The 72,089-nt window shown below is 47.9% G+C and overlaps 1 protein-coding gene and 1 pseudogene across 1 annotated transcript; both read left to right on the forward strand.

Annotated features, from left to right (window-relative positions):
- Positions 1 to 14,270: 14,270 nt before the first annotated feature.
- LOC147971964 (oligopeptide transporter 5-like) lies at positions 14,271 to 20,326 on the forward strand (annotated as a pseudogene).
- A 2,087-nt stretch (positions 20,327 to 22,413) lies between these two features.
- On the forward strand, positions 22,414 to 24,459 carry LOC147971965 (uncharacterized). The gene has a single exon (XM_087522897.1). The coding sequence runs from the start codon at positions 22,572 to 22,574 to the stop codon at positions 24,312 to 24,314; it is 1,743 nt and encodes a 580-aa protein (XP_087379023.1). The 5' UTR covers positions 22,414 to 22,571; the 3' UTR covers positions 24,315 to 24,459.
- Positions 24,460 to 72,089: the final 47,630 nt, after the last annotated feature.

The raw sequence follows: 72,089 nt of genomic DNA on the forward strand, positions 1-72,089 counted from the left end.
CGGGAGGCGGTGATCATGCCGAGGTTCGCTAGCCGGCCACTCCTCCAGCCGGCACTGTCGTCTCCACCGACCTGTCCGACTCGCCAGTCGCTCCCCTGGCTTAATCTGCCGTCTCCACCGACCTGTACGACTCGCCAGTCGCTCCCCTGGCTTAATCTGTCGTCTTGTTTTTTCCTGCTTGTTGCCTTTTGAACAATTTTATTTAAACTTGCGCAGTTCCACCCACTGGGGGTGTATTCGAACTATGTTGAATGCTGGCCTTTTGAAGGTCTTTTATGTAAATATTATTGTGTGCGTGTTTGGTTTCCATTCATATATGCTTTTTTATCCTTAGGCTGTTTCCTTTGCCGCCTTCCCCTTTTGGGAAGGCAAGTACTCGAGCTTTCTTAGATTGAAGCGAGGTGAATGGAAGCCGGCCGGCTGGCTACTCTGGTAGTCGGTCGGCGGTGGGAGAAAAACCAGCTATTGTTATATTAGTCCGTTAGTCCCTAGCCGTTTTTCGTGTGGGCGTCCTTTCCTGCCTTTAACTCTGCCCAGCCGGACAGCCGGTTCTTCGAACTGCGACTTTTGGCAAGAGAGGGCTTGGGTGCCGGCACACTACTTGTCTGACCGCGGGTAGGACTCCTAATATAACTCCAGGCGGCCAGTCCCTGGGCCGACTAGTCGAACCCGGTGCCGGGCGAAAAAAGTGAATGTAATGCCAAGGTCATAAGCATGATACTTTTCATTCATAGCTAAAAGATGGCAGTCCCCGAGCTCTCCTCGGGGGGCCTATTGTCTCGTACTTAGTACAAAAGTTAGCGTGATACATACTGCATTTCAACTGTAAAACCTTCGGAGGAGGTTGGCGTTCCATGGTCGTTCTGACTCCTTGCCGGAGTCGTCTCTCTTTCGTGCCTTCGGCTTCTGCGCGTCGATCAGGTAGTAGGAGTCGTTGCCTAAAGCTCTGCTGATGACGAAGGGGCCCTCCCAAGGGGCCGAGAGCTTGTGCTGGCCGGCTGTTCGCTGGATCAGCCGGAGCACAAGATCGCCCTCTTGGAAGGATCTTGGCTTGACCTTCCGGCTATGGTAGCGGCGCAGGCCCTGCTGATAGATGGCGGACCGGCTGAGGGCTAACAGCCAACCTTCTTCCAGCAGGTCGACGCCGTCTTCCCGTGCTTCCTTGGCCTCCGCTTCCGTGTACATGGTTACCCGAGGCGAGTTGAACTCGATGTCAGTTGGGATGACCGCCTCAGCACCATACACGAGGAAGAAAGGAGTGAAGCCGGTTGACTTGTTTGGTGTAGTGCGCAGACTCCAGAGGACGGCCGACAGCTCATCGAGCCAACAGCCGGCTGAACGCTCCAGTGGTATGACCAGTCGGGGCTTGATGCCAGAAAGGATGAGGCCGTTGGCTCGCTCGACCTGGCCGTTTGACTGCGGGTGGGCAACGGACGCTAAGTCCAACCGGATGCCTTGCGTCGCGCAGAAACGTGCCAAGGCTCCCTTGGCGAAATCCGTGCCATTGTCGGTGATGATGCTGTGTGGTACGTCGTACCGAGTTGTTATATATGCGATAAATGTCACGGCAGTCAGCCCATTCAGCTTCTTGATCGGCTTTGCCTCAATCCATTTGGTGAATTTGTCCACGGCGACAAGCAGATGTGTCATGCCGCCGCGCGCCGTCTTGAATGGGCCCACCATGTCCAGTCCCCAAACGGCGAAGGGCCAAGTGAGGGGAATGGTCTTGAGTGCTGAAGCCGGCATGTGTTGCTTGGAGCTGAAGAGTTGGCATCCTTTGCAATGTTTAACTAACCCCTTGGCGTCATCCAAAGCAGTCGGCCAAAAGAAACCATGGCGGAAGGCTTTGGCGACGAGTGATCTTGAGGCCGCATGGTGGCCGCATTCTCCTTGGTGGATGTCTCTGAGGATTGCAATGCCCTTCTCTTGCTCGACACATCGCTGGAGGACTCCAGTGACACTGCGCTTGACGAGTTCTCTGTTGACGATTGTGTATGCTCCGGCTCGGTGTTGGACTTGTCTTGCCTCTGTTTCGTCAGTCGGCAGATCTTGGTTTATTAGGAAGTTGAGGATGGATTGAGCCCATGATGGAGCTACGACTTCTTCTATTGCCAACACGGCTACTGCGACCAGGGGGGCGGGCTGGGTGGTGAAATGCTGGAGTCGGCCGCCGCCTGTTGTGTTGGTGCAGTCTCCGGGCCGACTACCGCAGTCCCCGAGCCGGGTGTGGCAGTCCCCAGGTCGGGCGTAACTACGGAAGTCCCCGAGCCGCCTGCTGATGTCCCCTGGCCGACTATCGAAGTCCCCGGGTCACCTTCTTGGTTCTTTGAGCCAGACCCGGCCGCGTCGGGGTCAGGCGGCACGAAGATGGAATCGGACTCTGGAGACGGCTTGATAGACGGCTTGAGGAGGCGTTGTAGAGAGACACCGGTTGGTATTGCTTGCCGAGTGGAGCCTATTCGAGCCAGGGCATCAGCTGGCTCGTTGTCGGCTCGCGGTACGTGGAGGAACTCGCATCCTTCAAAATACCCACTGATCTGCTGAACGAGGAAGCGGTAGCTTGCCATATTTGCGTCCTTGGCATCCCAGTCGCCGGATGATTGCTGGACCACCAAGTCCGAGTCGCCATAACATAGGATCCGGCGAATGCCGAGCTCTTTGGCAAGCCGGAGCCCATGTATGAGCGCCTCGTACTCGGCCATGTTGTTGGAGGCGGCAAAGTGAATTTGCAGCGTGTATCTGAGCTTGTCGCCTTTGGGAGAGGTGAGGATGACGCCGGCTCCCAAGCCGGTGCGCATCTTGGACCCATCGAAGTGCATGCGCCAATGAGTGGAGTCGGGAGCTGGCGGTAGGTACTGGGTCTCGGCCCAGTCGACGAGGAAGTCGGCCAATGCTTGGGACTTGATGGCGGTGTGAGGCTGGTAGAAGATCGTGTAGGGGGCCAGCTCGATGGCCCATTTCGCCACCCGGCCGGATGCATCCCGGCTGCCTATGATCTCGGCCAGCGGGGCGGTGCATACAACCGTGATGGGATGTTCTTGAAAGTAGGGCTTCAGCTTCTTGGCGGCGAAGTACACGCCGTAGCACATCTTCTGGTAGTGTGGGTAGTTCTGCTTCGAGGTAGACAGCACCTCGCTCAAATAGTACACCGGCCTCTGGACCGGCTGGGCTCGGCCCTCTTCTGGGCGTTGGACTACGATGACGGTGCTGACCACCCGGCTGGTTGCGGCAATGTAGAGGAGCATGGGCTCTTTCTCAGTCGGCGCCGCCAGGACAGGCGGCCTGGCCAGCATCTTCTTCAGCTTGTGAAAAGCTTGGTCGGCTTGGTCATTCCACTCGAAGTGGTTGGTCTTCTTCATGAGGCGGTAGAGGGGAAGAGCTTTCTCTTCGAGCCGACTGATGAAGCGGCTCAGGGAGGCCAAGCATCCGGTAAACTTCTGGACGTCTCGAAGTTTGGTGGGAATCGTCATTCTCTCAATGGCCTTGATCTTCACTGGGTTGCATTCGATGCTGTGTTCGGAGACCAGGAAGCCTAGGAGCTGGCCAGCTGGCACTCCGAACACGCATTTCTCGGGGTTGAGCTTGATTTGGAACCGGCGTAGGTTTTCAAATGTTTCCTTGAGGTCTTCCAGCAAGGTGCCGCGCTTCTCCGTCTTCACCACAATGTCGTCTACGTAGACGTGGGCATTTCTGCCGAGCTGCTTGAGGAGGCACTTTTGCATGCAACGCTGAAAAGTGGCACCGGCATTTCTCAAGCCGAATGTCATAGTCAGGTAGCAGAAGGCTCCGAATGGCGTGATGAAGGCGGTCTTCAGGCGGTCTGTCGGATCTAACTTTATCTAGTAGTATCCTGAGTAAGCATCCAAGAAACTCAACAGCTCGCATCCGGCCGTGGAGTCTATCACTTGGTCAATCCTTGGCAGGGCAAAGGGATCTTTGGGGCAGGCCTTGTTGAGGCTCGTGTAGTCTATGCACATGCGCCACTTGTTGTTCTTCTTTAGCACGAGGACCGGGTTGGCGAGCCACTCTGGAAAGAAAACTTCCATAATGAAGTCGGCTGCCAGAAGCCGGGCTATCTCCTCTCCCACAATCCTTCTTTTCTCCTCCGACAGTCGGTGGAGGGGTTGTTTGACTGGCTTTGCGTCTTCTCGGACGTGTAGTTTGTGCTCAGCGAATTCCTTCGGAACACCCGGCATGTCCTTGGGGGACCATGCAAAGATGTCCCGATTCTCACGGAGGAAATCGGCGAGCTCGCCTTCCTATTTGCTGTTTAGGTTTGCCCCGATGACGGCAAACCTCTCTGGGTGCTCGGGGTCAAGAGGTATCTTCTTCGTCTCCTTGGCCGGCTGGAAAGATCCTTGAGCATCATGCTCCTTGGGATCGGGGGACAAGGCCGACTGTTTGTCGGCCATGGCCACGACTCGGTCCAACGTCTTCTTTTCTTCGGCAATCACAAGGGACTCGGCCAGCCGGCTGCTGGCTGCTGCGCACTCGGAGGACTTCTTGTAATCGCCGGCTATGGTGATGATGCCCTTGGTGCTCGGCATCTACATCTTGAGGTATGCATAGTGGGGAACTGCCATGAACCTGGCCAAGGCGGGTCGGCCAAGCAATGCATGGTAGGGGCTCTCCAGGTCCACCACTTCAAACCAGATCGCTTCCCGGCGGAAATGCTCCTTGTCCCCAAAAAGTACATTAATCTTGATCTTGCCAATGGGGGCGCAGGACAGGCCGGGTACGATGCCATGGAACACAGTCCGAGTAGGCATGAGTTGCTTCGTCTTGACATTCAGCTTCTCCAGGGTGTCACGGTACAGGATGTTGATGCTGCTCCCGCCGTCTATCAGCACGCGGGAGAAACGGGCGGCGCGTCTATCCGTTGCAAGGGTGGCATCCAAAACCAACGCATAAGAGCCGGGAGACGGCATCGCCTCTGGGTGGTCAGCCCGGCTCCAGCTGATAGGTTTTTCTGACCAGTGTATGTGCTCGGCGGGGTTGGCAGCGACCATGCTGACTTCTTGGTGCTCTCGGCGTTTGCTGCGCCGGTCTTCGGGCTGGCTTGTAAAGATGACATAGGCGGCATGCTCGTCGGGGAACTCATCGTGCACGGCTCCGACTGCGGGCCGGGCGATGGGCGGCTGCAGAGCCGGAGGCGGCGGACCGGCAGGCGGAGGCGGCGCGAGCCCTTCGCCTTTGGAGATTCGGGTGAGCTAGTGGCACTTCCGGGTCGTGTGGTTGGACGGCTTCGCACCGCTGTGGAACTTGCACGGGGCGTCGAGAGTCTGCTCATAGGAGAAGGCCGGCTGCCAAGCCGGCTTGCCGCCCCTCTGCTTCTTGGGTGCGGGCCGCCCTTCGGGCTGCTCGTCTTCGACTGTGGCCACCTGCCGACTGGTGGAGGGCGGCACGGGGCCCTTGCGCTTGTGGTCGTTCTGGTGTGGGCGTCGGCTGGAGTCTCCAGCCGGTGTCTTGGGCGCCGGGTTGAGTACCTTCCCGGACGCGTCTACCCGGAGTTCGGTCTTCATTGAGGAGTCGGCGGTGGCGTACTTGTCCTCTATGACCAAAAGCTCGTCGAGGGTAGTCGGCTCGTCGCAGAGGAGCTTGTGCTTGAGGAGGGTGCCTTCTCGGCACCCGGCAGTGAAGTATTCTATGGCTTGCACCTCGTGCACCCCTTCGCAAGAGTTGCGGAGCTCAGCCCAACGCGTGAGGTAGTCGCGAGTGGACTCGGCGGGGCCTTGTACGCACAAGGAGAGCTGTCTGGGCTTGGGAGCCCGCTTGTAGGTGCTGGTGAAGTTGCGGACGAAGGCTTCTGTGAAGTCTAGCCAGCTGTTGATGCTGTATGGCTTGAAGTTGTTGAGCCAGGTCCGCGCCGTGCCCTGCAGCATGAGGGGCACGTACTTCACGGCAACGCGCCTGTTGCCGTTGGCTATGCTAACCGCTGTGGAGTAGTCGATCAACCAATCTTACGGCTTCACGGAGCCGTTGTACTTGGGCGTGTCTCTTTGGAGCGAGAACCCTTTGGGGAAAGGCTCATCGCGGATGCGGGGGCCGAAGCAAGGCGGGCCGACATCGTCTTCTTCTTCCAGCGCCAGGGATCGCACCAGGCGGTCGATCCGATGGCGGGCGTCGTTCTCGTCGACTCCTTCGCGGCGACCTAGCCGGCCGCTGAGAGTCGGATGCGCAACAGGCGGTGGGGTGGGATATCTCTCTCCACGGGGCCGAGGCGGAGGCGGGTGCCCCGCCACTCCACGGCCCGGGGTGGCCTTCTGCGTCTCGCTCGATGGAGATTCGGGTTCGGCTACGGCTGGCAGCCGACTCTTTCTCGCGCCGCGCGCAGGTTTTACCCGTAGTCGGCGTCCGGGACGTCGCGCCGTGATCTCGGCGCGGGGGAGGGCTTTCCGCGCGGGCATCGGCTTCGTGCCGCTGCGCGGCTGCATCAATTAGCTGCTGGATGCGTCGGGTCATGTGGGGGAGTTCTTCGCCCCCCCAGTCCATCTAGCTCGTCTACTGCTGCCTGGGCGGCGCGCAGGTTCTCGAGTGGAGTGGCGTAGACTGGGCGGTCAACTCCCAGCGTATTGGCGACGACAGCGCCGCGCTGTCTGACAACGCCGGCCCGGCTGGGCCCGCCTGGGGGCGGTGTGCCAAAGGCGGCGCGGTCGGCCTCGCGTTGGTGGGCCTCAGTGAGGCGTCTCATGGAAGCCAACTTTCGGCCCTTCGCGAGGAGGGCGAGGCAGCGAGCCTCCAGTGCTTCAGCGTCGGCATCGGCCGGGAGGGGGATGGACAAGTCGTGGACCGCCGCGTGCGGGGCGTCGTGGGCGCTCTCGTCAGAAGCGTCGTCGTGGCCGATGACTATCACCTCAGTGGTGACAGCGTCGCAGCTATCGGCCCGGGGAAGCGGGTCGTTGTAGATTGTGACGTCTGTGGGGAAAGTGTCGAGTGAGGCCGTGTCGGAGTCGACAGACATCGGATCGGTGGAGCCAACCGACTACAAGTCCACAGCAGGCTCGCCGGAGACGTGGAGCTGGCCGAGGAGGTTGATGAGGTGGTCGGTGCCCGCGTCGGAGGCGAGCTCGTCGGAGATGAGGGTCTTGTCAAGGAGATCGGCGAGGCCGCTCGCCGCACAGACGTTGGTGACGCCTTGCAGCGCGTCGTGGCAAGCGCCATCGGGCGTGCCGGGCTGGCTACGCTCGCGGGGGAGGAAGAGGGTTCCCATCCAGAACAGGTCTCCGGATGACGGTGCACCTGGCCCCACGGTGGGCGCCAAATGTCGGGTGATAGGTGCGACATATGCCAACGGGTGGCTTATCATTGTGGGAGCCAGTAAGACATCGCCGGTGCCTGGAAACGGGATGAGGCGAAGACATGTACGCCGGCGAATCTTACCCAGCTTCGGGGCTCTCCATGGAGATAACACCCCTACTGCTGCTCTGCGGGGTCTCCGCATGGTCACTAGATGAACAAGTAGCTACACGATGCTCCTTGAGCTGTTCGGCGAGAGGAGGAAGAAGGGCACGGCTCGCTCTCTTCTCGTCCCTATGTGGTGTCTAAGACTAGTAGGGATCAACCCTTTGCATGGGCGTCCCGGGGGGTTTATATAGGCCTACCCCCCGGGGTACAATGGTAATCCGGCTGGGCGTGGGGCCCGACCGTCTGTGTCTACACTCGCCGGCTTCTGCGCCGGCTGCTGGGGCCCGCCGGCTGGTGGGTCCCGCCGGCTGCCGGTTCCTTGGTCGACAGGCAGGCCCCACTGTCCAGGGCCTTGTCGGCGGCTGGTTACTGTTGCTCAATCCTGGTGACGAAAGCTTCGCCGAGGTGGGCGTGGCTACAGTGCCACCGTCCGGCGGGTGATCGCTGTAGCCTCACCGCGTCTTGTCTTCTTAATGGGGCGTCTCCTTCGAGGGAGGTGGCAAGCCGGCTGTGGGGAGCCGGCTCTGTCTTGGGCCGACTGGGGGAGGCCTGGCCGCCTTCGGGTGTCTCTCTGCCCGAAGGGGCCCACCGCCCGTGGGCCGCGCTGGCAGCCCGTCGTGGATGACATCAGGGTCAATGTGGCAACAGTGCCGCGCCGGACGGGTCATGGCCACCCGTACGGCGCACTGTGCCAGGCGTGCTCCGGGGTTCGGGGGTGGCAGGCTTCACTGTAGCCATGCCCCGTCACATCGCCGTAATGTGGATGCAGACTTCGAGGGTACGATCCTGACCGCTTTGTGTGAGCCGGCATCTTGGAGTCGGCCTTCTCGCGGCCGGCTTCTCGGAGCCGGCCCTCCCGCGGCTTTCTTCATGAGGGCTAAAGTCGGGTTGCCTTCCGATAGCCGGCCTGGGAGACAGCCGGCTAGGGGAAGGCGGCCCCATATCTTGGATTCTTGAGGGCCGGATCGGCTCGTAATTTTTTCGGAAGGGCTAGGGGTGCCGGCTAGGCTACCCGTGGCCGTTTACTCCAACATATATTAAAGTTGTTGTTTCATTTGAACTGAACCATATTAAAATTCATCCTTAAAACATGGGTAAATCTCTGAATTAATTGGTACTAGATCTTAAGAAACATACACACAAAAATATGTTCATCTCTAGAAAAAGAAATCTTAATCTTTACGCGCCTGCATGTACTCAATGTCACATGTAAGCACTAGCGGCACACACCTAAATCCTCCCCTTCTTTGTTCCCTCCTCTTGTTCATGTTGTTCTTGAGTGAGGTCGGCTTGATGCTGGATTCCGGCCGCCCTTCTTCCTCTGTCTTCCATCAACGCTGCCAGCTAGACTAGGGGAAGGAGGAGGATACCTACCAATTAGTGAGGCGGTCAGATCTAGATCCAACTTGCTTTCCCCCCTTCCTCATCTTCCTGTAGTTAATGTGGTGAAGTCGATGTAGGGTTGGATAGAGCCAGCCGGTGGCTCCTATGTTGGCACCTCTCGGCTAGATTTGTGGTGAGGCATTGCTTCGGCCACCATCACTCCTAGAACCCCCCCCCCCCCGATCTAGATCCAACTTGCTTTCCCCCCTTCCTCATCTTCCTGTAGTTAATGTGGTGAAGTCGATGTAGGGTTGGATAGAGCCAGCCGGTGGCTCCTATGTTGGCACCTCTCGGCTAGATTTGTGGTGAGGCATTGCTTCAGCCACCATCACTCCCAGAAACCCCCCCCCCCTTCTTTCTTCTTATGTCGGGAGGCCGATCTAGAGGCCACATCCTTAATAAGCTTGTTATCCGTTAGTCATGATTTTAATTTTTCTTTCTTTGAGTCCTTCTGTGAGCTTTGTAATGTCATTGTCCTAATATAAATTAAGCCACGGGTCTTTCCGGGCCCCTCTACTCTTAAAAATAATGCCACATGTAATGTAGCAACTCTTCAATTTTATACCAGAGAAACAATTACAATAAATAGATAGACCTTTTAGAAGGGAGATTCATTTAGGCTATTTGTTTCAGTGTAGTTGTATCCATCATCATAAAAGTATTTTTCGCAATACATGTTCTTGGGTGGAAAGCTATGATGATTACTATTACATTAAGTTTATGCCCCTCATGATAGAAAAACACTTTAAATTTTTCTAACCACGTGTTGACGAAAATTGGGTGGAAAAATAGCATGTTGCATTAAGAATTGATGATTATGCACGTCGGACAAGAGCAAGTAAGCACTAGGACGGTGGGTACATTTATTATCCTACTTTAAATAGGGTTAGGTTGGTCCCTCCAACCCCCCCCCCCACCCCACCGCACACATGCACGGTAGGTTGAAGGCAGCTGTAATAAAATGTGGGTGGACACTTATTTTAGAGGAGATATTCAATTAATAAATGCATTTCCCATGTGTCCACATCGTAGTGTCGTTGATCTCAAGTCTGCTTATTAGGGCATGTACAATGGTTGATAAGATAGTCTTATCTTAACTTTTACATGTAATCTAGAGAAGACAAAAAAAGAGTCTACAATGGGTCATCTCGTAGCCTTATCTTCAATAACTAGAAATTCCTAAAAACATGGTGAGATATATTGTGCTAAGAGATCATCTCTTGTCTTCTCTTAAATAAGAGAAGACAAGCCTTTTCTTATGAGTTCTCTCTCCTCCACCTAATCATTTATCCTATGTGGCACTCCTAAGATAGAACCATTGTACATGCCCTTAGAGTCCTTGGAGATAGTATCTTATACACAAATAAGTTGGCAACGAAATGGCACTTCGGGGTCATCAAATACTTGAAATTGCTCAATCAACGAGCTGGCTTTGGCAGCACTGTGCCACCTAAATCTATAACTCATTGTACTACATACAGATGTTTTATCAATGTCCCAACTTTTTTTTTAAAGGCAAAATTTACTGGAATCCTGGAATTCTATATATATATATATATATATATATATATATATATATATATATATTCCACAACAACAAATATACTAATAAAGTACCATGAGATGAGATTAAAATATGTATTACTTGTTATTAAATTTATTTAAAAAATAAGGAAGATAATATTGTGCAATATTGATAAAAGTTGTTATTGTATTTGATTAGTAGTTCATTTGAGAAGCTAATACTTTATGCTTGATACTACATTGTTCTCCCTTCTTTCATTTATTTGGGTTATTTCGGTTTGCCAACTGTTTTGTAGTTCTATAGCATATTCTTGCTTGATGCCATTTTGAAATTGATGTAGGAATCTCCATCAACAAGCCAATCATGAGGCATTCTAAAAAGTAAAAATATTGTACACGTAGCTTGAGGGACCCCTGCACTATTTACTTGTTGAAAAAGATTGTACATGTAGGCCGGAGGATCATTGTAAAAAAAGAATGATAAAAAACGTTAGTATATAGCGGACCTTTCTTGAAATTAAAGTCGTCAAATAATCAGATGGTACATGCAAATTGCTTGGCTTCTTTCACAACTGCTTGAATCCAGGGTAGGACCACGCTGTAATAATTAGAAAAAAAACAAAAAGTGAATAAGTATGAGTAGTTCAACCAACCAGCTTTTACCATCAATGAGTAAACGCAATTGTTAAACATTTTTGCATGAACATTCCAGAAAACGTGTTCTTGTCAATTCATTGATATACAACCTTTTTGTATGGGAGTAATTAATCGGATGCAACACACGGTTACATAACGCCTAAGGACTACACCAGGCTGTAGAGACCGTTCGAACTAGTTAGTGTATATAAATTTGACATAGGTCGAGCAATAAACCATCAAGTTTTTTCCACATGGTTTCCCTTGCTCGTGTGTATATAAGACCAGAGACGAAGCCACGATTTGAGCATAGGAGGGGCGAAGACAATGGCAGAAGATATTTTTTTCCCCTTAGGCTAACCCTTTACACTAATTTCTTAATAGAACTAACTCGCCTCTTACAATGATAAGAGGGAAAAGGTATATATATAGCAAACTAATAGAAAGACAACGACACAAGAGACGTAGATTCATGAAATTTTATTGCTGGCATAATTGTTTGATTAAGAGTTTGCATAACAAGTAAATTATGTTCCGGCTACTACCTTGGTTCTTGGAATCCCCATATTCATCATTTCCTCTGAAGGGAGATGATTTGGATATAACCACCTCATGCAATCAGTAGAGAAAAATTATTAGATATCATGTATTAAGAAATTATATATGTTTGAAATTAAATACTGCTTGCTTACGCTATGGCATCAATTTAAGTGTTTAGTCCTAGTTAGGATTAGGCTGGTTCCCTTTGTCAGGTTGCACATCATTTGCAGTAACATCATATTTCGATAGTTGAGAGCTTGGACCAACTGGGCTTAAAAATATATGAATTGATTTCGCTCTCTTCCTCTTCATGTCTACACAAGCACAAATAAATAACTGAAAATGATATAATTTGGTTCTTAATGCCTACAGTGTATGATTATACTTCTATAATTTGTAAAGGCGTAAACTAATCTGATGTGAAAATAAACTACCTTTTCCCCTCATGTTGTTGTGTCCGGCCTGCCGGCAACCTGTCTGTGGTCCGTAGATCGACGTATGTTTGTTCTGGCATCCCCTTCCCTTCTCCGTTTTTAGATAGCGGCGCGGCAACACGCACGATGGAAAGATCCGACCGTAACAGACAGTCCCTGACGGCTTGGAAACGAAGAGATTAGTAGCGACAGATATTTATTTTAGATCTGTGCGTGCGTGGTGGCTGCAACTAACAAGCATCTTTGTCTTCCACGATAGCCTTTTTCTTTTGAAGAGATCACGATGGGCTTGCATAGCAGGCGCCCCCTATATAGTGCGTAGGGCGCCCCCTAGCGCCGTTGCGCGCACCCCCATAGCTCACCTGCACGCCTTCTGGGCCAGCCCATGTGAGGCACGAGGTCCCCAAGTTTTTTCTCTTTTTTTCTTTTTTTCTTTTTTCTTTTTTATTTTCTCCTTTCCTTTTATTTTTGTGTTTTCGTTTTTCTTTCCTCTTTACTTTTTTATTTTTTTCTATTTTTCTTTTCATATTCACGAACACTTCTTTTATTCGTCGAATTCCAAAATGTTCAATAATTCAAAAAATGTTCTGAGAATTCAACTCTTTTGTTCATTGGATTTAAAAAATATTTATCAAAATTCAAAAAAAATCACCGACCTAAAAAATGTTCATTAATTTCAAGCTTTGTTCATCATTTTTGAAAAATGTTCATCAAACTAAAAAATATCATTGATTTCAAAACAAAATTATCCATTTTTTCATCAAATAGAAAAATAGTTCATCATTATTAAAAATGCTCATATAAAAAGTTCATCAAAAATTAAAAAGTTCATTCTTTTGAATCGTAAACATTTTTTAATCCAAGAACTGTTTTAAGAAAATTCACAATATTTTGAATTTGAGAACCAATACTGATTTATTTCAATATAGAATAAACCAAAAACAGAAAATAAAAAAGGAAAAGTAAAAAAGGGAGCGCCCGCCCCACGCATGGGCCGGCCCAACAGGGCGCAGGGGTGCGTGCTGCCGCGACTGGCGGCGCAGTGGACTTTGTGCTTTTAACTTGCAAAGGAACTGCACATGAGCTCAGGCTTCACGTTAATAAAAAGGCTGAAGAGGGATAGAGGGGCGAATCGATCTACGATCAAGTGCACACACAAAAGTTTTCTCAAAAAAGAAGTGTGCATGCATTTTTTTAGTGCATTTTTTTGACGCTGCAACGGCAGCCTTATGCCAGCCTAAACCGTATATTAATGAAGCATCAAACAATTATATCAAACTTACGTGACATTGCTTATGTAGCAATGCGGTCCTGCTGTATTGAGGTTGGGGTGATTTGAGAGGCAAATTTTAGTGCTCTACTCAAACTTTTTCCATGTGATTAAGCCCGCATCGTTTATGTAGCAATGCGATGGAAAGCTACGACCATTCTACCTGATTCTCTGGGCGGTTAGACTGTTTGGACCACTAGCGGTGACTGTACCATCGTTGGGGCAGGGAGGCCATGAGCGATCTCTTAGTTTAGCAGTCCTAGGACAAATGGTCAAATGTTAGATGCCACTTTTATAACTTGCATAAAAATTTCCCATGCACGGTCTATTTGAACTTTATGGAGACCAGCCTTTGATGGAGCAAGTACTGCTGACTGTGCCAACAACACATGATCTAGCACTCCCTACGCTGACATTTAGAGTATGGATCATATTCGGATCGCACGACACATCATGATATCTGTAGTCAGTCTATTTTTTTTTAGAGAAAAAGGGCTCCTGCCCCGGTTCCATTACTTAAAATGAAACCACAGAATTGTAGTCAGTCTATTGACCGGTTGTAGATGGAGGAGTAAATAATCAAGTTCTTCCACATATATAGATTCCCTTGTTCATGTGTATGGGGAAAGGGACAAGTGCATCTGGTAGGGGATTCTGCTGTATCGTGGGTGTGGGGATTAGATGCCTGATTTGTAGAGTTCCACTCAAACTTTCCTTATGCTGAACTGTTAATATGGTGATGCTGAAGAAAAAGGTAGTCATTCTGCCGGGTACTCCAAATTTGATTGTTTCTGCCACCACCAGTGACTGGCCTTTGTTGGGGCATGGAGGCTTTGAGCAAGCTCTTAACTATGAGACGCTGGGAAAAATATGGCAAATCTTAGCTGCCGCTTTTTTATAAGTTTTTTATATGCTTGTGTTGCTAATGTCTAATATTTTCCTTACATGGTACCTGTTAACTTCATGAAGACCAATCGCCGATAGAGCAAGTACGGCTGACTGTGCCAACAAAAGATGATCCAACACTCCCTACGTTGACATTGAGAGTATGGATCATCGGGATCACAGGCTGCATCATCATGTCTTTAGTCAGTGTAATGACTGGTTTTCGTCAGAACCCAGTTGGTGCCCCAAATTTCGTAGTTACAATATCGTGCTACTCTCTCGGAAAGTTCATGGCATCAGTGCTTCCATCCAATCTAAGGGTTCGAGGAACCAGAATTAAGATTTCCATAAACCCAGGTCCCTTCAACATAAAGGAACATCTACTGAGTACGGTGATCTTCAGTTCTGGTTTAGGAACCATGCCAGCAGCAAATCTTTATGCTGCCACAAGGGCCTATTTCAGGATATCAATTCACCCAATGGCATTCTTCTTTCTCCTACTCACGACGAATGTAAGCATGAAACATCCTCCAAATTTCTGGACCATATATCTTAGCATTTTATTTACTGGAATGAATCCGAAATTATGTGTACATTGTTTTCACTTCTTTCACTAATATTTTTAATAAATCATTGTCAAGAAGGATCGTGTTTACTTTATGTTTTGTGTAATACGACTTAAAGCTGATTTCTTATAAACTTATTGATATTTACATAGAGTATTATATATGGATTTGCTGGCTTCTTCATAAAGCCCTTTGTGAATCGCTCAGAGATGTGGTGGCCTGAAGTACTATCAGACGTAACAATGTTCAGGTTTGCCCTAGCATTTATGCCCACTTGCTTAGTCCAGTATTTTTACTTTATCCTAATAGCGTTGTCATATTTACTAAACTTAGGGCATTTCATGAGAAGGATGAAAAATCAAATGCAAAGCTATCAAGAAGCCAATTTTTCTTCATGGTCTTTGTCATTAGTTTTTCGTACTACATCATTCCGGGCTACTTCTTCCCTTCTATTAGTGCAGTGTCAGTTGTCTGCCTAATTTGGAAAAGATCTATCATTGCTCAGCAACTTGGCTCGGGGTTAAATGGTTTTGGGATTGGTTCATTTGGCCTTGATTGGTCAACATCTACCAGCTACACTGGAAACCCTATATATTACCCTTTCTTTGTCATTGTCAACACAATGGTTGGATTTATTATATTCATGTATATTGTTGTCCCTTTTGCTTACTGGTCAAATTCATTTAAGGCAAAGAGTTTTCCAATTATCAGCCCAGAAGTGTACGACGTCTACGGTGGTAGATATAACTTGTCCAGGGTATTGGATGGAAGTAGTTTTCAATTTAAGCAAGATGGGTATGGAAGTTATTCAGAATTGTACCTGAGTATTGCACGAGCATGCTCTATTGGATTTGGATTTGCAGCTCTAGCAGCATCTCTTACAAACACTGTACTCTCTCATGGCAGGTATGGAAAGTAACATGATCCATTTTATATATAAATTTGTTGCCTTATTACTGGAAGAACGTTTTTCAGTTGAATAGTTTTCCTAAGAATTTGTTAGCTCTTTGTGTTTTTTCTATAGCAACCTCCAATTTAAGCCTGCAAATAGGTGTCACCATACAGTACTATGTAACTAGAATTGTATACAATATATTACAATTTTGTTGGTACTAATAGCTACATACAACACGTTTATCCGTAGGCAATCGGGTGCGCTATTCCATTCACAGATGGATGCCTTGTCAGACTTGAGTAGTTCAAATTCATTTAACTTGTATCTATTTCTAAAGGTATATGTGATGGTAATATACATTATCTCTTCCAGATGGAAATATATGTGATTCGTTGTCTATAATTGTGGGAACTAGCCCCCCTAGGCAGCGAATAATTGTTTTATGTCATTAGAGAATACAATTTGTGCCGTGCGAGCTCCTGCTTCCTATACTTGACATTCGTTAAAGTCAAACTGTATGCTAGATTCAGATTTTGCTATTATAATCATACTTTGCTAACCATCTCTTTTATATATGCATGTTTATTTGCCAACAATATACATTTAATGTGTTGTGGCTAAACCATAGATTTTTTTTGAGAAAAGGCTAAACCATAGATTATCATGAAGGTTTCTTGCAATAGCATGCATCAAGATACTTTACCTGAGCCCAAATTTTCAATGTGAGCAGGTCATTTTGGAATCAATTAAGCCAATCAACTGAGGAGAGAGGCTGTTCTGATATTCATATGCAAATGATGAATAAGTACAGAAGCATTCCAATGTGGTGGTTTATTCTTCTTACAATATCAGTGATAGGTTTGGCAGTGTTCACGTGCGAAGGATTTGGAAATGAACTTCAACTTCCTTACTGGGGAGTCATGCTTGCGTGCTTGCTTGTACTTACGTTGGTACCCCCATTAGCAGCACTTCGTGCCACCGCCTGCCAGGTAGCTTGCTAAACTCTTTAAGTATCCGGTGCCATGAAATTAGCAAACCTTGTTAATTCTTAGTAAAAAAGGCCATCATATCGCAACAAACCTCTCGCGGTTACAAAAACATATCTCCATATGGTCATATTCTGAGAATAAAATGTACTCATTTGGTAGTCCATTTGGTGGCAATAAATTTACCAAGGAGTCTCAGTACCCTTATGAAAAGTTCTGATAGTTTTTATGCAAGGAAGACAGTTCATGAAGCAAAGTACCATAGGGATCAATCTTATCAAATTAAATAAATTCAATCTGATTAGTAGTAGGCTGTCGTGCACCCCAGTGCAGAACTGCTTACTTTGCACCCAAGGTTTTCTTATGTCGGAGTTTATGTAGTGTGCACAAATATTTATTCTCTTCTGACTCTAGGTGCACAAATAAGCATATGCAATGTAAGGTACAAGTCAAGGCAAAATTAGAAATTTTATATTGATATAGAGGTGTGACGTCCTTGTTTCTATTTCCAGTTTTATGTCACGTCAACAAGAAAAAAGTCCAATATACATTTCCTTATGTTCTTCTTGACTTCCTTTCTAAGATAAAATGTTGCAATCTAAAAATCTGGTGCAGAGACATAAAATGGAGTGGGTGTAGACTGTAGAGTAAATGTGTGTTCACCTGCGTACATAATTGTGCAAAACTGCTTTTTAGTGAATATTTACTCCTAGTAATAATAACTACACTTTTCCAGCTTCACAAACTTTTAGAAGAAAGGCATACTTCATTTACTATTCTTTAAAATTTGGATGTACGCAGTTACAAATAATGAAAACTTTGTATTTTCAAACGTTAATACACCAAACTAAAACACTTGGAAAGTTATCTAGGAGCAAGGCTAATAGAACAGCATGCTGATGGCTCTATAATAGTGCCACATCATATAATGCCTTCCGAAAAAAGTACTCGTAGTAGTTAGGTTGCCTGTAAATGGAAGTGGATCTTTGGAACATGGGGGCCAATGCATCTGAATTAGAAAAATAAATTTTAAAATAAAAAGAGTCAAAAAATCAGAAACAATTTTGTAACAAACATGGCATAGCGTAATACTCATGTGAAAAGTTTCACAGATTAATGACTCCCATGGTATTCTCGGCAAAAAAAAAATCAAGTCCAAAAAATGTGAATGCTAACTTTTATATAGTATCAGTCACAGAAGTCATTCCTTCGCGAAACTTTTCATGTGAGTGTTACACTAAGTCATGTTTGTTACATAATGTTTTGACTCATTTTGATATTATTTTTTCAATTCGGGTGCAATGGGACCAGAAACCTTTGGCTATTTCTGGGCTCTAAGTCAGCTATAGTATTTAATGGTTACATGTAGAGAGAGGCAAGGAAACATACGATGATTGGCATGTAGGAGGGATCGCCCATTTTTAGCCCTCACACTGGCTGCATGCTGGCTTTATTTTATCGTAGATTGTGCTATAGTCTGGCAAGCACCCCCTCCCTTCTCTCTCCTATCTTCTCTTTTCTTCAACTGGGATTTTGCTGATGTCCACCATCTTATAGCCTGATGACTAGAACCTATTATACATGCTCTAAGATTTTTCTTTCATCTCAAATAATTATTAATGATAACTATGCCATTTAATCTATGTTTTGACTTCTTACAAGATTTTGATGTCATTTTTGTAGCAACCGCCATTGAGTTTGTTTGCACATATCATCATTGGATACTTTTATCCTGGACGACCATTGGCCAATATGGTTTTTAATTTGTACAGCACATGGTGTATTGAATATACTCTAGGAACTCTTGCAAGCTTTAAGCTTGGAATTTACATGAAAATTCCCCCGAGAGAAATGTTCTTCGCCCAGGTAAGAATGGAAAACATAAAGTTCATGATAAGTTTTCCTACTGTATTTATTCGTATTTTTAACAGTCTGTGCATAACTGTTGTTTAGCTTCGTATATGTTCTTGACTAACCCCTCCCTCCCCTCCCGCGCCGCTCCCGCGCGGCGACCGGGAGGGCAAACCCCAGCGCCGCCAAGCGAGCTCTCCCTTCTCCTGCCCTCTCCTTGCCGCCGCCGGGCAAAGCCCGGTCGGCGTCGGCGGCGGCGGGGCATCTCCTCCCCACGCGCGGTGTCGGCAGGCGCGAGCGTCTGCATCGAGCGGTGGCGGCGCGCTGGCGGCGGGGCGTGACGGCGCGATGGCGGGCGGGGCGGGGGCGAGCGGCGCGGCCTGCTGCTCCCGCTGGCACCTGGCCGAGGCGTGGAGGCTGCGCGGGGCTGCCGGGCTGGCTCGGTCTGGCTCGGCCAGATCTGGCTGCGCGGGCACTGCCGGGGCTGCCGCCGGCGGGTGGTCCGGTGCTGGTATGCTGGGGTGGCGGCCCCAGGCTGAGGCGGATTCGCTCTCTTCTCCCCGGAGCGGAGTCCCGTCATGGTGGCTGGTCGGGAGTTGCGGCGGATGTGCGGCGGCGTCCCGGCGAAGGCGCTGATGTCCCTGGCCGTGAGGGCGGCGGGGATGCGGCGGGTGGAGGCAGGCAGGCACTGGTCTCCCTCGACCAGGGGCTGCGGTGGACGCGCCTACTAGGCGGCGTGGTGGTCTGCGGATGTGGCGCGGCGGCATTCGGTTCCCCTCTCCACGGTGATGGCCCAAGGTGGCAGCTTTGCCCCCCACTTCCAGTTTGCTGAGCTCCGGAGATGATGGGCGTGGCCAAGGAGAAATCTGGCGCGGCTACGGCTGCGGGTAACGGCGACGCTCGTGGGCGCCGTCTCCTCCCTGGAGGCGTTGTCATGGCCATGTCCATCCGCTCTACTGACACCGGAGGAAACTCTAGGCTCGGTTCACCGGGCCAGGCAACGGTGGTGTATCGGCGCCGTCCCCTTCTTGGAGGCGCTGCCTAGGTGCTTGGGGTGTCGTCCGGGCACGCGGCTGGTGGTTTGCCTCGCTTGCCTCGGCGGTGTGGCTTGGGGTGCATGGCTGTCATGTGCGGGATGTTGCTGTGGACATGAGCATCCGGGGTGCTATGTACTCCATCATCGATGCCTCATCGGCCATATCTTCTTCGAGTCGGACTAGCTCCCGCTGTCCACTGGCCGATCTTCTAGGCACCATCGGTGGAGAGTGCGTTGATCTAGTTTGGTTAGGTGATTTGTCGTGCTATGAGGTGTTTGATACCAGGGGATGCGGCCTGTGTGCTCTGTGTCCGTACTTTTCGCCATTGTTTGGCTTAAGTTTGGGCAAGGGTGTTAGTTGCCGATGTTGTCACGGTGATTGTGGGTGTTAACCTCTCGGGGTGGCACATTGCCGAAAGGCGTTGTATCAGTCGTCTTGGCTCTTCTTCTATGAATATATGATACGCATGCTTGTGCGTATTCGAGAAAAAAATGTTCTTGACTAAAACACAAGCCCAAGGGGGTTGGGATGGGGTGGCAAAGTTACTTAGGTTGAGACCCCAAACCCACATTTTAGTTTTACTATATGTCGGATGGACCAAGATCAGTTACAAGGGGGTGTTTTCAGGAGAAATAATAGAAATAAGGCGATTATTATATTATTATTTCTCTACGCGTGGGGAAAATAAACATTGCAGGGCGTGTTAGTGTACTAATCACATAACATGCATTTTATTAATCTCTCATTGGAGAAAGAAAATTGCAAGATCTCTGGTTCACGGGGCCTTGAAAAGCTACCAATTAATTACGTTCGCAGTCAAGCTGCGGACCGCCTCCTATTAAGTTGTTGGAATGGTCGCCGTCTTCACGTCTTGTCTTCTCAAAGTGTTCGATGTAGACGATGGTGACGATGTGATGAAATAGAAGGGTGGAGCGATACGTCGTCACTCCAGCAATACTTAGCCATATCCCTCCGACACTTCGATGTACGATGATGAAGATGGCTGGCCTTGTTAGCTCTGAGAGGTGGATGGCCTTCGCGTCATCTGTGTCTAACTGGTGGTGTCCGCCTCGTGGGCGTCGGACTTGGTGCCTTGCCTTTTTCTCGTCGGTTCCCGAAGATAAAAGTGATAGTCCGAGTGGGCAAGGTGCCTCCACATATCCATCAAAAAGACAGAGAACCTGCGTTGGCCTGGGCGCCGCATCCACACCAACCACACAGCCAGCCGAACTCATTGTTGTGTACCTGGAGAAAGCCTTCTCTCCGTTTTGGCATTCCCCTCTTTGTAGTCGTAACCTCCTCTTGCAGCCAACTGGCTCCAAAGCATGCGTGAGGTTGTTCGCCTTGGTACTGGGCACACAGCACATACAAACCAAGGAAACAACCGACAATTCCACAGGCCAGGCTAAACGGGAGTATGCCGCCCCTCAGCAAAGGCCCTCCATCATGAAAAACGAGCACCCAGCACAAGGACGGGTACATGTATCATGTAGCAATTCAGAGCCCATGGGGTCCACTTTGCTGGGCTCCCTGCTTACGTTGTCGGTATCATCTTATTGAGGGGAAGAAGGACTACTGAAAGGTTATATTTCTTTTTGAATGTTGGTAGTTTGTCTACCAAATTCATTGATCAGGGGGAGAAAAACGGGTTACAAGAGAAACCCAGGCGGGTGAGTCACCCAAAGCAAAGAAGAAGGAAAGTGGAAAATAAAAGAGTTAATACATGTTTTAGTACATAAACTTGTGGGGGTGGGAACAGTTTCATACAAAAACTAAAAAACCCCAAAAAAGTAGTACATAAACTCTACTGCCGTAACAAACGCATACAAATCTGTCCGAACTAGTCCGCGTGGAGTGCCACGTCAACAACCTGCATTTATCTAGAAACCCCCCGGACTTGTCGCAAAATTCAATCTTTCGTCCTCACTCGCGCCAGACTGAATAGAGTTAAACAAAAACACCCTCGACGGTTCAGATATACAGCTGACGCCCTCGTAACCCCTCCCCAAACCCCTCCCCTGTCTCGTCCTCGACGGCGACCCAGGGTGACACCGTCTTGGGCGTGGCGGCGCCGGCGATCGATGGAGCCGCGGCTTCGCGAACCAGGGGAGTTCCCTCCCGAGTACGGTATGTACCGAATCCCTTCCTCTATACCGCAATTGGGAACCTAATTGGCCTGGGTTTGGTTAGGTTTAGGTGGCCCAGATGATCAATCCATGTTCGTCATATTTAGTGCTGAACAGTAGGTGTTTCCTGTGTGGATTGGTATGAGCTTCCTGTGCGGATTGATGGTAGACTAGGTTTTTGGGGATCGAGGCTGCAATCAGGAACCTAATCGGTGTGGGTTTGATTCTGTAGTTGATGTGCTGCTGTTGTAGTTTGTCTGGTGCTGTTGATGGGGATTAAAGAGGTGATTTTAGCATTCAGATGCCGTTGAAGATACCAATATGGAAGTGTAGTTTGTCTACTACTATTGATAGGAATCCATGCCTCTGTACTGCTGTTTGTAGCATTGTAATGCTGTCCATGTGTTGAGTCCATGTCTGCTGATGAAAACTTCAGTTTTTAACTGCACATGTCTACTGCAATTTCAGATCAAAAGAGTGTGTACTGCAATTTCAGTTCCAGTTTAAAAGAGTGGGCAGAAAACTGAACTTAAGATCACTGCAAAATGAAGTGTGTACTGCAATTCCAGTTTAAAAGAGTGGATTTTAATTTATGGAAGTGTGCATTTGTCAGAAAGAGTGCATTTTTAACAAGTGTTCATTTCTACTGCATTTTTAAATTACTAATATGTTCGGGTGCACATATCTTCAGTTACAAATATGTTAGTACATTTACTGCCATGTCTCTCTTCATTTAGAGTTATCTTCATTGCCTATGTCCATTTTCACTTATATATTTCTCCAGTTACAGTTTTATTCAGTGCATATGTCCACTTATGTGTTGAATTGCATACATAAGTAATTTAGTTGCTGAGTTTTGAAATGTTCCGCTTTGTGCAGTGACAAATGGAGAAGACACTCAGTTGTTTTCAGTTGAGTTTGAGCACAATGGGATATTCATAGGGCAGGGTACAACTACAAACAGATCATATACAAATATTGGATGTACACATGATGCTTTCGACTACTGCCATGTTGATACATGGTCATTGGGCATGGTGAAGTACTGTTTGTCCAGGTTGGATTATGATCCCACTGATCCATTGGTCAAAGTGTATTGGGTTTTGCCAGGGAAAGATATTATGGATGGCCTTGTCTGTGTGGACACTGAGGAAGCAATTGCTGCTATGGTCACTGCAAGCAAAGAAGATAAAACATTGGATGTAATAGTGGACGAGGAAAACAAAATAAGGACTTTGTATGGCGACGATGTCATACTCAATAGATGCCCAACACTACCTAGAAAATTGCCAAGGTCTGGTCAGTTTGGAGAAGGGACTTCTGGTTCATATGCAGAGGAGGCGAGGGAAGAGGAGGAAACAGGGGAGGAGGAGGAAGCAGGGGAATCAGGGGAAGCAGAAGATGCACAGACCGACTCGGACTTTTATGAGAGTGACTTTGACTGCGAAGATGGGGATGATGATCTGTTTGCTGAGAATGTGAATCCAGAGTTGAATGACAATAATGAGAAGCAAGCTGAAATATTTGACGAAGAGGACCCATTAGATGACGATGACCTCAATCTGTCCAAGGAAGAGCTTGAGAAGCTTAATTACAGATTTAGAGTATTCAATCCAGAGCTGGATAGCAACAACCCAATGTTCAGGGTTGGCTTGGTATTTGGAGAAATGAAAGAACTAAGGGCTGCACTCACTGCATACAGTGTCAAAAATAGAGTTAAAATCTATAAACCAAGGAATGAGGCAGAAAGGTTAAACGCATCATGTCAATCTGATTGTCCTTGGAAGCTTAAAGCTTCAAAAGACAATAGAACAGGCAGCATTGTTGTGAGAGAGTATAATGGAGACCACACATGTCAGAAAATATGGAACTCCAAGTGCTTGACAGTTAAATATCTCACACAAATGTTCATAGATGAATTTAGAGACAATAATAAGATGGACTTGGTTACATTTGGAAGAAAAGTTCAGAAACAGTTTAAGTTGCTACCAGACAGAATGAAGTTGGGCAGAGCCAGGAAAGAAGCATTGAGGATCATTAATGGAGATGAAGCAGCTCAGTATAGCATGCTATGGGATTATGGCCAGGAATTGAGGAGAAGCAACCCTGGAAGCAAATTTATAGCTTGCACAACAAAGGTGAAGGAGAAGGATGACCTAGAGCCAAAGGATCATCTATCATCACTATATTGGTCTTATGATGCATGCAAGAGAGGCTTCTTGAATGGTTGCAGGCCAATAATCTTTGTTGATGGATGTCACTTGAAGAGCAAGTATAAAGGGCAGTTGCTTACAGCTGTGGGCATAGACCCAAATGACTGCATCTTCCCAATTGCCATGGGCATGGTTGAGGTGGAGTCCACATTTACATGGGAATGGTTCCTCACTACACTAAAAAATGATCTAAATATTCTCAACACTTCTCCATTCACTATCATGAGTGATAGGCAAAAGGGATTAATCAATGCTGTTGAAAAGGTCTTCCCAGATGCAGAACACAGATTTTGTGTTAGACACTTGTACCAGAACTTTCATCAAAAGTTCAAAGGTGAAACAATGAAGAATATGCTTTGGGCCATTGCTAGGTCTACAAATATGGACAAATGGAAATTGAATAGAGACAAGCTCAAGGAGGAGAATGAAGCAGCTTACAATTGGTTGGATGGGAAGCACCCGAACCAGTGGGTCAAAGCATTTTTCTCAGATTTCCCGAAGTGTGACATACTACTGAACAACATGTCAGAAGTATACAATAGGTGGGATTTGATTGAACTTTAATGATTTGTTACTTGAGCATTTGTGTTGTCACTTCAACATTTGTTACTTGAGCTAATTATGTATTGTGTCATTTGTATGTACTTGCAGCTACATCTTGGATGCAAGGGAGCTTTGCATTGTGTCTATGCTAGATTGTATAATGCACAAGATGATTGTAAGGCATGAGAGTAAGCAGAGGGAACCAATGGAGAAGTGGACAGGAAGAATCTGCCCCAAGATCAGGAAGAAGTTGGACAAGAATGCGGAGTACTCTGGTAACTGCTATCCAACTCATTGTGGTCTTGGAGTATATTCCGTTGAGTCTGGAAACAACACATACATTGTAGACATTCCTGCTAGGTGTTGTGATTGTAAAAGATTTTCAACTTAGTGGGGTGCCCTGCAATCATACAATTGCTTGCTGTAGAGCTGATAGGATAGATCCAGAAGAGTTGGTCCACAAATGCTATAGTATAGAAACCTATCTAAAGGCATATGGTCACAACATCATGCCTATGAGAGATAAAGCTCACTGGCAGAAAATGAATGGGATTAGAGTACACCCACCAGTTTTCACAAAGGTAATGGGCAGGCCACCAAAGAATAGGAAAAAGACCCCAGAAGAGAAGAAGAAAAAAGATGGTAGTATATATCTCAACAAGAAGGGTGTGACCATGCATTGCTCTATCTGTGGAAAATCCGATCATAACAAGAAAGGGCATGACAAGTACATGGCAGCAGAAGTTGAAGCTCAACTAGATGAAGAAGAAGAAATAGAAGATCCTTCAATTCTTCAGGCAAGTCACTGAATTTTGCAACATATATACTTTTTGCAAGTTACTAAATTATGCAACATAGACAATTCTGCAAGTTATCCAACTTAATTATGCATGCATTATCTTTGCGGGACATAATGCCAGCAAGACTAAATCCCAGGTTGGACCCAATGAATGTTAGAACTAGCATGGTGTACATGATGGGCCATGAGGTAAAATTCATAAAGCAAGCACTTGTTTTTTTAGTATCACATAACTGTATTTCTTGCACTTCTCCTAGCACTTGCACTTGTATAAATCTAGTTATTTCTCTTGCTTATTATAAATCCACTTAATTTGTTTGCATCTTCACATTTGCAGGATAGAGCATATGTGAGCCAAGTGACACCACCAGGACCGTTGCCAGAGCAAGCAGCTTTTGTGCTTGATGCTATAGACTCAATTCCTCAAAGGACAAGAACGACCACGACAACCAACAGAGGAAGGGTGAGAGCCGGAAGAAAATCAAGAACTATAAGTGAGCAAACACATCTAGATGAACCTGGTTCTAGTGCACAAGCAGGAAGACAAAACAAAAGAAAGACAACAACATGCAGTACTGAAAGTGGAGTTGGGAGAGGAGCTGGCAGAGGAGGAACAAGAGCAAAAGGAGCTGGGAGAGGAGCTGGCAGAGGAGGAATAAGAGCAAGAGGAGTTGGGAGAGGGGCTACCAATGGAGCTGGCAGAGAAGTAGATGCCAATGGAACATACATTGGAGGGGCTGGCAGTGAAGCAGGCATAGGAGGAGCTTGGAGTGGATTTGGCACAGGAGGATTTGGAAATGGAGCAGGCATAGGAGGATTTGACAATGGAGCAGCCATAGGAGGAGCTTGGAATGGAGCAGGCATAGGAGTAGGGGGGCTTGGAATGGAGCAGGCATAGGAGGATTTGACAATGGAGCGGCCATAGGAGGAGCTTGGAATGGAGAAGGCATAGGAGTAGGAGGAGCTTGGAATGGAGCAGGCATAGGAGTAGGGGGAGCTTGGAATGGAGCAGGCATAGGAGTAGGAGGAGCTTGGAATGGAGCAGACATAGGAGGAGCTTGGACTGGATCTGGCACTGATCCATCTCAGTATCCACTATATAGACTCATGTTTGGAGATGATGGAGCTAGGCACATGATCCCAGACCTTAATGCCACGGATGAAGTACCAGTTTCACATAATGCACCTCCAGGAGATCGGTGCTAGAGTGCTTGAAGTTCTTAAATAAACTTCGAGCTACTTTTTAGAAGTTCATGTATGAACTTTATTTTTTTAAGTGCTCATTTTGTAATGGTGTAGCCACTATTTTTGTAATGATGCACCCACTTTAGTGTTGTGTGCAATCTGCTGTGATCAAAATTCAGTAAAAACTTGATCAGTTCTGCAATATACTGTGATCATATTCAACATTTAAGTGTTGTCTTGCTTACTGAATTTTTTAGATGAATGTTTCTACCAAATTCAGACTTGTCTGAATTCAGTAAAAACTTGTTCTGGAGATGCATGTTTCTGCCAAATTTACTGCACTGGACTGAATTTTAACATCTATTTTTTTGCTGTCAAATTCAGTGCAAACAGAAGTTTCTACATCTGTCCAATTTTAACATCTATTTCTGACAGATTTTGCTTCTGCTGTCAACATGACTGAATTTTGCTTCTGCTGTAACATGACAAAAAAAATTGTAGGTACTGGGACTCGAACCCAGGATGAGCAGTGACATGCAACAGTCAATATACGAGTACGCTATCAGTGGATTTCGCTCAAACTACGTGTTATATCTCTTTTCTACGCTGAGGACGCGACCTCACTACAGCCTTCCACGGCCGCGTACTCCAGTTTTCAGTGAGCACTGCAGCAAGCAAGGAGGCCACCCGGCGTTTCGTCTGCGACGCACGTCCAACAAGGGAGGAAGCTGTACTAGCGCTGCACGTCCATGTTACGGCCACACACTCTGACCGTGTGTGTAGGGTGGCGGCACACCACGAGGCGGCGCGTGACGCATATATGGCGCGCCAACAGTTTGACCAGCAGCTGAGGATGGTCGCACGCAAGCCGGCGGCGCACGACGGCGAGGCTGGCTGTACCCGTGCCCTCATGCCCTGTCGTCGGATGACGAGGAGTAAGCATCTAGTCTGAACTTTCGTCAGTTCAGTTAGTGCAGACGAAAGCGCAGTTACGTCAGTGTAGTTGTACTGCCATCAGTGAGTCTTGCATCAGTAGTTTGTGCTCTCGCCGGCGATGAGAGATCAGCGGTGTTGAATGAGAGCGACAACGGCGGCGAGGGCAAGGGGCGAGAGAAGTTATTAGGGATTGAAATTAGGGAATCGCCGCGAGCAGAGGATTTGGAGTTTTGTGTGCTACTGACCAGGGGACCTAATAACATAAATAATATATATAGTGGGGGGCTTTCTAAAAAATAACAAGACGCTGGGCGCGTGCCTTTATCCGACGTGGCCTGCCAAATGTCACGTTGTGAGCAATTTGTATGCGTTTGTTACGGCAGTAGAGTTCATGTACTACTTTTTTGGGGGTTTTAGTTTTTGTATGAAACTGTTCCCACCACCACAAGTTTATGTACTAAAACATGTATTAACTCAAAATAAAAAACACCTGCTCTCCTAGAACAGCTCAGCCAGGATCAAAAGGAATTCCAGCGCCTGCCAGATTCCAGAGATGGATTTCGTCACGCACTCTCGTAAGGAAAACTTCCTGGGGCAGTGACAGGTGTTCAAAAAGTCTCCTATTCCTCTCCCGCCATATCTCCTAGCATAGCAGTTGGATGATCGATAATGTGCCCTTCTTCTTTGATTGTGTTGCACTGTTGTAGCAGTTTCCCATCCAATCTTTGATCGTGGTGACCTATGGCCAGGACGCTGGAGCTAGCGCCGGCATGTTGCATAGCGAGGCAGTTTTGTCCCAAGCATGCCGAGACCAAGGGCACTTGGTTAGAAGGTGCATCGTGGTTTCCAGGTTCCTCTCGCATAGCGAGCAGAAGTAGTCGTTGACCCAACCACGACGGAGCAACGCGTCTGCCGTAAGGAATCGTCCCAGTATGGTTGTCCAAATGAAGAAGCGACACCTCCCAGGTGCCCAGGACGTCCAGATCAGGTTGTAATTGTCCATGGGAATAGAGCCCTCAAACTGCAGAAGGTAGGCTGAGCGGGCCATGTACTCCTTCTCGGGAGTGAAATGCTAGGTAATTGTGTCTGGATGGCCAACACACAGTACCACGTCGTCAAGCATGGTTGCCAGCCGGTTCAACTCTGGGAGCAAGTCGTCGGACAGCCAGTGCGCGAGGTCGAGAAGCCAGTTGTCACCGGCCAGCGCCACCTCTACGGTTCGGTTCTTGCGGGATGTAATCTTGAACAAAGACGGGGCGATGGTCTTGGGACATTGTCCAGCAAGCCACCGGTCATGCGAAAAGCTCGCCTTGGAACCATCCTCAATTGTTATGTATGTGACCATAGCGAACAACGTGCGATCCGCATCGTCGCAAGGGAGGGGAGATTTAGCCCATGGTCGCGGTGGGTCTTGCCAGGCTAACCAGAGCCATCGCAAGCGCAGCGCTGCGCCAAATTTGTTCAGGTCAAGCAAGGTGTTTGGGGCGGCAAACAAGACTCCAAGCTACCCTGCACTTTCCGCCGTTGCAAGAGCTCTCCCCACTCCATAACCAGGCGCGACACATTTGCACCAATCTTTTAAGGGCCGATGCCGGTAGCTTGTGCACTGTCATCAAGTAAATAGCCAGGGACGTGAGTCCAGATTTAAGGAGCACTAGCCGACCGCTCTTGGCCATGAAACCACCCTTCCATGCCGCAGTTTTGTTTCCGAATTTGTGTATCAATGGGTCCAAGTCTACCTTAGTCGGGTTTCATAGTGAAAGTGGCATGCCGAGGTAGGTTACTGGGAAATGCTTGACTGGAATACCGAGAGGCTGAAGGATGTTATCCAAATCAAGTCCGGCACACCGAATTGGAATGGCCGAGCTTTTGCAAGCATTTGTGTGCAGTCCCATGGCCTTGGCGAAGCACTCGAGCAGATGTGACTTACAAAGGAGTCATGATGATGAACAGAAGGCTGCTTCTACTTGTTCTTTTAGCCTACACAGATGTGCCTTGTGTTATGCATTCAGCGGTTGCTCATCATAGTCGTCATCGTCGTCTTCTTTGTCCAGGGGTGTGCGTGGCTACGAGCCAAGTCATGGTCTGCCCAAATGGTGGGGCATGCCGGGTACCATTGTGTGATTACCCATCTTCTCTATCGTTTCAGGGGAGTGTCTGGCGACTTCTAACTCGGGCATGTGGGATCACAATTAGGAAAATGGCCTTTTAGCATGTACCAGGCCATCGCACACAACCAGTCAGCCATGTTGTTGTGTGTGCAGAGAGCTCGGGCAGGCATCTCTCGACAGCATGAGGCAGCATATGTGGCGCAAGGCTAACACCCTGCCAGGCGCACACTCGCATCGCTAGGCATGGCCGTGTGTGCCTGCCTGGCTCACGCGACTGATAAAGCACGACGCAAAGGAAAAAAATCCATGCAAACATCTAGCGAGATAGCATCCCCAAAGCAAGTACGCCACCAGCCGGCCACTAGGTGGAACAGGTCACACGGGCTGACAGAGTCCTAATCTCGAGCAGCCAACCCAAAACCACATCATCTGGCAAAGGAGGGCCATGGCAAGAAGCCAAGGCACAACCCGATAGCCACCTCACATGAACGAAACAACCTGTCAAGATGCGTCTGACGCAAAGACTATAAAGCGGGGTTAAGCGTATGCCTTAGCAGGGACGCGTTGCGTGTTATTTATAGGCACAGAAGATTACAGAGTTTAGGTAGGTTGTTGTAGGATTGATCTCCAAGTCATAATCTATACAAGGGATAGAGATCAACCTAAACATATCCTAACTACCTGAATACAACACGCACACGCCCACACATGTATATGGTTTATATGTACACCGTATACATCCTATAATACATACTTTAACACGCCCCCTCAATCACAACTTTATCAAGTTGAGATTGTTCTTGAATTCTTCCAATTTGCGCCATGACAAGGCTTTAGTAAAGCTATCTGCAACTTGATCATTAGTAGGAATAAAACGAATGTCCAATAGCTTCTTGGTTACTCTTTCACGAACAAAATGATAGTCTACTTCAATGTGCTTTGTTCTTGCATGGAACACTGGATTTGCTGACAGATAAGTAGCACCAATATTGTCACACCATAATCGTGCAACAGAAGAATGATTTATACCTAGTTCAGCAAGCAGGGTTTGAACCCATATCAACTCAGCCATGGCATTTGCTAGAGCTTTGTATTCAGCCTCAGGGATGGATCTAGACACAATGGCTTGTTTTCGTGCACTCCAAGATATGAGGTTTGGTCCAAAGAAAACAGCAAAGCCACCAGTTGACTTTCTATCATCAGGACAACCTGCCCAATCTGCATCTGAAAAGGCACTTACCACATTTGAGTTTGACCTTGTGAATTTTAATCCTGTACTCATAGTACCTCTGAGATATCTCAAAATTCTCTTCACTGCAGTCCAATGCTGAAGAGTAGGGGCATGCAAGAATTGACACACCTTGTTGACAGGGAAACATATGTCAGGCCTTGTAAGTGTCAAGTACTGTAAAGCACCTACCACACTTCTGTAGTTTGTGGCTGCTTCGGCTCCCAAGGGCTCCCCTTCTTCCTTGGAAAGTTTTTCAGTAGTTGAAAGTGGCATGTTTGAAACTTTACAACTCATCATACCTGACCTTTTTAATATATCTGGCACATATTTTTCTTGACTTAAGACTATCCCATCAGTTACCTTTTTCACTTCTATTCCCAAGAAGTAGTGCAAATCGCCAAGGTCTTTAAGTGCAAAGTCTCTCTTGAGATCTTCCAACAGTGCGCTGACCGCATCTTGTGATGAGCTGGCCACAATAATATCATCAACATATACCAACATAAAGATGATTATTTTTCCCTTCTTATAGAAGAAAAGTGACGTATCAGCCTTTGAAGGTCGAAAGCCAAGCCTTTGAAGTTTATCACTTAACCTAGAATACCATGCTCTAGGTGCTTGTTTCAGACCATATAATGCCTTGTCAAGTTTGCACACATAATGATATTTGTCTTTTACCTCATACCCAGGTGGCTGTTTCATGTAGACTTCCTCCTCTAGAACGCCATGAAGAAACGCATTCTGCACATCCAATTGACGAAGACTCCAACCATTTGATACTGCAACAGAAAGAACAAGTCTGATAGTAGCTGCTTCGACAACAGGACTAAACGTGTCCTCATAGTCAATACCGTACCGTTGTTTAAAACCCTTTGCTACTAATCTAGCCTTGTATATGTCTATTTCTCCACTGGACTTTCTTTTGACTCTGTAAACCCATTTATAATCAATTATATTTCTGCCTCTTCCTGGAGGAACCAAGTGCCAAGTTTTGTTTCTAATAAGAGCATCATATTCTTCATCCATAGCATTTTTCCAGTTTTTATCCTCAAAAGCCTCAATCAAGTTTCCTAGCTCACCTGTGACAGCTAGGCCACCAAAACGAGCATTACTGTACCTGACCGTGCCATCCGTCCGAACCTTGGGCTTCAAAACTCCATGTTGTGATCTGGTTCTCATCGGCATAGAATCGGCAGCATGGGGCCGCTGCACAGAAGATCCGGCGGGATCCGGCGCGGCAGACGATCCAGCGGCACCCGATCCGAGGCTGATTTCCTCGGAGCCGGAGCCAGTTGCTCGTTGGGCCACTTGGCGAGGCCCACCAGATGACGCGAAGAGGCACCTGGCCTGGCGCGTGAGTGCGGTTGGCCCACCTGCGCCACTGGGCCCGCCTTGGGTTGTCGTTGTCTCACCCGCGGGGCCGCAGGGGGACGCGTGGTCGTCCGCTGGTGGCCCGCCTGACCCCGAGGCGGTGCACAGCCACTGCCTGGCGCGGCCGGCGAGGGCGGATCCGCATCGGGATCGCCGCTGTCAGCTCCTGGTGCAGCACCTGAATCCTCCTCGTGCTCCGCGCTTGTCCTTTGCTGCTGCATAAAATCATAGTGCACAACCGAATTTCCTCCAAAATTTATAGCAGAATTTTCATGAGAATTACCCAAGTGATCATTAGCTATATGTTCGTCCCCATGATCAGGAGGTACGGAGGAGGAATTTTTAGAGAGGAGGACTTCGGATCTGATAGGTGCACCGGCATTAGGGTTTAATTTGGCAAAGGGAAACAGCGTTTCATCGAACACAACGTCCCGAGAAATATAAACACATCCAGCAGTTATGTCTAGACACTTGAAACCTTTGTGAAGGTTACTGTAGCCAAGGAAAACGCATTGTTTGGAGCGGAATTCAAGCTTGCGAGAATTGAAAGGACGGAGGTTAGGCCAACATGCGCATCCAAAAGTACGAAGAGCATGATAGTTTGGTGTTTCATGAAATAATTTTTCTAGTGGAGTTTCAAGATTGATCACCTTACTTGGTGTGCGATTGATCAAGTATCCGGCAGTGATGAATGCCTCATCCCAAAATTTGAGGGGCATAGACGCATGAGCTAACAGTGAGAGGCCAACCTCGACAATGTGGCGATGCTTTCTTTCGGCGGAGCCATTTTGCTGATGAGCATACGGGCAGAAAACATGGTGTGTGATGCCAACTTGGCGAAAAAAGGAATTTAACCTCTCATACTCACCACCCCAGTCGGTTTGCATGGTGATGATTTTGCGATCAAAGAGTCTTTCTACAAGTGCTTGAAATTCATGAAACACTTTAAAGACCTCTGACCTATGCTTAAGAAGAAATATCCACGTAAATTTACTGAAATCATCAATAAAGCTCACATAATAATTCTTTTTAATTGATTGAATCACGGGCAGGTCCCCATACATCAGAATAAATAAGCTCTAAAGGAGCATTTGGAAAACTACTAGAATGTGGATAGGGAAGTTGGTGACTTTTGCCTTGTTGGCATGCATCACACACCCCCTCTTTATTCAACTCATGAACTGAAAAAGGAATTTGGTTCTTGCTAAGAACATGCTGAACGATTTTCAAAGACGGATGACCTAGTCGATCGTGCCACCTTGACGGAGAGATCTTGGTGGCACCAAAAGCATGCCTGCCCGGGCCTAAAGAAGCTGATGATAGGGGGTAGAGGCCGGATCTACACCTACCGCGGAGGAGGGTGCTCCTCGTTGCCTTGTCCTTAATGAAGAAGAAACGAGGGTGAGTTTCAAGAAACACATTATTGTCTTGAGATAGACGATGAGCAGAAACAAGATTTTTTGTGGCTTTAGGTGAGTAAATGACATCTTTTAGATGAAGATTACGAGTGGGAGTACGAACATATGCTTGACCAATATGAGTAATTTTCATACCTGCTCCGTTGGGCATGTTCACTTGATCATGGCCGTTGTATCTCTCCCTCATGGTGAGCTTGTCGAGCTCTCCGGTGATGTGATCTATGGCGCCTGTGTCAACGTACCAATTGGTGTCGACGCCGTAGGAGGAGTTGGACACGGCGCTCGCACTCTTCTCCTTGGTGAATGCGATGTCGAAGCACCTGTAGCACTCTATGGCGGTGTGGTTCGGCTTCTTGCAGATCTGGCAGAACACCTCAGGGAGCTCATCTCGTCCGCCGCCTCCTTGGCCACGCCCACCGTGACCGTTCCCGCGGCCGCCTCCGTTCCTGCCACGGCCTCCGCCGCGAGAGAAGCCATCGCGACCACCACGGGAGGCGGCGTTCGCGGATGAGTCGGACGACGAGTTGCCACCCTCGAACATGGCGAGGCGGCTCTCGAAGAGTATGACTTGCGCGTAGAGCTCGTTGGGCTTGATGGGGACGGTCCTGGCGCAGATGGAGGAGACGAAGGACATGTAGTCGAAATCCAAGTCAACAAGGATATACGACACCATATCATCGTCCGTGAGCGGCTTGCCGATGGCAGCCATCTCATCACCAAGGGCCTTCATGCAGCCAAGATACTCAGCGATGGTGGAGTTTCCCTTCTTGGTGGTGGAGAGGGCTATCCTCGTATTGACGATGGCCACCTGCGTCTGGGAGATGAAGATCTCCGTGATTGCAGTCCATGCTGCTGACGTCGTGGTGCATGTTGCGATCTGAACCATCACAGGGGGTGAGATGGAATTGAAAAGAAAACTCAGAACCTGAGAGTCTCGAGCCCTGTCGATCTCATATGCCGGGTTCGGCACATCGGTGACCTTGCCGTCTTTGTCCGACAGCTTGGGCGCCGGTTCCTCCCTCTCTGGATCGAGGTAGGTGACCAGCTGAGCGCCACGGATCATGGCCAGAGCCTGCGCACGCCAGACGTTGAAATTGGAGCGATGGAGTTTCTCAGCGATGGGGATGAGCACGGATGGGGCGGCTGCGGTGGAGCTTGAGGAAGACATGGCGGCGCAAGAGATGTGCGTAGAGGAGAGGCTCTGAATACCATATAAAGATGGGTTAAGCGTATGCCTTAGCAGGGGACGCGTTGCCTGTTATTTATAGACACAGGAGATTACAGGGTTTAGGTAGTTAGGTTGTTGTAGGATTGATCTCCAAGTCATAATCTATACAAGGGATAGAGATCAACCTAAACATATCCTAACTACCTGAATACAACACGCACACGCCCACACATGTATACGGTTTATATGTACACCGTATACATCGTATAATACATACTTTAACAAAGACGAGTAGAGCGATCGCATATGCCCGGCCTTTTAGTGTCACGGTCTGGCCAAGCGGGGTGTTCTAGGGCTCCTCTGAGTTTCAAAATCAACCTTGTGAAGTGGTTGGTCAAGATCGATGAATGTACCATGCAATGTTTCAGCCGCTGGACTTGCTCGAATGTGAAGGGGCTTTGCTTGCCCATTTTATTGCTGTCACAGGCGCTTACCAACGAACAACAATTACAATTAGGATAAGGTGCCCCTTTTGCTATGTACTCCCACCATTTCTTTTTAGTTTGCATATAAGATTTGGTCAAAGTCAAGTTTTGTAAAGTTTGACCAACTTTATTAAAAAAACAACATCTACAATACTAAAGCTATATGTTATGAAAATTAATTTCATGATGCATCTAACAATCTTGATTTCATATTGTGAATCCTAATATTTTTTCCTATAAACTTAGTCAAAATTGACAAAGTTTGACCTTGACTAAATCTTATATGCAGACTAAAAACAAATGAAGGGAGTATCATGCTACCGCACACCAACTAGTCACCCCTCTTGTCGTGTCCCCGGCTAATGGCTTGATCTTTTTGGTGCCTCCTTTATTTGCACCCAGATGTCAAACACTAGGTGCTCCCCCTGGCATGTATACGTAGAAAACAATCAAGCCAGAAGTTAACCGGACAGTGGCGCTAGATGGGCACACGTGTACAAGGTAGGTGTGTGTGAAATGGGATGGGTCACGCCTGCCTTACTCGGCAGGAACAAGCTCCCCTTTACCTCTTCCATGCCTACCTGCATCGCCATAGCGCGTGAGCCCATGATAGGATCAACCGACATGCAAAGATATCTTAATTCTCACAAAGGAAGCTGATGAGCTCGCTTTACTACTTAGGTTAAGATTGTCAACAATCTCGACCATTTTGGGGGACCATTGGGATGAACATGGAATATCTTTGTGCCAGTTGCCGACTGGAAGGACAACTCAACTAGAGTCAGCTCCTTTACCCCGATCATCTTAGTCGGTTCAACCGCGGGCTTGTATATCTATACCAATCTATACCGGGAAGCCCATGCCGACTGATCACCTCGGTTGTCGTGTACCCAGGCATTTCCTTGCACGTACACCATTGGTGTGTGCACCCGGCTAACAACGAAGGCAGAAGTTGTCGGGGCAGCGAGACACCCTGGGTACAGACGCACACAATGGGCGCGGGTCAAGCGAGAAGAGTAACACCTGCCTTGCCCAGCAAGCCCAATTACCCCTGTCACATGTAACTACACGAGACGTGGGGCGCAAGCATAAAACTCATGAGCCCAAGGCAGTTTTGCAATGCCAAAGCGTATTGAATCCGGTGGTCCATTGGACATAAAGAAACCAACACTCACAACACTACATGCCAACATTGTAATGAATGATAACTCTAGATCATAAGCACACCAAAACACCTAGATACACCCCAACGACAAAGTCAGACGAACACACATCATGTACTCGGACGAAGGAGCATAGCCGGGGCAGACAAACACAACAACTGAGTTACAGCCGCCGACCAACAATAGCCCGACATATACACGGGATCATATAATAAACTGAATAATAAAAAAATACACAAAAAGAAGGCCATATCCAACCATAACATTCACCTCACACAGTTTTACAAGGCATATGGTTGCTCGTTGGGCAAACCTCCTGCATGGACGACGCGAGCCAATAAGCTGCTAAACCTGCTCGATGCTGACATTCAATTGTCTGCTCGATGTCGGCCACGTTTTCCTCCAGGCTCGTTGTGCCATCCACCATGATCCTCTCACTCGAATAGAGTCTTCAAGAAGCCAAGGCCATTAGAAAAGAAGATCTTCACGTCCAAAAGCGGCAGGTAAGGCTAAGGACGGGCGCAAAGGAAGAACAAACAAGCAATAAGAGAAGCTGCAACCAAGAGGATGGAAGAAAAAAACACAAACACCACCGTGGGCAGAAGAACAAAAAATATCGTCGAAAGAAGCAAGATGACAACGGGAAAAACAAAGAGAAAACGCATCAAACCTGAGAAATGAATGCCAGCCACCCTCGTCGGCCTTCATTGTGACGACTTCTTCCACGCACTGACGTTGTATTGCCGTCGCGCTGGAGAATGTCCACCTCGAGGTCGCGCTTGACGCTAGCGATAATGTTCAAAGAGGACTCAACGCAACTGTCTTAATGAAAGGATGGAAATGCCCATGAAGCACCCCCACTTGGCACAACTCGACTCGCACAAGACGGCCACACAGAGGTGGGCACATGGTAGTGCCTCGCTCAAATAGAACTACACCTGCCCAGATGGGTGCACCATCCGAGTCAAGCACGTGTGGGCCCATATTTGCTCGAGCGAAGTAGCCCATCAGAGGCACCAGAACCGATGTGCGCACATGGCTTACGAGGCCGGGCATGCAATGCAATTCAAAGTCCCCAAGCTAGACGCACGCATGTGCCCTCTTCGCGTGAGCTAAGCAGCCTGGCAAGGGCGAAGACGTAGCAGGGCCCCGCGCGAGTGGGCGCAGTCTCTAGCCGTTGGCCCTTAGGGTGCGCCTAAAATCGTTGTCTAAAGGTGAGCCGGCGTAAAAAAATAAGTCTGGGGCGAGTTGGTCTTCAGCCGCCGGTCCCAGGGCCGTCCCAGGCACGATTAAAAAAAAGTATAGCAAATTTCGGCAAATTTCGACGAAGTTCGACTAAACACGACTAAATTTCAACAAACTTGGGCATATATTAGACATGTTCGCGGATTTTCATTACATAGCAAAATAAATAACTAATCTAAAAAGAAACTGGCTGAATGCCGAGTAGTCGCCGTCGTCGCCGCCGTCGTCGGCCTTCTCCTCCTTGACGTGGCCGTCCCTGGTGGATCCCTGACCGGCGTCGCCAACGCAGGCTGGTGGCGACGGCGCGTCGTCGTCGTCGCTGTCCTCGATGACAATGACGCCTCTTTCGTCGCAGCCCCGGCGGCGCTGCGCGAAGCGCTGCAGGGCGGCGCGCTGGCGCTCCCTCGCCATCTTCAGGGAGTCGGCGCACGCCCATTCCAGGGCCGCGTCGTCGTCGAGCTCGACGTCGCCGCCGTGCTCCGTCTTCACCGCGGGGAGGAGGCCCGGCTCCGTCTTCACCCACGCGAGCCCCGGCTCCTTCTTGGGCTTGACGAAGTGCGGAGGAGGAGCCGACGAGGAGGCGCGCCGGCCGCCCTCGTTGATGACGATGCCGGCGCTGCGAGTGCGTCATCCGAGCGGCGTCTCCGCCGCGGGCTCGGCCTTGACGCCGAGTAACGCCGGAGAGCCGGAGGAGTGCGAAGAAGAGTGTGATGAGGAGGAAGAAGAGGAGGCGCCGAACCTCCTGGGCAACCATTGCCCGTCGCGTCGGCGGTGAGCCGTGGCCGTGGCGGCCGCCCTCGCCGGGGGGTACGCCAACGGCGGGTTGTTGCCGCCCTCGAGGTGCGTCAGCACGCCCTCGAGTGTGCGGCCGGGGACGCCCCACCACAGGCGGCGCCCCTCGCTGTTCTTCATGCCGCCGACGACCGCCGCGCCGTTGGTGGACGCCAGCCGCTGCTGCTGACGGCGCTAGAAGTACGCCGCCCAAGCCGCATGGTTGTCGGCGGCGTACTGGGGGAGGGAGAGTTGGGCGGCAGTGAGGGAGGCGCGCACGACGTCGACCTCCTCGGCGAAGTACCCGGATTTGGCCACGGCGCCGGGCAACGGGGGAATGGGCACTCCCCCGTTGCTACTCCCCCGTTGCTAAGCTTCCAGCTCGTCGGCCCGGCGCGCATCTCCGGCGGCGCTGGGATGTTCGCCTGGAACAGGAGCCAAGACTCCTGTTCGCGGAGCGATCGGCGGCCAAAGCCGTTGGCCGCGGCCTCATCGCCGGGGAACCGCTCGGCCATCGGGAGAGGGAGGGAGGGCTCGGCGGCGGCGCTCGAGAGAGGCAGGGCTCGGCGGCGGCGCTCGGGAGAGGTAGAGGGCGGGCTAGGACGGGTGTGGCTGGTGTAGCCAGAGGCGAGGGAGGTCACCGGCTTATATAGCGGCGCCGCCCCGTGTGTACGCGTGCGAGGGAGGGGAGGCGTCGGCGCGCCGCCCCGTGAACGCGCCGCCCGTGAGGAATCACTGGTAAGGCTGACCGGCGGCAGCCTTGTCATTGATTCCCCGCGGGAAACTAAGGCGTTCGGGGAAGATGACGCGCGGTGTCGCTGACGCGGCGTGCCCGCGACTCTTTCGCGCCAAAACCGCTTGCCCCGGCGCCCCCGAGCGCCCCCCAGAGCACCGGGTTCGACCTGGGTCCGCCGGCACTAAATTCGGCCCAGGCCGGCGAAAATCGGGCTCCTGAGGGCACGACTGGGCCGATTTTTTAGCGCCGGCGCGAAAAAAACACCTGGGAAGGTCTTTCTGGGGGCGCGGCTGGAGATGCTCTAATAGCGGTAGCCTCGCGTGAGCCCCGCTGTCCACCCCGTCATAGACAGCCGAGGCGGGTCGCCCGGACATACACCTTCCGGGTAGATCGGACGGCACGAAGACAACCCCGGAGCATGCCATCGGGAAACGGACTTCACTGAGGCCCTCTTAGTCCTTGACGAACTCGAGGAGGCGGGGATTCTAGCATCCTTAATATGTAATGTACAAGTTAAACACAAAGTACCACAAATATAATTATTTCTCGACAGTTCCCAACGAACATCGTTTGAATAGTTCTTTATTGTGTATGTGTTTTGTCCCTTTATGGATCATTCGTAGAATATGTTGTTCATGAGTTGTTACGCTCCATGGCTATGACTAGTCTTTGTGGCATTCATGGAAAGAAAGTCTGCTATACATGTCGCCAATAGATTGATTAACTTTCTGATTCATTAGGCGTGTTTTGTGATCTCTGCCTGACCTTCGAATGTCGCGGCCTTGTTGGTTAGCGGATTGGTCGGGTGGGGTTCGTTGTTCCAATGGTTAAGATTAGTTGCCATGGGGTGAGGCCAGGCTTTATGTCGATATGTTCCTTGGGTAGCCTTGGCCGGCGCGAAGCACACAGATAATGATTGTTGTTATCTGCATTGGTAAATATACAAGACAATTACAAATGGAATACAAATATAATTACTTGCAGGCAATTCACCACAAAATTCCTTCAGATGGTTCAACTAATTTTCCAAAAAAAATTCGTCGCAATTACCATACGAGGAAAGGCCAGAGCATCAAAAATAAATAGCCAAAGAAAGGTACGAGCAATGATTGTCATTAAGGCCAATAGAAACACTGTATGAACGTAATCACTAGTAGGAAGTTGAGGAAAAATCCTTCAAATAGTTCGCTTAACTTCTGAGTCGCAGTTGGTCTCTACGCCGATGGCGCCACAGGTCATCTAGTGGTGATAAGAGAGTAGTTGTTGTCGTTTGGAAAGAGGGTATTGGTCTCTTCCTCGGAGCTTATGTTGTAATCTACGATGGCCTAGTCCATCCGGCGAGCCTGGAAGCACATGCATGCAACGAAGTGCTTGCTACGGATCATGACCTTTACATATATATTCAGGATGGTTATTGTGTCTAACTACCTTGAAGGCTTGAAGTAGTGTCCAACATCAACGATGGAGCCTCGGTAGTTTATGGAGCGATCCTTGAAGAAATGTACCACGGGAAGGAGTTCACTAACGTGGTGTTCCGCTTTGAGCACCGGGAAGCGAATGGTGAAGCTCATGTGTGGGGAAAGGCTTCTTCCTCGCTTGAGTTTGGTCGGCATGTATGTGTGGTTTGGGACTCCCACCATTTTTTCATGTATCCAACTATGTTAAACTTTGAATAAATTAAGTCCCTTTGCCCCTAAAAATAACTAAGTGTGTTGGTCCGGTCATTAATTATAAACGGCTATCTGCCTGAGCATACCGCACACATTTACTTATGTTGAATTGTATGCGGCGACACCTCACACAATTTTGACTAACCATGTGCAATCCGTGGTTTTAAAAAATGCATTATGTGACATACCAAATGTTCGGCTTATATCTCACCAGAGCTATTAAAACACCAAATGTAAAACAACATGCTAACCATAATTTTCTTTACAGTCGGTACTATTGGGGATAACATGGGCAATATGGAGGTAGAGATGGTTTTTGTGAGAGATAGATGGTTCCCTGCTTTATTCAAGTATTAATTGAATTTGGATATAAAACCATAGTTTTAAATAGTGGCATATGCCAAATAGCGGCAGTCCTCCAAAACAGCTATAGCCGGCTATTTCATAACTTTACCGGACAATTCTACAAGAACACCATTTTACGATCCCCTGCTCAAACCGCTATAGCTGACTATTTAAACTTTCTAAACAACAGAGTTTTTATGTCCGACAGCTCAAAGAAAGGCTACATAATGAGTAAATAGAAGTTGCATGTCTATCTAACTATTGAGTCTACAAGGCCATTTTTAGTTTTAAGCCCATGGATTGTGCCTTTGAGTATATTATTTGGTATCTTACTCAGTTTTCTCTACCTAAATTTTTTGGACAGGTCATTGGTACGTTCCTGGCAACCACCTCAGACTTTGCAGTGACATGGTGGTTATTTTCCACTGTCAAAGATTTGTGCCGCACGGAGCTATTGCCCAGAGGAAGTCCATGGACATGCCCCAGTACCAGAATGATTTACAACGAAATGGTTGTTTGGGGTCTTATTGGACCGAGGCAAATGTTCTTTAAAGGTGTGTACTCAAAGTTGGTTTATTTCTTCTTGATCGGCATTATTGCGCCAATACCTTTCTGGATCCTTGCTCGTCGGTTCCCCGAAAAGAAGTGGATCAAGCTCATCCTCGTACCAGTTCTCTTCATGCTAGGGGCCCAAATGCCTCCAGCTAGAGCAGTTAACTACATATGTTGGTTTGTGTTGGGATTCATTTTTAACTACATCATCTTCCGAAGATGCAAAGAGTTGTGGGCAAGGTACAGCTTACTCTTCTCCGTCGCCATGGACACCGGCATTGCTGCAATGGCGTTATTGACGATGTTGGTTCTTCAGATGCGAGGCATCAATGGCATCAACTGGTGGGGTTCGTCTGTCTCTGATCATTGCCCTCTAGCCACATGCCCTACCGAACCAGGAGTTTATGTTGAGGGGTGCCCCTTCGTTCACTAACTAGCATAGTATGGCTTAGTTTTGTGGTACTAGTTTGAATAAAATAATGGATTTGCTGCCAGCCGAGCAACATTTTAATTACATTGTGTAAACAACATTGTACCAAAGTTATTTGTGGATCAAATGTTGCCATGCATCAAAATCAATCAGAGGATGTTTTTTCTATACCCAGGGTGGATGCACCCACACTACACCCATGACCAACAGCATATCAAAACAAATAAAAAGTCTGAAACATTGTAGTTTCTATTATGGCAAATTTTTTAAGGTACCTGCAAAATTTGGTGGCCAAATGACATCCGAGGAGCTCTGAATTTGTCTCCTCAAATGTATGTGCACTATTTCAGAAGAATTTGTATTTCATTTTTACGGAGATAATTTGATGTTATTTGGCCACCAAACTTTGCAAGCACCTATGACATTTGTTCATAATCAATGCCACGAAGTTTTGGGTTTTTTATATATTTGTTTTGATTTTACCATTCATCATGGGGTGCACCGAACATGGGTGTAGCCACTACGTTCTCAGTCAGTTAATAATTGTCATCACTAAAAGCTAGGAATATGAATATTGCATGGAGGGAGATTGCATTGCATTACATATCTTATATCTATCTCTATATCTACCTAATACTAACCGAATGCCTGTGCATTGCCACATAAATACGAGAAAGACATAGTTGATTAAACAATTGTTCTAATTCAGAAATATGCATTGAACATGAGATCATGTGGTTTTTGTTATGGCAATCGTCAAGCTCCTTAACCATTGTACCTTGCAATATACAAATTCACATCTTTCTCCTCACTCCTACTTCCTCTCCAGTCTCCACCTACATTATTTTCACTGTGTCTGAGCCCTCTTTTCAAAACATTGTTATTATACATATTACATATTTTTTATTGATTCAAAATATTACTTCGATACCTTTTTTTGGAGATTTGTTAGTTAAATCTTCCAGAGTTGTAATTTGATTGTTCATTTTATTTTTTATTCTATTAGTAGTCTTCTCTTCATCCTCCATTTGCTCCAGCATTGTCATTAAAAAGTTCACATAATACCCCACGCGTTGCAGTGGGAATTGGGTGCAGATATTTCTATGACATTTGACAGCATGTAACTTTAATATTTGATTAGCAATATGAGGATAAAAACTAAAGTACATATAATTTATTATATTTGATTATTATATAGTTCTAGACCATTTTAAGTAACATGCATGGTGCATGTTAAGGTGGATCTTTTCCCATGCATGGCGGCAAGATAGTTTCCATAGTTGCATATTGAGAAAAAATAAATTTAGTGGAGGTATGCATGATGGCATGGTGAGTTGGCATAGGTCCATGTCAAGATAATTGAGTTAGTTTGATAAACTATTTAGGTATATAGGATATAATGTTTATAAAAAACAAAACAATGTAACCATTAATCAAAATTTGTTTTTTTGTATTTTTATCATTTAATTCTCTTCGTGTATGCCCTACATGTTCTTCTCCACCCTCAAATTTTGAATGTAAGCAGCCACAATAGTGGTTTGAGTTAGTAAATGAAAACTCCAATTAGTAAATGGAAACTCATGACATTATCACAACTAGAAGACTCTACAGATCTTTCAGTCATGTAGCTGCAAAATCTAAGCAAACGTAGATTTTCGGCAAAGAATCTAGTGTCTCTCCACCACTGAAAATCATCTCCTCTTAAATATGTTGTGGCGATATCAATTCTCTGCTCTTGTGGAGTTCCTGCTGCATCAAAATATTGTTCAATGGGAATCAACACCTTGTCCTTCAAAGTTAGGGGTTTTTAACTTTGCAGGTTTGACTATAGGACTATTCATGTTGTTTTCCAGATAATTTTGATTTCTTTGCCTGGTGTTAATTCTTTGCCCTTCTCCTTGGCCAGCTTCTTGCCAAAACAAGGATAATTCAAAGTTAGAGATCTTTTCCCATTCATGACTATAGGACTATTCATGTTGTTTGTGGCATTCATAAAAACAAGAAAGACAGTTCGACTGAGCTAGGTTCACTGAAAGGCGCTGAGCCTGGCCCATTCTGGAAAGAAAAGGAAAAAAGACCAAAATAGACATTGAACTTGTAGATGAAAACTAAATCAAACCATGAACTTCTAACCCCTGAAATCAGCACACCGAACTCTCTGATTCCGGTCTATTTAAATCTCGAGCGCATTCCCAAACAGGGATTGCCAATGTGGCAGCAGGTTTTTTTTTTGAGAAAAATGTGGCAGCAGGTTGAACCCGGGATCTTCGGCTACAGCTGGACACGACTGGGCCAGCCCACCAGGCCCACAGTTCTTTTTCTAATGTTTTTCTCATAACGTGCGACATCAAAATACCAAAAAAGAAGAGGTCCAAAGAAAGGAACTCGCGACCTAAAGCAACTGAAGTCCTCCTGCTAGCCACTCTAACTGAAGGCTGTTGGTGTAAAAAGAGAAGCGCGGAATGTTTAACCACACATGGCAGAGCCGAGATTTGAAAACCATTTTTTGCAATTTTTTGAAACATTTTCTTTAAAATTATCAATAATTAAAAAAACAGAATATTCCTGAAAAGTTAAAAATCCAAACATTTTTGCTGATATATGAATGATATTTTGGAATTACGAATAGTTTAAAAAAACACAAACAAATTTTGTTAACATGAATCATTTGTGAAATCCCCAAACACAAACAAATTGTGCTCAGGTTTCAAAATGTGCTCCCATTTTTCAGAAAATGTTTATGTTTAAAAATATTTGTGTTTTTAAAAAATTATTCGTGTTTTGAAAAAAAATTCCACCTTAAATTTTGTTCAGATTTAAACATTTGTTCATTTTTCAAAAAAATTGTTCACACTTGAAAATGGTTCATGTTTGAAAAATGGTTCATGGCTTCCAAATTTGTTTGTATTTTTTAGAAAATGTTTGTAATTTCAAAATTAGTTTACATCTTTGCAAAAATGTTTGAATTTTTTTTAAAAATTAATCTTTTAATACTATCCGGATTTCAAAACTGTTGAGAATTTTCAAGAAAACGTTTTCGAATCTCGACGTTGCGTTGTGTGCTTAAATATTTTTGCGCTTCTCTTTTACCATCACATGTTCGATTCCCTGAGAGTATTACATATTTTTGTATTTTTAAGTCGTGCATTACGTAAAGCAGAAACACGATTCTCCCGCATTACGTAAAAGAAAAACATGATTCGCCTTGGTGGGCCGCCCCAGTCGCTTCCGGCCGCAGCCAACTATCCCGGTTCGACTTGCTGCCACGTCGACGATCCCTTCGAAAATACGCTCAAGGTTTAAAATAAACCGGGACTATAGAGTTTGATGTGCTGATTTCAGGGTTAGAAGCCTAGGATTCGATTTAGCTTTCGTCTGCAAGTTCAAGGTTTATTTTGGACCGAGACTATAGAGTTCGATGTGCTGATTTCAGGGTTAGAATATCAGGGTTTGATTTAGTTTTTGTCTGCAAGTTCAAGGTTTATTTTCGACTTTTTCAAAAGAATTTCTTTTGCTCAGAATGGAAGCCGAGTAGGCCACATAGCTCACAACGGAAGCCGAATAGGCCACATGTTTTTCACTTTTTTGGACATAAAAAGGGACGAAAACAGAAGAATGGAAAGGCAGAAAGTGGTAGCCGGGGCATTACACGACCGTGGTGGATTTGACGACTTTCTTTTTTGCCGGCAGGATTTGCCGACTTGTCACGATCTTATCGTCTTCGGTTTATTTTAGTTTTCTTGTCACTGCCGTACACGGGAGAACAATATACGTACATAATTACTATGAGGATCACACGACACATGAAGAAAGAGGAGAGCAACACGTGTGTTATTCCGTAGCCTGGATAACGCGTGCTAATAGTTTGGTTGAAGGATAAAACACGCGCTAATGACGCACTGCTCCAGTTCACCTGCATTTCCTTGCAGCCGATGGACGGAAGCTCGGCGGATTGATCCGCAGCCGCCCACGAACTCTCGTTCCAAGCTGCCGTGTGCAGTTCGCAGAGTTTGCAGAGGTGAGGAGATCCTTTGGCCTTGGCCACCCCACCCGGTACTACGTACGTAGCCAAGTTTTTTTTTTGAGGATCGTACGTAGCCAAGTTGCTCGCTGTTGATTTGGCCTGTTGCGTGCGTGCGTACGTACGTGCGGTCGCCTCCGGTGATGTGTTGTGGTTCCGGTCGCGCGACGACCCGGGGCAGGCCGCATCCGGCGTAGTCCGGTGCAGCCGTCCAGGAGGTGTGATTCGGACTTGTCGTACGTAACGTCGCCCGAGTTATCGTGACGACGATCGGCCCGACGTCGACCGCTAGCGGCGCCGACCGACGAGCTGGATCCTTGAGCAGCAGCTCACCGCTGAAGTGTCTTGCGCTTTGCGTCGTTGGCGCTTCCTAGAACTCACAAGTACAGCTTTTTTTTGGAAGGAGGCAAAAGATTTGCCTCATATATTAATTAAGAGAGAAGAAAAAGTTTGAGGGGTTACAACACCGCCTTACAAAGAGACTACTCTCCCGGCATGATTGAACTCAACTTCTTAGCACCGGCGGCGACCTAAAGTGCCGCCTTCTCTTTGATGAGGGTTAGAATTACAAATGGCGGGGCACTTTTGTGGCGGAACACCCTCGCATTACGTTCGTTCCAGATGACCCAAGAGGTGAGCAATGTGAGGGAGGCCACCGCCTTTCTGTTGGGGACGAGTAGTCGGAGAGCGCGATCCACCACTCCTTGGCGGATTCAAAGTGCTGCCAGCTTGCGGTATCAATGCTTTCAATCTGCAGCCACCCCTTGATCAACGTTCCATACCCGAATGATGAACCGACATCGGAGGAAAAGATGATCCACTGTTTTCTGCTCACGCATACAAAGGGGGCAAAGGCCACAGTTTGGCCATCCACGTTTGGCCAATCGGTCAGCTGTCCACACTCTATTTTAGGCGGCCAACCAAGCGAAGAACTTCACTTTGGGAGGGGCCCAAACTTTCCAAATAACATGCTCCAGAGGCGAGCGGATCATGCCATAAAATTGCGCCTTGTAGGCAGAAGCCGCGATGTAGAGTTCACTGTCAGTATGCTTCCACATAATTTTATCCTCCGTGTCGTGTTGTAGTTGGAAGCCCTGAATGCTAGACCAGAGCAGGAGGAATTGGCTGAAATGGTGAATCAAGAAATTGTGTAACAGCCTTATTTTGGATATCCACGCATTGTCCAATAAAATCTCTCCGATTTTCCAATTCTTCCTTGTAACGGCACCATAAATAAGCGGAGCAATGTCTTTGGGCTTTCTCCCATGTATCCGAGGATTCCTAGAGAGAAAACCCAAAGACAAGTACAACTTCTGTAGAGACGTAAGTGGTACTGAGATACAGATGGATCGAACGTTGTATTTCCATCTTGTCGACACGGCTGCACAGACATATCAGGCGTTCGGTTTGAATTGAAGCCTGGACAGGGGATACATGGTAAGAGCATCTCCAAAAAGGTCTTCTCAGATGATTTTTTTCGCGCCGGCGCAGAAAAATCGACCCAGTCACGTTTTTAGAAATCCGATTTTCACCGGTTTGGGCCGAAATTAGCGCCGACAGACTCAGGCCGAACCCGGCGCACTGGGGGCGCTCGAGGTCGCCGGGACGATCGGTTTTGGCGCGAAAGAGCCGCGGGCCCGCCACGTCAGCGACACCGCGCGTCGTCTTCCCCCAACGCCTCAGTTTCCCACGGGGAATCAATGGCAAGCTTGTCGCCGGTCAGCCTTACCATTGATTCCTCACGGGCGGCGCGTCACGGGACGGCGCGCCGACGGCTTCCCTCCCTCGCACGCGTACACACGGGCATGACGCGGCTATATAAAGCCGGCGGCCTCCTTCGCCTTTGGCCACACCAGCCCTAACCCTAGCTGCCGAGCTCTGCCTCTCCCGAGAGCCGCCGACGAGCCCTTCCTCTCCCGAGCGCCGCCGTCGAGCCCTCCCTCTCCCTCCCTCTCTCGATGGCCGAGCTTTCCTCGGAGATGAGGCGGCGGCCAACGGCTTCGGCCGCCGCTCGCTCCGCGAACAGGAGTCTTGGCTTCTGTTCCAGGCGAACATCCCGGCGCCGCCGGACATGCGCGCCGGGCTGCCGGGGCCGCGACGAAGGAGGCGTCATCGTCATCGAGGACAGCGACGACGACGACGCACCGCCGCCATCAGTTCGCGTTGGCGACGCCGGTCAGGGGTCCACCAGGGACGGCCGCGTCAAGGAGGAGAAGCCCGACGACGACGACGACGATGGCGGCGACGACGGCGACTATTCCACGTTCAGCCAGTTTCTTTTTTAATTAGATATATTATGTAATAAAATCCGCAACTATTATGTAATATATGCCGAACTTCGCCGAACTTTGCCGAAATTTACTATATTTTTGCCTTTGAACACGCCTGGGGCGGCCCGAGGGCGGACGACTGGGGACCAACTCGTCCGGAGGCCGATTTTTTGCGCCGGCTCACCCCAGACGGCGATTTTAGGCCCCCATCGCCGTCTGGACGGCCAACGGCTGGATATGCTCTAAGGCGGCAGCGCATACATCAGTCGCTACCGTGCGTGGCTACATGGCATGACAGCGGCACACCAACCAATCATCCCATTCCAACAGAATATACCAGCGCACGCATATTCACTGTAGAAGCCAGGGTGAAAAGGAGAGCTGGAACTTTCTCGTACCTAGTTAGCTCGGCTTGGCTCTCAGGCAGGAAGCCAGGCCTGCTTCCATGATTTTGACACCATGAAAATGCAGCATGGAACGGACGCGGACGGAGGGCCGGCTGGAAGCGAAGACAGTCACGGAACTCGCTTCGCATGCAGCCTGTTAACAGTAGCTGCTCTCTACGTGCATGCTCACGTCCCATCCATGCATGGGCACGTCCTGGCACACGATCTCCCTCTCCCTTTGCGCATGACGCACCTCCCTCTCTCTCTGTAACTGCGCTACGCGCACTGCGGCAACCTGTATATAACACAGAGTAATAGAGTATCGGCACTTGAGGTGCCTTGCATTCACATTCTACTTGCTTTCATGGTATCAGATACCGGCTACTCTCTCTGATCCTAGCCGCTCCTCCGCTGCCCTAGTCCGGCCATGGCCGTTCCTCCTCCCCCTCCTCCTCCACCCCCACCTCCGTTCCGCCCTCCGGGCACCAACGGCACCCCTCCCACGCCCATCCGCGCCATGCCGCCGCTCCTCACACCCGCTGCGCTGGCACAGGGCAACCTCGTCGCTCGTCATGACTCAGAGGCGAGCTCCTCCAACCCTTCCCCCCTCGCCGGCATGTTCATCAACCAGCACGTCCCGGTGGTCCTCTCCCTCAACCCGCCGAACTTCTCCCAGTGGCGGACACTCTTCGAGGTGCAGTTCCAGAAGGCCGGCGTCGTCGACCACATCACCGGCCCGCCTCGCCCCTCAGACGCGGCGTGGCTCCAAGACGATGCTCACGTCGTCTCCTGGCTCTACAACCGGGTGAGCCCTGAGGTCTTCGGGCTGATCCATCAGCGCGGCGCCACGGCCGCCGCCATCTGGGAGTCGATCTGTGCGCTGTTCTTGGAGAACCGCGAGCACCAACTGGTCCTCCTCGCCACGGAGTTTCGTCGCATCGAGCAGGGGTCTTCGTCGATCATCTCGTACTTCGCCAGGCTCAAGGAGTGCGCCGACCGTCTCTCCGACCTCGGCGAGCACGTCTCTGACCGCGATCAGGTTCTTAACATGATCCGCGGCCTCCACCCCCGTTATCGCTATGCGGTTCCCATTCTCACCATGCAGACCCCGTTCTCGTCTCTTCTTCGTTGCCGCGCCTTCTTGCTCCTTGAGGAGAGACGCACCACGACGTCGCCCTTCACGTCAGCCGTGCCCCCGCGCCCTCACCGGCCGGCGGTGGTGGCGGCACGCCCAGCGACAACGGACACCGCTCCAACGGCGGAGGCCGCGGCGGTGGTGGCAACCGCTCCAGGGGCCGGGGCAGAGGCTCCAACTCCGGTGGGGGCAGTGCACCCCCGCGTCCTGCTGCTTCAACCACGGCGCCCTGGACTGGCATGGTGCACGCCTGGCCCATGCCGTGGCGCCCACATGCACCGGGCGCCGGCATCCTTGGGCCACGTCCTGGCGGCGCTGCACTGTTCGCCGGCATGGTTGTTCACCCCTGGACTCCACCAACACCCGCTGGTGCACCGCCGGTTTACTGGCAACCCGGCGTCGTCCCCAGCCACCCGCTCTACGGCGCCTCCCCGAGCGCTCCGGCTCCTGCACGAGATCAGACCGCTCTCGTCCACGCCCTCAACAACATGAGCGTGCAGCAAGGGCAGGCCTCCAACCCTGGCGCTGAGTGGTACCTTGACTCTGGTGCCACCTCCCACATGGCTGCATCCCCCGATATACTCTCTTCCTCTCGTCCCTCTTACTTACCTGACATTGTAGTTGGTAATGGCGGCACCATGGCAGTCACGCACACTGGTCACCACCACCTGCCCACCACAGCCCAACCCCTCTCTCTTAACAACGTCCTAGTCTCACCACACCTCATCAAAAACCTCATTTCAGTTAAAACCCTAGCCCGTGAAAACCCTGTTAATGTTGAATTTGACGACTGTGGTTTCTCTATCAAGGACCGAAGCACGAAGGCGGTGATCCTCCGCTCTGACTCGCCAGACGACCTGTACCCTCTGCACCCATCGACCCCGACACACGCTCCGCAAGCCCTCGTCGCTGCATCCCGTGACGTCTGGCATCGCCGCCTAGGCCACCTTGGCGACGAAGCTCTGGACGCCACTCTCCAGCGTGCTTCCATTAGCTCGGACGCTGGCCGATCTACCTGTACCGCTTGTCACTTAGGCAAAAGTCACAGACTTCCCTTTAGTTCCTCAGATCATGTTTCGTATTTCCCATTTCAGCTTGTACATTGTGATGTGTGGACCTCCCCTGTACCTAGCATTTCCGGATATCAGTACTATCTTGTGGTTGTTGATGATTACAGTCATTTCATGTGGACATACCCGCTCAAACACAAGTCAGAAGTACTACCCACGTTGCGTCAGTTCGTCCAGTTAGCCTGCACCCACTTTAATCTACCGGTCCTCACTCTCCAATCGATAATGGACGCGAGTTCGATAACAACGTCGCTCGCCACTTCTTCTCCATGCTAGGGATTGTTCTTCGTATGTCATGTCCATACACATCACCCTAGAACGGGCGCGCCGAGCGCGCTCTCCGCACACTCAACGACATCGCGCGCTCACTCCTCATACACGCTTCTATGCCATACCCATACTGGGCTGAGGCAATCCAAACCACCACCTTCCTCCTCAATCACCGGCCCTGCCGACCACGCCATGACCACACGCCCTTCTTCCTCCTCTATGGTGCTCATCCGGACTACTCCGCTATGCGCATCTTTGGGTGCTCATGTTTTCCCAACCTCACTGCCACTACACCGCACAAACTAGCTCCCCGATCTGCGCCGTGTGTCTTCCTTGGGTACTCACCCGATCACAAAGGCTATCGGTACCTCAACCGCACCACAGGGCGCGTGATCATCTCGCGCCACGTCGTCTTCAACGAATCTCAGTTCCCCTTCCATGTCCAGAACATGCCAGACAACACGCCCTCATCTGATCTCACAGATCAAATGCCTCTCCCTGCCGTCCCTCGCCGTGCACGCAGCAAACCACAGGCATGCACGGCGCCCCCGCACAAAACAACCGAAACTCCACCCACTCCACCTGTCGTGGCCACTCCTACTCCCTTTCCTGAACCTACACCGGTGACCACTCCAACGGCACCTATTCCAGAGCCTCGACCTGACGATCCTGTTGGGGATCGTAGTAGAAATTCAAAATTTTCTACGCATCACCAAGATCAATCTATGGAGTAATCTAGCAACGAGGGGAAGGAGAGTGCATCTACATACCCTTGTAGATCACTAAGCGGAAGCGTTCAAGTGAACGGGGTTGATGGAGTCGTACTCGTCGTGATCCAAATCACCGATGATCCTAGCGCCGAACGGACGGCACCTCCATGTTCAACACACGTACGGTTGGGAGACGTCTCCTCCTTCTTGATCCAGCAAGGTGAGAGGAGAAGTTGAGGGAAAACTCTGACAACACGACGGCGTGGTGGTGATGGAGCTCGTGGTTCTCCGGCAGGGCTTCGCCAAGCACTACGGAGGAGGATGAGGTGTTGGAGGAGGAAGAGGGCTGCGCCAAGGGAAGGGTGCGGCTGCCCTCTCTCTCCCTCACTATATATAGGGGGAAGGGAGGAGGGGGATGACGGAAATATGCCCTAGAGGCAATAATAAAGTTATTATTTATTTCCTTATATCATGATAAATGTTTATTATTCATGCTAGAATTGTATTAACCGGAAACATAATACATGTGTGAATACATAGACAAACAGAGTGTCACTAGTATGCCTCTACTTGACTAGCTCGTTAATCGAAGATGGTTATGTTTCCTAACCATAAACAAAGAGTTGTTATTTGATTAACGGGATCACATCATTAGGTGAATGATCTGATTGACATGACCCATTCCATTAGCTTAGCACCCGATCGTTTAGTATGTTGCTATTGCTTTCTTCATGACTTATACATGTTCCTATGACTATGAGATTATGCAACTCCCGTTTGCCGGAGGAACACTTTGTGTGCTACCAAACATCACAACGTAAATGGGTGATTATAAAGGTGCGCTACAGGTGTCTCCAAAGGTACATGTTGGGTTGGCGTATTTCGAGATTAGGATTTGTCACTCCGATTGTCGGAGAGGTATCTCTGGGCCCTCTCGGTAATGCACATCACTTAAGCCTTGCAAGCATTGCAACTAATGAGTTAGTTGCGGGATGATGTATTACAGAACGAGTAAAGAGACTTGTCGGTAACGAGATTGAACTAGGTATTGAGATACCGACGATCGAATCTCGGGCAAGTAACATACCGATGACAAAGGGAACAATGTATGTTGTTATGCGGTCTGACGGATAAAGATCTTCGTAGAATATGTGGGAGCCAATATGAGCATCCAGGTTCCGCTATTGGTTATTGACAGGAGACGTGTCTCGGTCATGTCTACATTGTTCTCGAACCCGTAGGGTCCGCACGCTTAAGGTTTCGATGACAGTTATATTATGAGTTTATGAGTTTTGATGTACCGAAGGAGTTAGGAGTCCCGGATGAGATCGGGGACATGACGAGGAGTCTCGAAATAGTCGAGACGTAAAGATCGATATATTGGACGACTATATTCGGACATCGGAAAGGTTCCGAACGATTCGGATATTTTTCGGAGTACCGGGTAGTTACGGGAGAAGCAATGGGCCTTGATGGGCTTTAGTGGGAAGAGGAGAAAGGGCCAAGGGGCTGCTGCGCCCCCCCTCCCCTCTGGTCCGAATTGGACTAGGGAAAAGGGGGCCGGCCACCTTTCCTTCTCCTCTACTTCCTTCTCCCTTCCTCCCCTCTTGGTGGACTCCTACTAGGACTTGGAGTCCTAGTAGGACTCCACATCCTGGCCGCACCAATTGCCTTGGCCGGCCTCCTCCTCCTCCATCCTTTATATACTGAGGCAAGGGGCACCCCATGAACACAAGTTGATCCACGTGATCATATTCTTAGCTGTGTGCGGTGCCCCTTCCACCATAGTCCTCGATAATATTGTAGCGGTGCTTAGGCGAAGCCCTGCGACGGTAGTACATCAAGATCGTCACCACGCCGTCGTGCTGACGGAACTCTTCCCCGACACTTTGCTGGATCGGAGTCCGGGGATCGTCATCGAGCTGAACGTGTGCTAGAACTCGGAGGTGTCGTAGTTTCGGTGCTTGATCAGTCGGGCCGTGGAGACGTACGACTACATCAACCAAGTTAACGCTTCCGTTGTCGATCTACAAGGGTACGTAGATCACACTCTCCCCCTCTCGTTGCTATTCATCACCATGATCTTGCGTGTGCATAGGAAATTTTTTGAAATTAGTACGTTCCCCAACAGGGGAGGCGCCCTAGGGTTCCCTAGGGGAGGGGCGGCGGCCACAGGGGAAACCCTAGATGGGTTTGGGCGCCCCCACCCCCTAGGAAACTTGCCCCCCAAGCCGGGAGGGGCGGCTGCCCTAGGGGTGGCGCCCCCACCTCTCCTAGTTACGTGAGATGGGGTGGGAGGGGCGCTCAGCCCCTTAGTGGGCTGATGTGCCCTCTCCCCTTGGCCCATAAGGCCCCCCAACGCTTGCCGGGGCCTCCGAAACCCCTTTCGGACACGCTGGTCATCACCTGGTACCCCCGGAACAATTTCGGACTCCAATACCCTTCGTCCAATATACCGATCTTCACCTCCGGACCATTCCAGAGCTTCTCGTCATGTCCGGGATCTCATCCGGGACTCCGGACAACCTTCAGTAACCACATACTATTTCCCATAACAACTCTAGCGTCACCGAACCTTAAGTGTGTAGACCCTACGGGTTCGGGAACCATGCAGACATGACCGAGACAACTCTCCGGCCAATAACCAACAGCGGGATCTGGATACCCATGTTGGCTCCCACATGTTCCACGATGATCTCATCGGATGAACCACGATGTCGAGGATTCAATCAATCCCGTATACAATTTCCTTTGTCCAGCGGTATTGTACTTGCCCGAGATTCGATCGTCGGTATCCCGTCGTTACCGGCAAGTCTCTTTACTCGTTCCGTAACACATCATCCTGTGATCAACTCCTTGGTCATATTGTGCACATTATGATGATGTCCTACCGAGTGGGCCCAGAGATACCTCTCTGTTTACACGGAGTGACAAATCCCAGTCTCGATTCGTGCCAACCCAACAGACACTTTCGGAGATACCTGTAGTGTACCTTTATAGCCACCCGGTTACGTTGTGACGTTTGGCACACCCAAAGCACTCCTACGGTATCCGGGAGTTGCACAATCTCATGGTCTAAGGAAATGATACTTGACATTAGAAAAGCTTTAGCAAACGAACTACACGATCTTGTTCTAGGCTTAGGATTGGGTCTTGTCCATCACATCATTCTCCTAATGATGTGATCCCGTTATCAACGACATCCAATGTCCATGGTCAGGAAACTGTAACCATCTATTGATCAACGAGCTAGTCAACTAGAGGCTTACTAGGGACATGGTGTTGTCTATGTATCCACACATGTATCTGAGTTTCCTATCAATACAATTCTAGCATGGATAATAAACGATTATCATGAACAATGAAATATAATATAATAATAACTAATTTATTATTGCCTCTAGGGCATATTTCCAACAGTCTCCCACTTGCACTAGAGTCAATAATCTAGTTCACATCGCCATGTGATTAACACTCACAGGTCACGTCGCCATGTGATCAACATCCAAGAGTCTACTAGACTCAATGATCCAGTTCACATTGCTATGTGATTAACACTCAAAGAGTTCTGGGTTTGATCATGTTATGCTTGTGAGAGAGGTTGTAGTCAACGGGTCTTGCCATATTCAGATCCCTATGTATTTCGCAAAACTTTATATCGTAGATGCTGCTACCACGTTCCACTTGGAGCTATTCCAAATTATTGCTCCATTATACGTATCCGATATCTCTACTCAGAGCTATCCGGATAGGTGTTAAGCTTGCATCGACGTAACTCTTTATGTCGAACTCTTTATCACCTCCATAACCGAGAAACATTTCCTTATTCCTCTAAGGATAATTTTGACCGCTATCTGGTGATCTACTCCTAGATCACCTTTGTACCCTCTTGCCAGACATGTGGCAAGGCACACATCAGGTGCGGTACTCAGCATGGCATACCGTATAGAGCCTATGACAAAAGCATAGGGGACGACCTTCGTCCTTCCTCTTTCTTCTGCCATGGTCAATCTTTGAGTCTTACTCAACTTCACACCTTACAACTCAAGTAAGAACCCCTTCTTTGACTGATCTATTTTGAACTCCTTCAAAAACATGTCAAGGTGTGCGTTCTTTGAAAGTATCATCAGGCGTCTTGATCTATCTCTATAGATCTTGATGCCCAATATGTAAGCAGCTTTATCCAGGTCTTCCTTTGAAAATCACTCTTCAAACAACCGTTTATGCTTTCCAGAAATTCTACATCATTTCGAATCAACAATATGTCATCCACATATACTTATCAGAAATGTTGTAGTGCTCCCACTCACTTTCTTGTAAATACAAGTTTCTAGCAAACATTGTATAAACCTAAAAGCTTTGATCACTCCATCAAAACATATATTCCGATTCCGAGATGCTTTCTCTAGTCCATAGAAGGATTGCTGGAGCCAGCATACCTTTTAGCATCCTTAGGATCGACAAAACCTTTTATTGTATCACATACAACTTTTCTTACGAAAACTAGTAAGAAAACTTGTTTTGACATCCATCTATAAGATTTCATAATCGAAAAATATAGCTAATGCTAACATGATTCTGACGGACTTAAGCATCGCTACGGGTGAGAAATTCTCATCGTAGTCAACTCCTTGAACTTGTGAAAAGACTCTTTCCCACAAGTCGAGCTTCATAGACGGTAACATTACCGCCCATGTCCGTCTTCTTCTTAAAGATCCATTTATCTCAATGGCTTGCCGATCATCGGGTAAGTCCACCAAAGTCCATACTTTGTTCTGATATATGGATCCTATCTCGGATTTCATGGCTTCTAACCATTTGTTGGAATACGGGCCCACCATCGCTTCTCCGTAGCTCGTAGGTTCATTGTTGTCTAACAACATGATATCTAAGACAGGATTACCGTACCACTTAGGAGTAGTACATATCCTTGTCGACCTACGAGGTTCGATAGCAACTTGATCCGAAGCTTCATGACCACTATCATTAACTTCCTATTCAACAGACGTAGGCGCCACAGAAAATATCTTTCTGTGCTGCATCACTCTCTGGTTGAAGTAAAGGTTCGACAACCTCATCAAGTTCTATCTTCCTCCCACTCAATTCTTTCGAGAGAAACTCCTTCTCGAGAAAGGACCCGTTCTTAGCGACAAACAATTTGCCCTCGGATCTGAGATAGAAGGTATACCCAACTGTAACCTTTGGGTATCCTATGAAGATGTGTTTGTCCGCTTTGGGTTCGAGCTTCTCCGGCTGAAGCCCTAAGCATCGCATCCCCAAACATTAAGAAACGACAACTTTGGTTTCTTGCCAAACCAATGTTCATATGACGTCGTCTCAACGGACTTAGATGGTGTCCTATCTAAAGTGAATACAGCTGTCTCTAACGCATAACCTCAAAATGAAAACGGTAGATTGGTAAGAGACATCATAGATAGCACCATATCTCATAGGGTTCGATTACGACGTCCGGACACACCATTACCTTGTGGTGTTCCAGGTGGCTTCAACTGTGAAACAATTCCACAATGTCTTAAGTGATTGCCAAACTCATAACTCAGAAAATCCCCTTTTGATCAGATCGTAGGAACATGATCTTATTGTTATGATGATTCTTAACTTCACTCTGAAATCGCTTGAACTTTTCAAACGTTTCAGACTTGTGCTTCATTAAGTAGATATAGCTATATCTACCCAAATCGTCAGCGAAGATGAGAAAATAGCGATATCCACCGCACGCTTCAATTCTCACTGGATCACACGCATCAGCATGCATGATTTCCAACAAGTCACTTGCCCGTTTCATTGTACCTGAAAACGGGGTCTTAGTCATCCTGCCCATGAGGCATGGCTCGCATGTGTCAAGTGATTCAAAATCAAGTGACTCCAAACATCCATCGACATGGAGTTTCTTCATGCATCTTACGCCAATATGACCTAAGCGGCAGTGCCACGAGAAAGTGTTACTATCATTATTAACTCTACATCTTTTGGCGTGAACGTGTGTATTACCACGACCGAGATTCAATGAACCATTCACATAGGGTGCATGACCATGAAAGGTATCATTCATGTAAACAGAATAACCATTATTCTCTAACTTAAATGAATGACCGCATTGCAATGAACATGATCTAATCATATTCATGCTCAACGTAGACACCTGATAACATTTATCTAGGTTCAATACTAATCCCGAAGGCAGATGGAGCGTGCGATGGTGATCTCATCAATTTTGGAAACACTTCCAACACACATCGTCACCTCGCCCTTAGCCGGTCTTCGTTTAGTCCGTAGCTTTTGCTTCAAGTCACCAATAAATAGTAACTGAACCGGTATCCAATACCCAGGTGCTACCAGGAGTGCTAGTAAGGTACACATCAGTAACACGTATATACTTTGTTGAAGTTGCCAGCCATCTTATCTACCATGCATTTAGGGTAATTCCGCTACCAGTGATCATCCCCTTTACAATAGAAGCACTTAGTCTCGGGTTTGGGTTCAACCTTGGGTTCCTTTACTGGAGCGGCAACTGGTTTGCCATTCATGAAGTTTCCCTTCTAGCCCTTGCCCTTCTTGAAACCAGTGGTCTTGTCAAACCATCAACACTTGATGCTCCTTCTTGATTTCTACCTTTTGTGGTCGTAAGCACCGCGAACAGCTCCGGGATCAACTCCATCCCTTGCATGTCATAGTTCATCACGAAGATCTAGTAGCTTAGTGATAGTGGTTAGAGAACTCTATCAATCACTATCTTATCTGAAAGTTTAACTCCCACTTGATTTAAGTGATTGTAGTACCCAGACATTCTGAGCACATGCTCACTAGCTGAGCTATTCTCCTCCATCTTGTTGGCAAAAGAACTTGTCAGAGCTCTCACACCTCTCAACACGGGCATGAGCCTGAAATACCAATTTCAGCTCTTCGAACATCTCATATGTTCTATGGCGTTCAAAACGTCATTGGAATCCCGATTCTAAGCCGTAAAGTATGGTGCACTAAACTATCAAGTAGTCATCAGGATGTGTCTGTCAGGTGTTCACAACATCCACAGACGACGTTGTAGGGGTTTGCACATCGAGCGGTGCATCAAAGACGTAAGCCTTCTGTGTAGCAGTGAGGACACTCCTTGGACTGCGGATCTAGTCCGCATCATTTCTTACAATATCTTTCAACTTAATCTTTCTCTAGGAACGTATTGAAACAGGGAGCTACAACGTGAGCTATTTATCTACAACATATTTGCGAAGACAATTTAGACTATGTTCATGATAATTGAGTTCATCTAATCAAATTATTTAATGAACCCCCACTCAGATAGACATCCCTCTAGTCATCTAAGTGAAATACGATCCAAATTGACTAGGCCGTGTCCGATCATCACGTGAGACGGACTAGTCATCAACGGTGAACATCTCATGTTGATCGTATCTTCTATACGACTCATGTTCGACCTTTCGGTCTTCCGTGTTCCGAGGCCATGTCTGTACATGCTAGGCTCGTCAAGTCAACCTAAGTGTTTCGCATGTGTCCCGAGGCCATGTCTGTACATGCTAGGCTCATCAACACCCGTTGTATTCGAACGTTAGAATCTATCACACCAGATCATCACGTGGTGCTTCGAAACGACGAACCTTCGCAACTGTGCACAGTTAGGAGGAACACTTTTCTTGAAATTTTAGAGAGGGATCATCTTATTTAAGCTACCGTCATTTTAAGCAAATAAGATGTAAAACATGATAAACATCGCATGCAATCAAATAGTGACATGATATGGCCAATATCATTTTGCTCCTTTTGATCTCCATCTTCGGGGCTCCATGATCATCATTGTCACCAGCATGACACCATGATCTCCATCATCATGATCTCCATCATTGTGTCTTCTTGAAGTTGTCTCGTCATCTATTACTTCTACTACTATGGCTAACGCTTTAGCAATAAAGTAAAGTAATTACATGACGTTTATGTTGACACGCGGGTCATAAATAAATTAAGACAACTCCTATGGCTCCTGCCGGTTGTCATACTCATCGACATGCAAGTCGTGATTCCTATTACAAGAACATGATCAATCTCATACATCACATATATCATTCATCACATCCTTTTGGCCATATCACATCACAAGGCATATGCTGCAAAAATAAGTTAGACGTCCTCTAATTGTTGTTGCAAGTTTTTACGTGGCTGCTATAAGTTTCTAGCAAGAACGTTTCTTACCTACGTGAAAACCACAACGTGATATGCCTATTTCTATTTACCCTTCATAAGGACCCTTTTCATCGAATCCGATCCGACTAAAGTGGGAGAGACAGACACCCGCTAGCCACCTTATGCAACTAGTGCATGTCAGTCGGTGGAACCAGTCTCACGTAAGAGTACGTGTAAGGTCGGTCCGGGCCGCTTCATCACACGATGCCGCCGAATCAAGATAAGACTAGTAACGGCAAGTAAATTGACAATATTGACGCCCACAACTACTTTGTGTTCTACTCGTGCATAGAAACTACGCATAGACCTAGCTCATGATGCCACTGTTGGGGATCGTAGCAGAAATTTAAAATTTTCTACGCATCACCAAGATCAATCTATGGAGTAATATAGCAACGAGGGGAAGGAGAGTGCATCTACATACCCTTGTAGATCGCTAAGCGGAAGCGTTCAAGTGAACGGGGTTGATGGAGTCGTACTCTTCGTGATCCAAATCACCGATGATCCTAGCGCTGAACGGACGGCACCTCCGCGTTCAACACACGTACGGTTGGGAGACATCTCCTCCTTCTTGATCCAGCAAGGTGAGAGGAGAAGTTGAGGGAAAACTCCGACAGCACGACGGCGTGGTGGTGATGGAGCTCGTGGTTCTCCGGCAGGGCTACGCCAAGCACTACGGAGGAGGATGAGGTGTTGGAGGAGGAAGAGGGCTGCGTCAGGGGAAGGGTGCGGCTGCCCTCTCTCCCCCTCACTATATATAGGGGGAAGGGAGGAGGGGGAGGCGCCCTAGGGTTCCCTAGGGGAGGGGCGGCGGCCACAGGGGAAACCCTAGATGGGTTTGGGCGCCCCCACCCCCTAGGAAACTTGCCCCCCAAGCCGGGAGGGGCGGCTGCCCTAGGGGTGGCGCCCCCACCTCTCCTGGTTACTTGAGATGGGGTGGGAGGGGCGCTCAGCCCCTTAGTGGGCTGATGTGTCCTCTCCCCTTGGCCCATAAGGCCCCCCAACGCTTGCAGGGGCCTCCGAAACCCCTTTCGGACACGCTGGTCATCACCTGGTACCCCCAGAACAATTCCGGACTCCAATACCCTTCGTCCAATATATCGATCTTCACCTCCAGACCATTCTGGAGCTCCTCGTCATGTCCGGGATCTCACCCGGGACTCCGGACAACCTTCAGTAACCACATACTATTTCCCATAACAACTCTAGCGTCACCGAACCTTAAGTGTGTAGACCCTACGGGTTCGGGAACCATGCAGACATGACCGAGACAACTCTCCGGCCAATAACCAACGACGGGATCTGGATACCCATGTTGGCTCCCACATGTTCCACGATGATCTCATCGGATGAACCACGATGTCGAGGATTCAATCAATCCCGTATACAATTCCCTTTGTCCAGCGGTATTGTACTTGCCCGAGATTCGATCGTCGGTATCCCGTCGTTACCGGCAAGTCTCTTTACTTGTTCCGTAACACATCATCCCGTGATCAACTCCTTGGTCACATTGTGCACATTATGATGATGTCCTACCGAGTGGGCCCAGAGATACCTCTCCGTTTACACGGAGTGACAAATCCCAGTCTCGATTCGTGCCAACCCAACAGACACTTTCGGAGATACCTGTAGTGTACCTTTATAGCCACCCAGTTACGTTGTGACGTTTGGCACACCCAAAGCACTCCTACGGTATCCGGGAGTTGCACAATCTCATGGTCTAAGGAAATAATACTTGACATTATAAAAGCTTTAGCAAACGAACTACACGATCTTGTGCTAGGCTTAGGATTGGGTCTTGTCCATCACATCATTCTCCTAATGATGTGATCCCGTTATCAACGACATCCAATGTCCATGGTCAGGAAACCGTAACCATCTATTGATCAACGAGCTAGTCAACTAGAGGCTTACTAGGGACATGTATCTTCGATGCTGTCATTTCGACATGTCCGCTTCAACCCCTCTTTCGCCTCCCAAAAAGCAAAGTTGGCTTGACGAGCGCAGATGTGTTGTCTATGTATCCACACATGTATCTGAGTTTCCTATCAATACAATTCTAGCATGGATAATAAACGATTATCATGAACAATGAAATATAATATAATAATAACTAATTTATTATTGCCTCTAGGGCATATTTCCAACAGATCCCTCCCCTCTCGCCTCGTCTGTCACACACCCCCCACGGTCGCCTACACCACCACCACGTCCCCGAGCCGCAGCCATCCCCACACATCAGATGGTCACCCGTGCCCAGGCTGGATGCTTCTTCCCCAACCCTAAGTACCAGCAGTCCCTCCTAGCCACCACAAACAGCTCCGTCTCCCCAATTCCCAAAACTGTGCGTGCTGCCTTGCGTGATCCGATTTGGCTAGCTGCAATGCAGGTTGACTATGCGGCATTGGTGCAGAACCGGACATGGAGTCTCATTCCCCGACCACCTGGAGCCAACATCGTCACCGGCAAGTGGCTTTTCCGTCACAAGTTCAAGGCCGATGGGAGCCTGGAGCGCTATAAGGCAAGGTGGGTGGTCCGTGGGTTCTCTCAACGGCCCGGTGTGGACTTCGACAAGACCTTTTCGCCTGTGGTCAAGGCGGCCACCATACGCACCGTCCTCTCCATTGCAGCGACACGCCACTGGCCAGTTCACCAGATGGACGTGAACAATGCCTTCCTCCATGGACACCTCACCGAGCGCGTCTACTGCCAGCAACCGGTCGGGTTCGTCGACGACAGCCACCCCGACCATGTCTGCCTCCTCGACAAGTCCCTCTACGGGCTCAAGCAGGCGCCGCGCGCCTGGTTCGCGCGGTTCGCTGCGTTCGTCCGCACCATCGGCTTCCGCAACTCCCGCTCCGACCCGTCGCTGTTCATCCTCCACAGCAATGACAGTGCGGCCTACCTGCTGTTGTATGTTGACGACATCGTCCTCGCGGCTTCCTCGTCGGGCCTGCTTCACCATCTCCAACAGCAGCTGTCAGCGGAATTCTCCATGAAGGACCTCGGGCCCCTCCACTACTTCTTGGGGATCGCCGTCACCAGGGACGCCCGCGGCTTCTTCCTCTCTCAGCGCAGCTACACCGAAGAGCTCCTAGAACGTGCCAACATGATCACCTGCAAGCCTGCCTCGACTCCTGTTGACACTCACTCCAAGCTCTCGGCCACGGACGGTGCACTAGTCGACGACGCGTCGGAATATCGCAGCCTCGTGGGAGCCCTTCAGTACCTGACGATGACGCGACTGGACATTGCGTATGCCGTGCAGCAATGCTGCCTGTTCATGCATGATCCGCGTGCCGCCCACCTCGCCTTGGTGAAGCGAGTGCTCCGCTACCTGCGTGGCACTAGCAATCATGGACTGCACCTGCATCGCGCTCCCTCCCTCGACCTCGTCGCGCATTCAGACACCGACTGGCCGGCTGCCCCGACACGCGACGCTCCACCTCCGGCTACGTTGTGTTCCTCAGCGACTCCCTCGTCTCCTGGTCGAGCAAACGCCAGGCCACAGTCTCCCGCTCTAGTGCAGAAGCTGAGTACCGCGCCGTTGCCAACGCGGTCGCGGAATGCTGCTGGTTACGACAACTCCTTGGCGAGCTCCGTGTTCCACTGCCCAAGGCCACAGTTGTCTTCTGCGACAACATTTCATCTGTGTACATGGCGGCCAACCCCGTACATCACCGGTGCACGAAACACATCGAGCTCGACATCTACTTCGTTCGCGAGAAGGTGGCCCTTGGCGAGTTCCGTGTGCTTCACGTCCCCACCATGCAGCAGTTCGCCGATGTTCTGACAAAAGGGCCTCCCACACCAGCGTTCCGGGAGTTCAGGTCCAGCTTGTGCATCCGGCTGCCGGATGCTGCAGCTGCGGCGGGGTGTTAACAGTAGCTGCTCTCTACGTGTATGCCCACGTCCCATCCATGCATGGGCACGTCCTGGCACACGATCTCCCTCTCCCTCTGCGCATGACGCACCTCCCTCTCTCTCTGTAACCGTGCTACGCGCACTGCGGCAACCTGTATATAACACAAAGTAATAGAGTATCGGCACTTGAGGTGCCTTGCATTCACATTCTACTTGCTTTCATGGTATCAGATACCGGCTACTTGCTTTCATGGGAAGCGTTATGACAACGCGGTTGATGTAGTCGTACGTCTTCATGGCCCGACCGATCAAGCACCGAAACTACGGCACCTCCGAGTTCTAGCACACGTTCAGCTCGATGACGATCCCCGGACTTCGATCCAGCAAAGTGTCGGGGAAGAGTTCCGTCAGCACGATGGCGTGGTGACGATCTTGATGTTCAACTGTCGCAGGGCTTCGCCTAAGCACCACTACAATATTATCAAGGACTATGGTGGAAGGGGGCACCACACACGGTTAAGAGAACGATCTTAGAGATCAACTTGTATGTCTAGGGGTGTACCCTGCCCCCGTATATAAAGGAGCCATGGGGGGGTGCGGCCGACCCTAGGAGGAGGCGCGCAGGAGGAGTCCTACTCCTACCGGGAGTAGGACTCCCCTCCCTTTCCCTAGTTGGATTAGGTCTTGGGGGGAAGGAGGAGAGGGAAGAAAGGAAAGGGGGGCGCCGCCCCCCTCCTTGTCCAATTCGGACTTGGGGGGAGGGGCGCGCGGCAGCCCCTAGGCCTCCTCTCCTCTTCCTCCACTAGGCCCATTAAGGCCCATTAGATTACCGGGGGGTTCCGGTAACCTCCCGGTACTCCGATAAAATGCCGATGTCACCCGGAACACTTCCGATGTCCAAACATAGGCTTCCAATATATCAATCTTTATGTCTCGACCATTTCGAGACTTCTCGTCATGTCCGTGATCACATCCGGGACTCCGAACTAACTTCGGTACATCAAAACTCATAAACTCATAATATAACTGTCATCGAAACCTTAAGCGTGCGGACCCTACGGGTTCGAGAACAATGTAGACATGACCGAGACACGTCTCCGGTCAATAACCAATAGCGGAACCTGGATGCTCATATTGGCTCCCACATATTCTACGAAGATCTTTATCGGTCAGACCGCATAACAACATACGTTGTTCCCTTTGTCATCGGTATGTTACTTGCCCGAGATTCGATCGTCGGTATCTCCATACCTAGTTTAATCTCGTTACCGGCAAGTCTCTTTACTCGTTTCGTAATACATCATCTCGCAACTAACTCATTAGTTGCAATGCTTGCAAGGCTTATGTGATGTGCATTACCGAGAGGGCCCAGAGGTACCTCTCTGACAATCGGAGTGACAAATCCTAATCTCGAAATACGCCAACCCAACATGTACCTTTGGAGACACCTGTAGAGCTCCTTTATAATCACCCAGTTACGTTGTGACGTTTGGTAGCACACAAAGTGTTCCTCCGGCAAACGGGAGTTGCATAATCTCATAGTCATAGGAACATGTATAAGTCATGAAGAAAGCAATAGCAACATACTAAACGATCGAGTGCTAAGCTAACGGAATGGGTCATGTCAATCACATCATTCTCCTAATGATGTGATTCCGTTAATCAAATAACAACTCTTTGTCTATGGTTAGGAAACATAACCATCTTTGATTAACGAGCTAGTCAAGTAGAGGCATACTAGTGACACTCTGTTTGTCTATGTATTCACACATGTATTATGTTTCCGGTTAATACAATTCTAGCATGAATAATAAACATTTATCCTGAAATAAGGAAATAAATAATAACTTTATTATTGCCTCTAGGGTATATTTCGTTCAAAGTAGAGGCATACTAGTGACGTTTAGTTTGTCTATGTATTCACACAAGTATTATGTTTCCGGTTAATACAATTCTAGCATGAATAATAAACATTTATCATGAAATAAGGAAATAAATAATAACTTTATTATTGCCTCTAGGGCATATTTCCTTCAGTCTCCCACTTGCACTAGAGTCAATAATCTAGTTCACATCGCCATGTGATCTAACATCAATAGTTCACATCTTTATGTGGTTAACACTCATAGTTCACATCGATATGTGACCAACACCCAAAGGGTTTACTAGAGTCAGTAATCTAGTTCACATCGCTATGTGATTAACACCCAAAGAGTACTAAGGTGTGATCATGTTTTGCTTGTGAGATAATTTTAGTCAACGGGTCTGTCATATTCAGATCCGTAAGTATTTTGCAAATATCTATGTCAACAATGCTTTGCACGGAGCTACTCTAGCTAATTGCTTCCACTTTCAATATGTATCTAGATCGAGACTTAGAGTCATCCAGATCTGTGTCAAAGCTTGCATCGACGTAACTCTTTACGATGAACCTTTTATCACCACCATAATCGAGAAACATATCCTTATTCAACTAAGGATAATTTTGACCGCTGTCCAGTGATCTACTCCTAGATCACTATTGTACTCCCTTGCCAAAAACAATGTAGGGTATACAATAGGTACACAGCATGGCATACTTTATAGAACCTATGATTGAGGCATAGGGAATGACTTTCACTCTCTTTCTATCTTCTGCCGTGGTCGGGCTTTGAGTCTTACTCAATTTTACACCTTGTTACACAGGCAAGAACTCTTTCTTTGACTGTTCCATTTTGAACTACTTCAAAATCTTGTCAAGGTATGTACTCATTGAAAAAACTTATCAAGCGTCTTGATCTATCTCTATAGATATTGATGCTCAATATGTAAGCAGCTTCACCGAGGTATTTCTTTGAAAAACTCCTTTCAAATACTCCTTTATGCTTTGCAGAATAATTCTACAATATTTCCGATCAACAATATGTCATTCACATATACTTATCAGAAATGTTGTATAGCTCCCACTCACTTTCTTGTAAATACAGGCTTCACCGCAAGTCTGTATAAAACTATATGCTTTGATCAATTTATCAAAGCGTATATTCCAACTCCGAGATGCTTGCACCTGTCCATAGATGGATCGCTGGAGCTTGCATATTTTGTTAACACCTTTAGGATCGACAAAACCTTCTAGTTGCATCGTATACAACTCTTCTTTAATAAATCCATTAAGGAATGCAGTTTTGTTTATCCATTTGCCAGATTTCATAAAATGCGGCAATTGCTAACATGATTCTGACAAACTTAAGCATAGATACGAGTGAGAAACTCTCATCATAGTCAACACCTTGAACTTGCCGAAAACCTTTTGCGACAATTCTAGCTTTGTAGATAGTAACACAACTATCAGCGTCCGTCTTCCTCTTGAAGATCCATTTATTTTCTATTGCTTGCCGATCATCGGGCAAATCCATCAAAGTCCATACTTTGTTCTCATACATGGATCATATCTCAGATTTCATGGCCTCAAACCATTTCGCGGAATCTGGGCTCATCATCGCTTCCTCATAGTTCGCAAGTTCATCATGGTCTAGTAACATGACTTCCAGAACATGATTACCGTACCACTCTGGTGCGGATCTCACTCTGGTTTACCTACGAGATTCGGTATTAACTTGATCTGAAGTTACATGATCATCATCATTAGCTTCCTCACTAATTGGTGTAGTAGTCACAAGAACAGATTTCTGTGATGAACTACTTTCCAATAAGGGAGAAGGTACAATTACCTTATCAAGTTTTCTACTTTCCTCCCACTCACTTCTTTCGAAAGAAACTCCTTCTCTGGAAATGATCCATTCTCAGCAACGAATATCTTGCCTTCGGATCTGTGATAGAAGGTGTACCCAACATTTTCTTTTGGGTATCCTATGAAGATGCACTTCTCTGATTTGGGTTTGAGCTTATCAGGATGAAACTTTTTCATATAAACATCGCAACCCCAAACTTTAAGAAACGACAACTTTGGTTTCTTGCCAAACCACAGTTCATACGGTGTCGTCTCAACGGATTTAGATTGTGCCCTTTTTTTTAACGTGAATGCAGTTGTCTCTAATGCATACACCCAAAACTTTAGTGGTAAATCGGTCAGAAACATCATAGATTGCACTATATCCAAGAAAGTACGATTATGACGTTCGGACACACCATTATGCTGTGGTGTTCCAGGTGGCATGAATTTGTGAAATTATTCCACATTGTTTTAATTGAAGACCAAACTCGTAACTCAAATATCCGTCTCTGCGATCAGATCGTGGAAACCTTATCTTCTTGTCACGATGATTTTCCACTTCACTCTGAAATTCTTTGAACTGTTCAAATGTTTCAGACTTATGTTTCATCAAGTAGATATACCCATATCTACTTAAATCATCTGTGAAGGTCAGAAAATAACGATACCCGCCGCGAGCTTCAACACTCATCGGATCGCATACATCAGTATGTATTATTTCCAATAAGTCAGTTGCTCGCTCCATTGTTCCGGAGAACGGAGTCTTTAGTCATCTTGCCCATAAGACATGGTTCGCAAGCACCAAGTGATTCATAATCAAGTGATTCCAAAATCCCATCAACATGGAGTTTCTTCATGCGCTTTACACCAATATGACCTAAACGGCAGTGCCACAAATAAGTTGCACTATCATTATTAACTTTGCATCTTTTGGTTTCAATATTATGAATATGTGTATCACTATGATCGAGATCCAATGAACCATTTTCATTGGGTGTGTAACCATATAAGGTTTTATTCATGTAAACAGAACAACAATTTATTCTCTTACTTAAATGAATAACCGTATTACAATAAACATGATCAAATCATATTCATGCTCAACGCAAACACCAAATAACACTTATTTAGGTTCAACACTAATCTCGAAAGTATAGGGAGTGTGCGATGATGATCATATGAATCTTGGAACCACTTCCAACACACATCGTCACTTCACCCTTAACTAGTCTCTGTTTATTCTGCAACTCCCGTTTCGAGTTACTAATCTTAGCAACTGAACTAGTATAAAATACTGAGGGGTTGCTATAAACAGTAGTAAAGTACACATCAATAACATGTATATCAAATATACTTATGTTCACTTTGCCATCCTTCTTATCTGCCAATCACTTGGGGTAGTTCCGCTTCCAGTGACCAGTCCCTTTGCAGTAGAAGCACTTAGTCTCAGGCTTAGGACCAGACTTGGGCTTCTTCACTTGAGCAGCAACTTACTTGTTGTTGTTCTTCTTGAAGTTCCCCTTTTTTCCTTTGCCCTTTTCTTGAAACTAGTGGTCTTGTCAACCATCAACACTTGATGCTTTTTTTTGATTTCTACCTTCATCGATTTCATCATCATGAAAAGCTCGGAAGTCGTTTTCGTCATTCCTTGCATACTATAGTTCACCACGAAGTTCTACTAACTTGGTGATGGTGACTAAAGAATTCTGTCAATCACTATCTTATCTGGAAGATTAACTCCCACTTGATTCAAGCGATTGTAGTACCCAGACAATCTGAGCACATGCTCACTAGTTGAGCGATTCTCCTCCATCTTTTAGCTATAGAACTTGTTAGAGACTTCATATCTCTCAACTCGGGTATTTGCTTGAAATATTAACTTCAACTCCTGGAACATCTCATATGGTCCATGACGTTCAAAACGTCTTTGAAGTCCCGATTCTAAGCCGTTAAGCATGGTGCACTAAACTATCAAGTAGTCATCATATTGAGCTAGCCAAACGTTCATAACATCTGCATCTGCTCCTGCAATAGGTCCGTCACCTAGCGGTGCATCAAGGACATAATTCTTCTGTGCAGCAATGAGGATAAACCTTAGATCACGGATCCAATCCACATCATTGCTACTAACATCTTTCAACACAATTTTCTCTAGGAACATATCGAAATAAACATATGAAAGCAACAACGCGAGCTATTGATCTACAACATAGATATGCTAATACTACAAGGACTAAGTTCATGATAAATTAAAGTTCAATTAATCATATTACTTAAGAACTCCCACTTAGATAGACATCCCTCTAATCCTCTAAGTGATCACGTGATCCAAATCAATTAAACCATGTCCGATCATCACGTGAGATGGAGTAGTTTTCAATGGTGAACATCACTATGTTGATCATATCTACTATATGATTCACGCTCGATCTTTCGGTCTCCAGTGTTCCGAGGCCATATCTGTATATGCTAGGCTCGTCAAGTTTAACCTGAGTATTCCGCGTGTGCAACTGTTTTGCACCCGTTGTATTTGAACGTAGAGCCTATCACACCCGATCATCACGTGGTGTCTCAGCACGAAGAACTTTCGCAACGGTGCATACTCAGGAAGAACACTTTATACCTTGAAATTTAGTGAGAGATCATCTTATAAAGCTATTGTCAAACTAAGCAAAATAAGATGTATAAAAGATGAACATCATATGCAATCAAAATATGTGACATGATATGGCCATGATCATCTTGTGCCTTTGATCTCCATCTCCAAAGTACTGTCATGATCTCTATCATCACCGGCATGACACCATTATCTCCATCATCTTGATCTATATCAATGTGTCGTCACATGGTCGTCTCGCCAACAATTGCTCTTGCAACTAATGCTATCGCATAGAGATAAAGTAAAGCAATTATTTGGCGCTTGCATCTTATGCAATAGAGAGACAACCATAAGGATTTAGCCAGTTGCCGATAACTTCAACAAAACATGATCATCTCATACAACAACTTATATCTCATCACGTCTTGACCATATCACATCATAACATGCCCTGCAAAAACAAGTTAGACGTCCTCTACTTTGTTGTTGCAAGTTTTACGTGGCTGCTACGGGCTGAGCAAGAACCAATCTTACCTACGCATCAAAAACCACAACGATAGTTTGTCAAGTTGGTGATGTTTTAACCTTCGCAAGGACCGGGCGTAGCTACACTCGGTTCAACTAAAGTTGGAGAAACTGACACCCGCCAGCCACCTGTGTGCAAAGCACGTCGGTAGAACCAGTCTCGCGTAAGCGTACGCGTAATGTCGGTCCGGGCTGCTTCATCCAACAATACCGCCGAACCAAAGTATGACATGCTGGTAAAACCTGGGCTCGGATGCCACTGTTGGGGAACGTAGTAATTTCAAAAAAATTCCTACGCACACGCAAGATCATGGTGATGCATAGCAACGAGAGGGGAGAGTGTTGTCTACGTACCCTCGTAGATCGAAAGCGGAAGCGTTATAACAACGCGGTTGATGTAGTCGTACGTCTTCACGGCCCGACCGATCAAGCACCGAAACTACGGCACCTCTGAGTTCTAGCACACGTTCAGCTCGATGACGATCCCCGGACTCCGATCCAGCAAAGTGTCAGGGATGAGTTTCGTCAGCACGACGGTGTGGTGACGATCTTTATGTTCTACCTTCGCAGGGCTTCGCCTAAGCACCGCTACAATATTATCGAGGATTATGGTGGAGGGGGCACCGCACACGGCTAAGAGATCTCAAGGATCAATTGTTGTGTCCATGGGGTGCCCCCCTGCCCCCGTATATAAAGGAGCAAGGGGGGAGGAGGCCGGCCCTAGGAGGGGCGCACCAGGGGAGTAGGATTCCTACTCCTAGTTGGAGTAGGTTTCCTCCTTTCCTAGTCCAAGTAGGAGAAGGGGGGAAAGAGGGGGAGAGGGGAAGGAAGGGAGAGAGGGGTCGTGCCCCAAACCCCTTGTCCAATTCGGACTGGGCTTGGGAGGGGCGCGCGCCACCTCCTGGTCCTTCCCACTAAGGCCCATTGCTTCTTCCTCGTATTCCCGTAACTCCCGGTACCTCCGAAAATACCCTAATCACTCGGAACCTTTCCGATGTCCGAATATAGTCGTCCAATATATCGATCTTTACGTCTTGACCATTTCGAGACTCCTTGTCATGTCCCCGATCTCATCCGAGACTCCGAACTCCTTCAGTACATCAAAACATATAAACTCATAATGAAACTGTCATCGAAACCTTAAGCGTGCGGACCCTACGGGTTCGAGAACAATGTAGACATGACCGAGACACGTCTCCGGTCAATAACCAATAGCGGAACCTGGATGCTCATATTGGCTCCCACATATTCTACGAAGATCTTTATCGGTCAGATCGCATAACAACATACGTTGTTCCCTTTGTCATCGGTATGTTACTTGCCCGAGATTCGATCATCGGTATCTCAATACCTAGTTCAATCTCGTTACCGGCAAGTCTCTTTACTCGTTCCGTAATACATCATCTC

Source organism: Triticum urartu, chromosome 5A, assembly GCF_056163025.1.
Source record: "Triticum urartu cultivar PI428250 chromosome 5A, HENAU_Tu73, whole genome shotgun sequence".
NCBI classification, from domain to species: domain Eukaryota; kingdom Viridiplantae; phylum Streptophyta; class Magnoliopsida; order Poales; family Poaceae; genus Triticum; species Triticum urartu.

Excerpts from the sequence above, each read along its gene's own strand:
- LOC147971965 (XM_087522897.1), top strand. The coding sequence starts at position 22,572 with ATGGTGAAGTACTGTTTGTCCAGGTTGGATTATGATCCCACTGATCCA.